Below are 72089 nucleotides of genomic sequence, written 5' to 3'. Positions count from 1 at the left end.
TCCTTTTTTTTTTTTTTGTTCATTGCCTGAAGTTTAGAATGCAACCATCAGAAATGAAAAATAATATCATTATCATATGTAAATAATGCGATATATGGTAGCGAAAAAAAAAAAAAATTCATACATAATTGTATTCAAATCACGCTGTGCAGAAAACGGTCAAAGCTAACCAGTTACTTTCTTTTGCGTTGTATTGTACACTAAATTGCGATCATTTTGATATATAATACATTGTAAAACAATAAAAGTAACACGGAAAAATATTATCACAAAATGAGTACGAATTCGTAACGCGGCGGACGCAAAAAACATATTTTATTCAAAAATTCACCGTAATTCTAAATAATGTTCTAGAGACTTCCAATTTGTTTCAAAATTAAGACAAATGATTGAATATTACGATACTGTAAGAGTTTTAGATTAGAATTGCAGATTTCGAACCATTTCGGACGAGTTAAATTTTGACCGAATGTCGAAATTTAATATATAATTTTTTCATATGCACATATTTCGAAGATGGAAAAAGCTACAAACCTTCAATTATTTTTTTTATTGTATTCATCATGAATTTTGCGCACATTTTGATATATAAAAACTCTATAAAAAGGCTAATATGAAAAGGAGCAAATATTAGGATAATGCCATGTACGTATTCGGAGACTTGCGGCCGCGAATCGGCGCGCGGAGTGAAGGTAAATATTATTTTTCAAAAATTCACCATAAATCACAATATTGTTTTAGAGACTTCAAATTTGTTTCAAAATGAAGAAACATGACGGAATATTACTAGGCCGTAAGAGTTTTAGCTTACAATTGCGTTTTTCAACTATTTCGGTAGAGTCAAATTTGACCGAAACGTGGTTTTTTTCTATTTATCATGATTTATATGCAAATATTTCGAAAAAAGAGAAAAGCTACAACCTTCAAATCTTTTTATTTTTTAGTTGTATTCTACATGAAATTGCGCACATTTTCATATATAAAACTTTATGAAACAGCTAATTTTAAATGGTGCAAACATTTCGACAATCGCACACAAAAAATTCTGATTTTTTTCTCGGAAGAGTTACCGCGCGAACGTAATTTTTTTTTTTTTCATAAATTCACCATAAATCAAAAATATTGTGCTAGAGACTTCCAAGTCGTTGCAAAATGAAGGTAATGATTGAAATATTACTAGAATTAAGAGTTTTAGCTTTACAATTGCGTTTTTTCGACCATTTCGGTAGAGTCAAAGCTGACCGAAAGTTTGAAGAATTTTTGCACTTAAACGTATTATATGAAAATATTTCAAAACTGATAAAAAGCTACAACCATGGTTGTCTTTTGTTGTATTGTGCATGAAATTGCGCACATTTCCATATATAAAACTTTATGTAACGGCAAATTTAAAAGGGTGCAAACATTAGGACAATCGCACGAAAAAATTTATCGGAAGAGTTATCGCACGAACGTAAGGAAAAAGTTTTTTCATAAATTGCACCATAAATCGAAATATTGCTAGAGACGTCCAATTTGTTGCAAAATGAAGGCAAATGATTGAATATTACTATAATATAAGAATTTTAGCTTACAATTGCGTTTCTCGACCATTTCTGTAAAGTCAAAGTTGACCGAAGGTTGAAATTTTTGCAAATATCGTTATTATATGAAAATATTTCAAAAATTGATAAAAGCTACAATCATGAGTATTTTTTATTTGTATTGTGCATGAAATTGCGCACATTTTCATATATAATACTTCATGTAAAGGATAATTTAAAATGGTGCAATAATTATGTCAAAGTGACGAAATAATTTCCGGATGATGTGTCACTGATACTTTTTAGTGCGATAAGAAAGAAATTCGCGCTTGCCGCGCCTGCGTAGCGATTGTAAACAAAACAATGCCTTGATCCGTGAACTCCCAGCATCCCCCAAGGCGCGTGTGATACAAAAGTTTTCGGCTGGTAGGCCTATAAGTATTTTTTCCGCGAATTTTTAAAAAAAACTTTTTTGAGCCGACGTATGATACGTCCAATCGGCATACGGGAGACATTTTGACTCGACGTTTAATACGTCCAATCGGCGTAAGAGGGTTAAAAGAATGAAGGTTGAGATGTATTTACACTTTCTAAGTATACTAGTTATCTATATTAGATTAACATCAATTTTGCATCTGATGTATAGGCCAGTCCTTATGACACTCCTGATTGGCTGTTGATAAGCCAATCACAGGGACTGTAAACTCTCAGTCTGTCAAGAGAGTTCAAATAGGCAGGATGTATGTTCCACCTCTCCTGAGGGATACATCTTTCAAAGGTATCCCTTAGGAGAGGTGAACATACTAACTGTCTATGTGAACTCTCTGAGAAACTGGGAATTTTCCAGCCCTGTGATTGGCCTATCAAACAGCCAATCAGGAGAATCGTAAGGGACTGGCCTAGACATCAGGTGGTGCCACAGCTGATGTGAATCTAACTATAGTGGATGTAGGAAAAGATGCAGTGTTTAGCACACTTAGAATTGAGCTTTGTACTGTAAGATTTTTTCATCTTTATTTAATTTAAGACATCTTGAACCATACTTGCATTTTTAATTAAAAAATTGAAAGAAGACTTTAATAGTAAAATGACAAATGTCTACTAGCAAACTTCACATTTTCCAGATTGTTTTTGTAAATACGCTAAGAACACCTCTGGTTTGTTGAGTAATATTCATTGGACATACTTACAGCACTGAGTTCTAGTATTTTGTCCTTGGCTTTGCGAAAAGTACTGCTTTTTAATTTTAATTTTGTTCATGAAACTTACCTGTCAGATATATATATAGCTTTGTATTTTCTGAAGTCCGACAGAATTTTAAAAAAACTTCCGACACACGCAGTGGTCGGCCAGGTGGTTAGTACCCAGTTCTCCCCCCGCCGCTGGGAGGCGGGTATCAGGAACCATTCCCATTTTCCTATTCATAATTTTTTTCTGTCGCTGGTGCTGAAAACACCTGTTTTCAGTACCTCCGTCTTTAGGGATTTGGAAACTTTCATTGCCGCTAAGTATCCTATTGTCTTGATTTATTTACTTGGATTTGTGGGATTTGTGGTAGGCATACGCTATCTTAAATTCATTTTTGCATAAATATCTGAATCTAGTTAGGCTAGTTTCAGACGGGGTTGTCTGCCAAGATAGGTGTGGCTACCGAAAGCTTTGGTAGATCCGCACTTGTATGTACGAGGGGTATGGGCTTGCTTCTTTGTTGAGATTTGTCATGTAAGGAGTGTGAGACTTTGCTATCCGTAAGGAAGACGTATGATTCGTATGTACGCAATTAATCAGTAAACATGTCTAATTCCGTAAGGAAGACGTATGATTCGTATGTACGCAATTAATCAGTAACAAAAGTCAGGGTAGTGAACCTGCTAACCTTCCTGTAGACTTTATTTTGCCTAACCCTGTAGTAGGCTTACGGGCTATGAATATGTCTACGAGAGGTGCCCTCGCTCTCTTCATTGCTGTGAAGTGCTACTTCTGTAACTTGTTACTCCTAACCCTGCAGTGTTGCCTCGGGCCTAAGCAGTGTCTGTAGAGGAATTACCCTTTCTCTGATACTCTTTCGATTCGTATCTTAGAATCGAAAGTGCTTGCTTTAGAGAGTAAAAGTGAAGTGCAGAAGTGCAGTGGATACCCCTTGTGTAGTGGAGGGTGCGTCAGATCGGCCTCGTTTCGCCTCTAGGCCGGGACCTCTGCTTGACTCCAGGACCCGGGGAGGGAGCATGTCGAAAGCCTAAGGAGGGTTACAAGGAACCCCCACCGATCTGGCGTGCCTTCGGCAGTTTCTGATGAAAATCCCAGACTGCCAAAGTGCGTGCGCGTGCACGAATCCTGAAAGATTGCTTCTCGTCCTCCGAAGCGTCCTCCCCATGCAGGGTTGGAGCTTTCGGAAGGACTCGCGCCCTCTAAATAGAAGCTTTATAGAAGAGGACGCTTCACGTCCTCTCTCTCTCTCTCGTTATGCGTTTCAGTGAGAAGTAAGAAGGCGAACGTCGCCTGAATCTTGTCCGTCTTTCCACCGAGAAATACGTAAAAGAAAGTCATAGTAGCAGGAAGCTTTTGAGAGCGGACGCCCAGGGACGCTGGGATGGACTCCAGGCTGCGCGGGCGGGTGCACGCCAAGTGCGCGCCAGTGGACGCCGAGTGCGCTTTCCATGGAACGCCGAGCGCGTCCAGTGGACGCCGAGCGCGCGCACGCCGAGCGTGCACCACGCACGCCAGGTGTGTGCCTGGCCTGAACGTTTTCTGTTGAACTCTTCAAGCTCTTGTTTCAGATATGGGCCTAAAGAATGTTTACCTCTACCTCGGTGATACCTTCTACCTCACCTGCAAAGAATGTGAAGTAGGCAGTGCTTCGGAGAAGTTTAAAGTGAACAGACAACTTCTTCTTCGAAAACCCAGCAAGACATCGGGTTTTCGTGAATTCAAGAGGTCTCTGTCAATTAATATTGCTTTTCGCATAGGTGGATGGAGTTAAGAAAGCTCAAGGGGAATCTCGTTTGCTCTACCGCAACCTTTGCCATTCGGCCAATAAATTTAGTTGCCACTACCGCAGTCAAGACTTTGCGATAAGGCAGTTACGGGTTATGTAAGGCTGATGTCCTCACGTCAGGACTCTCGGCAAACGTTTCAGTGGGATTCTTGCAAAGGCAACTCATCAAAAAGGACGCTCTTCAGGAAAGCGCAAGACAGGACTTCCTTTGCCATACTGCCAATAAATTTTAAGCTTTAGCAGGCATTAGTTGTGATACGGGAGAGGAAGCTGGTTGGAGAGTTTCTTCCTCTTCCCAGGATAATTTTGCAAGCTTTTTAGCCCATCTGAAAGGGTTTTTCAGATGATAGATTTTGTTTAGTTTTCTAGTCGCGACTACGCTGCCGAATTGAACATCGTCGTTCTACCTGCCGTAAGCCCTCATCTCTTAACAGGATTCTTGCCCCTTCCTTCGTTTGAGACGGGAATCGAAAAAAATTAAATGCTTGACTGACTCCCTGGATTACGTTTTGTCAATTCAGTGACTTTCCCCCATTGACAATATACTTTCGTTTTTGTCAAGTAAGTGGGTATCCCCTCATTGACAAAATATCTCTTTGTCCCGTAAATGGGTTAGTTCTCATTGACAAAACATCTCATTAAACTGATATTGCGTAAGCGAATAAGTCTTATTGACAAGATTCGGAAGAGCTCTCATTGTCATCGCAGACTCGTACAAGAAATAGACTTGTAGACTACGTCAATGAACGCTTATGTCCAGTAACATAAGAAAGCTTGAGCTGACCTGCTTCGATTCTCTTAAGTTTTGTTCATGAAACTTGCCTGTCAGATGTATGTAGCTGTATTTCGAATTCAGCTATATATATGTCTGCCAGGTAAGTATGAACAAACTTATTGTGATATAATTTCATATTTTGCCTTGCGTTATTTTAATTCTGGTTGGTTCAAGTCATATACGCTTGCTGTAGTTACTTCTTCGGATGGCAACGAGAGGTATTGTCTATTTTAAGGACATTTAATCGTTACTCCCTGCAGCCTTCCAGGAGTTTCCGATTTATCTTTACCGTTGTATGGTAGTGTTCTGACGACACAAACGCAATCTATATATTTAGCGTTTTCTGTTTCGCTTAAATATACCAGCTTGAGAGTCTTTTTCCGGCTCAAAAAATAAACGGACCTATTTCTTCGTAGAATAGGGTAGCTGGCAAACCCAGACATAAGTTCAAGAGACGACGTTCGTAAGCTGCTGGCTGCTGCTGTCACGCTGTTGTCTGTCTTCCAGTTCCAACCGAGCCAGTAACAGATCGGGCGCTTGTCATGCGCCGTAGGTTACGTCTCTCTCTCCTGCGGGATGACTGACTAACCGTATCTCTGTGCTGGCGGTTACGTCTCTCCTGCAGGATTGACTGACTAAACTGTAACTCTGCCCTACAATCACGACTTTAGCCTAAGATTGAGGGGATTTCTTACGTGAATGAATAAACGTTGCATTCGTTTTGCCTTACTATGTTCAACAGAGTTATCTCTTAATCCTTTCGGTGCTCGTTACCGCACGGTATAGAACTACGAGTCTACCGCAAAACATTGCACTTTATATGCTCTCCTGCTTAGGCAAAGCGCAGCCTTATTAGGGAAGTAAGCATACTCGGGGAGGGAATGGATGAGCTTGCTGGGGACCATTTCCTTCCTGAAGAAGTTTGTTTCCCCAGAATAGACTGCAATTCAGACCACAGTTTTTTCCTACCGGGAAACTGAAATATTATTCAAGATCTAGGAATGATTCTGAACATCTCTAGTGCGTTTATCACCTGAGGTGATAGAAAGAAGGTGCCGGACATCTGGATAGGGTTTCAGATGTCCTGGATCTTAATCTGAAAGAAGTAAAAGCGATTCGGTAGTCCCTCCAGTCCTCGTAACGAGTTTTGGGAACCAGTGGTCAGATCAACTCTGATATTCCACAGCTCTCTCATATCTTAAGAAGTATCTTCTCTCGGTCCCTGTTCGAGTTTACGAGAAAGCCTATTATAACAACAGGCGTAGAATGTAACGATCCTCTAGAGGTTCGTTACCGGATTGCGAAAGTCCGTACGAATCGTCTCGATCGACGGCAGCAACTATTGACTTCCAAGTGGAATCTTTCTTTAGAAGTAAGTTGAGAGTTGTGGAGACTTTAGGGACGCCCTTTCTTTCATTCTTCTCTTCGATATGTTGAGGACGAAGAGGCTTCTTCTTCTCTGCTCCCTTATTCTCGATCCGGGATCGGTACATTAAACGCCATCCTATGATATTGAACGGGGATGGATATTTAGTCTCTTTTCCCCTTTTTTCAATCGCTTAGGAAATGTAATAAGAGGATTTATGACGTCACAGGGAGCGACAATGACGCTGATCGCCCCATGTTGGCCTTCAGGATCCTGGATTCACAGAGGTCACATACTTCCTAGTTCACTTTCCAAGGACCTTTTCCGAGAGAGTCGGTCTACTCTAACTCGAAAGGTACCTATAACCTCTCCGCTCTGAGTCTTGACTACGTTCAGGCTATCGAGATGTTGACAGGAATAAGATTACCGTCTTCCATTTCCGTCTGAAGAATGGATAAGCTGGCAGTCACAACTATTAAAGAATACGCAAATATGTTGTTGACGGCCTTTGGGCTCAGAGATTTGCGTCTGTCAAACAACAAAGCCCTTCACGATCTTTGAGTTCTGTGGAATCTCGAACCTCGCTCACCATCTACTTTTTGTCTCACCTGTTTTCTCGGGAGTCAGACACTCGTGCGAGATCAGGCGACATATAGTAGCCCTGAGTTTCTTGTTGACGAAGTCGGTTGCGTTTATAACACCCCCGATGATCGTGTAAACATGAGACCAGGTTGGACTGTCAGGCATTCTTCCTTCGGGACTGAATCGCCTTTTTGCTCCTCGCTCCTTTCTCCTGGCACCAGAAGCTCGAGTCAGGAGTTGATTCGCTGACGACGTTGGGTTGCGTTGATACACCCCCAAGGTGGTTTGCTTAGATTGAATCGCCCAGGCAGTCCAGACACTCATCCTTCAGCGAAGAATAGTGCCTTATGGTCTTCAGGGTACAGCCTTGCTGTCCTTGATTCGTCTGACTGGTCAACTGGTTCGGTCACCTGACTTAGTACAGACGGACTGACTGTGCATGTCCAGATCGAAGCTTTCAATATGGAACTTAGACGTAGTCTGAAGTTCTTGATGTCAAAGCATTTCGAACCTCTCTACCTGGTTAACTTCTTGCATGTGATCAGGAAGGCCTTCTTCTAACCACCTAGATACGACAAAGAGGGTAGTGAGATTTTAAGCCATCGTCACAAGTTTTGGCTTTAGAGAACACAAGGCGGTGTGCTCTCTAACCCTTCCGTTGTGGCCTAAGAATGGTAACCCGTTTGTCCTTGGGCCAGGAGCTTGGAAGCAAGGATGGCACAAGTTAGTGGGCAGGAGCCAGAGAGAGTCCTGTGCCCTGTCGGGTCTCTCAAGTTTTATCTACATAAAACTCAAGAAAGTCGAAGTCAATCGGGCAATCTGCAGTGTTCCGAAAAAGACCAGACTTGCCCATATCGAAGAACAGCCTGGCTTTAGTGTTAAGGAGTTCTTCAAAAATGCTCCTTCATTGTGTTTGCACAAAGATTTGAAATCTTTTATCTGAATGCCCTCACGAGGTGAGGGCGCGGCCTCGGAAGCATTTCAACAGAGCATGGCACTCAGCAACATCCTGAGTACCATGTTTTAGCGAAGCAAACTCTGTGTTCACTTCACACTCCCTGCGAGATGTGAAGATGGCATATGAGATCTGCTGCTCGCTAGGGCCATAACGTGTCTGCAGACACAATCTTGGGGGCAAGAAGTACCACTCATCCTATCCTGTAGAAATGGTTAGGAAGAGCTCTTAATTTAGTTGTTGAGTCGCCGACAACGGCGACCTTCTTAACTCTTAAGCCTTAGTTAACACACCTTAACTTTGGCTAGGTTGGTCAGGTGGTGATATATATATATATATATATATATTTATTTTACTTCTTAGCCCTCATGGTATGGTCAATATGGTCTAGTCACGTCGTGGTCTCGCCCTGTTGACAGATCATCTGGAGTGCACCAGCTATATAGGTCTCTACCTCGCTGGCAACTCTAGTAGCACAAGCAGACTTACGTGGCAGTAACCACGAAGCCAGCTATGCTAACATGGTGGAACCAAGATGTAAATCATCTGCATGCATTTGTTTCCCAAAATCCTTCTATTCTGTCCCTTCCCACCTCCAAAGGTGGGATTCAGCTATATATATATCTGACAGGTAAGTTTCATGAAACAAAATGATATTGTTATGATACAATAAAGTTTGTTCATACTTACCTGGCAGATATATATAATCAAATACCCACCCACCTCCCCTCAGGGGACATTGAAAAATAAAATTATGAATAGAAAATGGGAATGGTTCCTGATACCCGCCTCCCAGCGGCTGGGAATGGGTACTAACCACCTGGCCGACCACTGCGTGTGTCGGAAGTTTTTAAAATTCTGTCGGACTTTCAGAAAATACAGCTATATATATATCTGCCAGGTAAGTATGAACAAACTTTATTGTATCATAACAATATCATAATTTGTTGTATGGAAGAACTGAATACTCCTGTAGTTTCATTATTCAAGATAAGAGGTTATTATCTTTCTCTTCAAGATGTTTATCATTTTAGGAAATTTAATTTGTTTTTATGGAAATGGTTTGAAGTGAGGCAGTTGAATATTTAAAAAATAAAAAAGAGTAACAAAGAAATGAACGCAAAGTCCAAAAAGTTTGAGTGTTTTATAGATTAAAAAATCAAGTGAATTTAGTTTTTTTGGTTTTCAGTTATAGTGATAGGTTATAATTTAAGGTTATATTAATAAGTACACCACCAAGCCAAAAGGTTTTGACTCTCATAGGGCTGGCCAGTACGGGGTATAGGGTGGGTTATTTGTAGATGACTTCATAATAAACTGGGTTTTTATTATGCAGAACTATTCATGAGACAAAATTGTCTAGTTTGGTTTTAGTGTTCTAAATTTAGGAGTTATCAATGTTTCCTGCAGATAGATAAATCAATAGTTTGCTTTGGCTTCGGTACAAAGTGCAAGGTCCACTAAACTATGCTCGTTTGCCAGTGAGTGTAGTTGCTGTAAGAGAAAATCATATCATCTGTAAGTTGTAGGTCAGATGCAGCTTGTCATAAATTTAGCTTGTATGTTGGATTCATTCTTTAATGGTGGGCTTATTGTTGTAAGAAAATGAATATTTCATTGCTTATTTTTTTTTCATATATGAATATATTTCAAAGGATTTCTGAGTGGTCTAAAAATTTCAAATGAGGGCGATGCAGTCAAAGCCATGGAGTGGTTTCACCAGCAATGGGGTGAATACAGTTGTATTTTCAAGCACTGACTTAGGAAATGACAAGGAATTAATGGGAATGGCTTCTTCAACTTCCAGTGAGTGTGATATGCAATTTTTTTAAGTGTATTAATCTGTTGAAATTCTTGGTATGGTTGTCTGTTGGTACTAAAACCCATAGAACAAGCATTGCAATATATACTTTTGTCAACTTGATGTATATTTTTGAAAATAAGGATTGCATCTTTTTAATTATTTAATTGTTATAAGATTCTGATTAATCTTTGTCGTTAGAAATTACAATGTAATTAGTACCTGTTTGTGTATTTGATAAGTACAGAATTTGAAAGTGAGGAGCTTTTAAATTTTGTTTTGATGTACAAAACCTTTCAGATGGCACAGGAACAAAGTTGCAGATTCGTATCCCTCGGCTTCCTGGTGAACTTTACTGGAACGGGAGATTATTTGCCTGCTCTACTTCTAGCTTGGATGCATCATAGTAAAAATGACCTTCAGGTAATTCATTTTTTTGTTTTCATCTCTTCAGTTTGTCCATATACAGCAAATCCAACCTCTTTCACTAATGGAAATGGAAGGTTAAGGTCCAGTTTGCTGCATCAGTAACTGGTGCTGTGATGCCTGATAGGCACAAGTAACCTAGTGCTAAGTATAATATATCAACAGTGAAAGTTCATTGATTGAGTGTTCCAATCTAATGTTGTGCAGGTATAATGCGTGAGCATTATTGTTGTATGTTGCTTTTGGGCATAGCTTAAGAAGTTTTAAGTGCTTGTTGTGAAAGTATTAATAAGTCATCCAGCAAACTCAGTTGGCTGCAGCACTCCATGTTTCGAACACCAACTTGGAAACTTCTGGCTGAAATGTTTTGGCACTGTTTGTTTCTAGGGCTTGATAATAACTAAACTTCATGAAGTATACTATTGAATACAGTAGTACTTAAGCATCAGTCAGAATAAGCCACTGGCTTCGTTTGTAGTTAATGTTGTGATTCAGGTATAATCCAAACTTTTAGGTTAGGTTAGGTAAAATCTATGGATAATTGGCTAGTTTAGCAGGTCTGCTTCAGAACTTGTTGCAGGTCTAACCTGTTTGTCCCAATATTCAGATCCATTTAAAGCCAGTAAGCTGTTGCATTTTCTAACTGCTTCATCCATAGTAGTTTGATGTGATCATTGCCTAGAAATGGTCAAAATTGTTCTAGTAGGCTATCATGAATCAATGAGTGACATTCTAGTTGAAGATAGCTTGGGGTTATGTCAAGTGAATTGACAAGTTACTTCTTGAAAGCTGGGATGTCTTTGTTATTGACTTTTATGCCATCCCTCTACAATACTGTACATGACTAGATAGTGAGATCTTTGATAGATTCTTTTGCTTAGATTTGAGGGATCAACCAGTAGACTGCCATAACAGCACCTGTCATTCTATAAACTTTGTCCAGAAGGCTTTGTTTTTCCTTGTTGCCAGCAGTCATTCACAAAGCATAACAGGGCCAATTTTTTTTTGCAACTACTGCTACTGTTATCACCAGCCAGTCATCCAGATATCACTTTTTATGCTGTTCCGCTAGTGCCAGGGGCTGGGATAAGACTTGAAGATGATTGCAAGGCTGAAACATTGGACTTGGAAATTAAGAACCTTCCTTGCCCAAACAAGTAGTAGCACTAAATCCACTCTTCCTGATGGACTGCAGCACCAACCCCACCATCTCCATCCTGAAAGCGGTTTGACGCCCAAACTTGTCAGATAGCTGATGTCAGTTATTGGCTATCTTCCTCCAGTTGCCTTTGGCACATAAAACAGGGAACTGTCAGAACCCAGGCAGTCTCTATTATCTTTTTTTTATCACCAATTTCTCGAAGATTGGCCTTGCTTGGAATCATCAGTCACTGCTGCACAACTGGAGTTCCACTGGTTGTGATGAGAGGTGGTGGTGGGGGAAGACTTGTCTGTATACCTGCTTTAATCTAGTAAATACTATCCTCCCTTTTTTTCTTTTTGGACTGGTAGGGTGATTACTGCCTTCTCACTGAAGTTTAATTTGTTATGGTAGAATGAAAAGATTACCTAGATTGGGCACTTGGTGTCACTTGCTGTTTGTATCTCTGGTACATCGACACATTTGGGTGTAGAACCCTCCTATCGGGGTAGATTGCTACCTTGAGGACAAAGCAAATTGTTCAAGAGTTTCCTGGACTGTGCTTTTTTGGAAACAAAAAAAAAAACATTGATCCAAAAGGTCAGAGACCTCTAGTCCTAGAATTCCGAGAGCCATGATCTTCGCATGCTGCTATTCATTAACACTCAGAGCAGATACATGATCATTGTAATTTTAGACATTCTTTTGGCCTTGGTGACATTCGTACATGGCCAGGAACTCTTGGAGAAACCAGTCAATTTTTGTTCAAGTAGCAAAAATGAGCAATGGGTGGCCATGTATCTTACATGCACTTTCAGTTTCCTTGTCTGTGCCTTATCTTTATCACAGTTTGATGTCCAAATGGTGCTGGCTAGTTTTAAGTGATGGTGTCACTTTGTGCAGTCATCCTGTACCTCTACTGCAGATGCTTAAGCTTTGGAAAGTTTTAACAAGATCTTTTTAATCATTTACTGTCAGGAGACAAAAAGTGGAGAAAGTGAAAATTTTAAAAGATATATAAGCCAATAATGGGAAAATTATTAAGCCCTGCCACACGGTCAAACTTTCCCTGACAGACTTTTTTTTGTTTGAAGTGACGTCAGAAGCGGAGAAACTGCGGATAAGGTTCTGACTTTTCCCGCTCCTGATGTCACATCGAACAAAGTTTGAAAGTGTGGGCCAGGCTTTAGAATAACACAAACTTTGAAGTAGCTAATTGATGCTTATCAGTGGTTCCAGGTGGCAAATGTGTTGCTAGATGAGTTTCATGAAGCTAATTCCTTACATATTCTTCCAATGAATAATCATGACTGTATATCAAGGAGAAATACCAGTATAAACAAAGGAGGAAATAACATATATAAGTACATATTCATGAATTTAGATTCCAAGTGTCAGCCCAGTAAGATCTCAGTGTCTGGTTAAATTACGGTTAGTAATAATAAGTGTTTAAAGTAGGATATTTTAATTAATTTTTTTTTTTATTGATATTTTCAGGTTTCAATCGAAAATACAGTGGGTTCCATGCAAGCTATCCTGCACCGTACTTTCAAGTTTGCACAGGCTGAGGAAGGAGAAAGTACTTCCTTATCTCCTAAGAGCTTGGAGCTAAAGCTCGTACAGAGTATTGAAGATATACAGAAGGCCAGAAACGTTAAAGTAAAGCTGTTTGTTAAATTTTAGTAACTATAGTTTATATTTTGTTGATATATTTTATTTTCCTATAGTGCTATGAGTATATTCAGAACCAAAGTGAAACACTCATTATCAAGATGGTTGACATCTGAATGCCTAGTGATGCTAAAGTTAATTCTGCCAGACACTATTGTTATGTAATAATGTAAATTAATACCAGTTTGGGAGGATTTTATTGTTGCAAATTTTTTTTTTTGCATTGAGGTACTTTTTTTAATGACCTTACATTTGTGCAATGCTTATATTTTTTCCTTTAGGTTAACAAAGTGTATATACAGTCAATAACAACTTATCAGTCTTCTGTCAGTGCAAGTGACATTTGACTAAGTAAGCATATTCTGATCAAATCTTTGACAAAAACCTTTACTTTGGTTTTTCACTTTTGATTTTAAACCTAATTTCCTCATTCTGAGGTTAAATTTTTTACATATTCTTGCTCTGCTCTGTGACAGTGATTTGATTTTACAAGAAAAGGTGATTGATGCCTCCTCATTGGTGGTATATAAGAGAACTTGAGTAACTTGGGAACTTGCAGAATACCTTTGCAGTAAGGCTACTAATTATCAAACAGTAGGGTTTTTATCAATGGTTATAATCAGATTAGACAAGAGCTGAATATCCAAAGAAAGAATCTTCCATTCTATGATCTCTTGATAAATTGATGATGTTAAAACTGTGTACTTTTACCAGTTTCTTACACATGAAAGTTCCTTTATGCAGCTAAATTGTTAGTAAAAAATTCATGATGCAATTTTCTTCATATAGTTACAATAAAATTATGGCATATTATGAATTTGTTCATCTGTATAGTGTTATTTTTCCATCTATTCCATGTATGTTTAGTTGCAATATGTGATAGTCATTAAGCGAATAAATATTTGGCAGAATTCCACACTGTCATAACTAGGATGTTTAAAGTAAGCCGATAGTGGTGTATTGGTGGTCTTGTAGCTAATAGCTGTGCAATCCACCAATAATGTGTCTTCCATTACCAGTGTTAGAATATAAATAGATGTTATTTGTTGTCTAACGTCTTATAATTTTTACACTGTATTAAGGAATTCTTAGGTCCAAGACAATTATCCCCAATTCCTTTAAACATTTTATGAAATTAGTGTTAGGCTGTCATACTGATGCTTAGATCCTACTGATATATCTCTATTGAATATGACCAATTGTTTGAAGTATAATATTACTTGCAACTGGGAAATCAGGGAATAACATTCATTTTACAACTGCAGTTATACGTTAGTTTCATATCAATGTAGGTAATAATAATTATAATGATCAGTTTATTGTGGTGAAATCATTAGTCAGGGAATATTTTTGTTCAGATAAATAATTTTGTGCTCTTTTAATTTTTGTTGGTGCTGATTTTTTATATACTGTATATTTACATATTTCTTTAGTAAAATTTTGTGTATGAAGGATAGTTTTATATGATCATACGACAAACAGGCATGATTTTCTGTATGCTTATCGTTCACTGTGTGATTGGTAACTGTTTATGTATATAAATCACTCAATCTACAACCAGTCTATATTATGAAACAAAATTGATTTGGAATTCGCAACATTTAATTCTTCTATCTAAATTCTGTTCAGTCTTTTAAAGTATTTGATAAGTTACAAATTCTATTGTCTTTCCCCAAGTTCATAAAAATAATTTTGAAGCCTTCTATAGGGAATTAAAATAATGGATTATTTGGGGCTTACATACTGTTATGTTGTAATGCAAGAATGATTGGTTACTGCAGTTCTGAGTATTGTTATCCCTATTCTATTTAAGCAATCTTTCAGGTGGCTTAAATGTTTTATGCGGATCAGCATTGCAAGGTTGCTATTAGATTAGAAGTTTAAAAATTGAATGCAGAAGTCAACATTGACATTTTATCTATTGCAAAAATTAAATACATTTTTGATAACACAGGCATAAATGTCAAAAACTTGCTTTAGAATATAGCTGATCTTACTTATCAGATTGTATTCTGTGATAGACAGTTTTCAAGGTACATCACCATTGCCTTGGCAGGGTTCATCTTCATTCCATTATCATGCAACAAGTGAAGGTAGGTTTGGCCCTATTTTGTAATAATGCAAATATTTTTTTTCACACAAAGCCATTAATCATGTACATATCAGACTACCCTACTCACGGACTTTCAGAGATATGAACAGACAGGGTCACAAGGTAAAAATGTTAAAAATTTTCAAAACAATTTGTATGTTTCATAACTACAAACCTTTGCTTATGTTGGGGTTTATCATGCCACATCCGTGAAAAGAGCTTTGAGGGAAGCAGTCCGACTGCAGGAGGAACATCAGGAACGGACTCGGTCAGGAGAGGACAGCTGAAGCTGCCACTATGTGTGTCAGGAAACTGTCTTGATCAGACGAGGTCGGCAAAGCTGTCCTCAGACACAACGTCTCCCTTTAGGGCCACTGGTTCATCTTCTCGTGGTCATGGACCTACATCTTCATCCTATGATAACACCAAGGTTGAGTAGGAACAATAGACCTTTACGTATGGGAATACCAATGGGATTTGGATGTGGTGTTACCGTGAACAACGTTTCACTTGGTCGTGAGCATGGGTAGGGAGGCAAGACATGCTGACTATCTCATTTTGCCAGGTTACTCTTCTTGAAAGGTAGAGCAGAGGTGCAGTCCCAGCCCCACAGAGCTTGGAAAAGTAGAATGATCTTGAGTGGCAACCTCGTGAAAAGGGGGCAGGGTTGTGGTGGGGCTGTTGTAGGCATTCTTCATGGACGTCAGCCAACCGTCCACGCAATAATTTGGCGGAAAATGTTTCTCGAAGAAAAATCCATTAACTATGAAGATTTTCACATGATCGGGGGGAAAATTCTCAAAAGAGCTGTCTCATTCTTCTCTAAACCTCCACATGAACGTGGATGAAGGCACGGCTCTGTACTGTCCTGCGTAGCAACCGTTTTCAAGCGGGAATGTGAAGGAATAATGCATCCACATAGTTAATGCTTCCACAGGCTATGTAGAAGAAACTCAAAGTCTAAGTATGTCCATTTTGTTGTATCTCGGTCGTGCAGTCACATAAAAAAAAATCATGGCTGTGTAACATTGTGACAAGGACAAGGCTATAACAGCCTACCCCAGGCCTCTCTTCTTCCTTGTAGAAAGTGAAGCAAGAAACAAGCTCAAGCAACGTTGCACAAAACTGCGAATTCTTCCTTCCTTGGAGATAGTATCTCCAGCTTAGACATCCAGAAACTGCGGTGGCATCTCTGAAAACAGGCAACTAAGATTGTCCTTGAAAGGAAAAAGCAGGGGGGAGATATCCTATAATGCTAGGAACTACTCTGGCACTGAAGAAACACTCATCTGTCCCATAGGAAAATGGAAGGGAGGGGAAAGACGACTATCTGATGGCAGACGCACAGTGGCGGAGGGAAGGCACTGTTGTGGCCTATAGCAAAGACGAAGGAGAAGGCTCAGCTTCTGCAAATCCAGCATCGAAGAAGGTTAGACTTCTGCAAAAAATGTAGACAGAACAGCTGCTGGTCTTGAGAAGACTTATCAAAATCAGCAACTCTGTCTAAAGGTCCTATCCTCTACATCATCTGAAAGACTAAAACATTACATTAAAAAAATTGTGTAAAAAAAAAAAAAAAAAAAAAAAATAAAAAAAAAACTGCTTGTTCAAAGAGAACAGACTTCAGAGAAAAGATGTTCCATATACAGGCAGTCCCTGGTTTTATGGTGCTTGTCTAGCCTCATAAAATTGATTGTTTATGGGGCCATTAACCCTCTACGCCGAAGCCCTAAAAATCAAACCTCTTCTGTATGCCGGCGCGGTTTGGGAGTGAGCGCGGAAGCGGAAAAAATTTAATTTTTCAAAAAATCACAGCGCGCTTAGTTTTAAAGATTAAGAGTTCATTTGTTCCGACACGCATACAAACCTTCGGTCCTTTTACAATAGGAAGGTACTAGCGGCAGCTGGATAGGTCGTAAGCTTTCGAACAAGGGTTCGGTAGTTAACTGCTTGTCCGACAGGCGCGCGCGCGACTGGTATGGTAACAAATCACTTTTGCTTTCGGCCTGCTGGCGTGGTGGACGTGTATCATCGCTCTCTGCCCGCTTCATCGTCGTTTGCTTTCGCATGATTGTGTTTTTCTTTTTCTATGTATCTAGTGAAACTGAATTGTAAGTACAATCATTTCATTGAATTCAATTGTGAATTAAAGGATCTTGGTTCACAACGCCTCCGATTACCCGAGTGCCGGGACTGAAGGGCGTAATTGCGGGAATTCATTTTCCCAGAATGATCCTCGTATTGTGTATGCTCGGTGCCGAGGGCGGGTGAGCGCTCGCTCCGAGCGTATATTGGGTGGAAATAATGTGTAGATGAAAATCGTAAGTAGTGCTCTTTCATTTATAATTTTTTGACCTGTATGCCCGTTGCCGAACGAATGCGCTCGGCACGGAAACTTATTCAGTATGAAAGTGGAATCGCAAGTACAGTATTCTTTTTCATTTTCAATATATTATTTTTTTATTGTAGCAATACTCATTTGGATCAGTTTCCGAGCTTGCCCGGAGATTGATCCTTCCCCTTTTTTTTTTAATTTGAATGAAGTGAAATCGCAAGTGCAGTTCTTTTTCATTTTCATTTTTTTATGAGATTGCATTGTTGACTGGATCATGTTCCGCTATTCACGGAATTGATCCTTCCCCTTTTTTATTTGTATAAGTGAAATCGCAAGCGCAGTAGTCTTTTCATTTTCATATATTTGTTGATTGCATCATTTCATTATGGATCAAGGTTTCCAGAAACCTTGATCCATAAAGGTAAGGAATGAAACCTTTCACCCTTGCGCTTGGTACCGAGGGCGCAAATGCTCGATCCGAGCCCTTATTCATTGTGAAGTGAATCGTTTTGCAAGATGCATTTTCATTTTGTTCCAAAATTTATATTGATGCATCAATTTTATTTGGTTCAAGTTCCGCTCAGTCAGGGAATTGATCCTTATGCTTGTATTCGTGCCGATGGCACGCTTGCTCTAGGGCTCTTATTTTGTTGTTGGGTACATGGGGGGACTGTGCGGGGGTGGGGGAACGAGACCCCCCCCGCTCAGTTCCCACAGATGACTCATTCCCTTGGGGGGGGGGAGGGGGAGGTTATCGGCGTTCTCTCCTCGCCCGATCCGTACGAGCGCGGGGGAGGGCGCTCGGTGCCCGATGTACAATTGTATTAGGGGTCTTCCACTCGTTCGGGAGGATAAAAACAAACCCCCCGCACGAGGGGATTTCCCCCCCATTAATCGCTACTACTATTATTTCCGCAGGTGCTACTGCCACGAGGGTGGACCTTGGTGAGGTATGGGCGTCCTTCCAATTGCAGAGCTTGCTGGTGTCCAGGCCGGGGGCTGCGGTTCTATGTCTGGGCCTACTGCGGTCACCCATGGAGTGGTGACCACGCAACCAGGTGACGACGTCCCTCCCACACCTGGTGTACTCGCCTCACGTGGTAACAGTCTTGCCTACAGCCGCTGTGAAGTGCCGTTCGCCGTACCGAGAGGGGGGCGTGCCGCCGCCGCTCGTGGTTGCCGCGCTGCAGCGACCACACTTCCGCTGCCCTAGAACTCGCCCTGGACCTGCCGCCGGTACCAGGATGTTGCTGGCTGCTGCTCCACTTCCTGTGTTTCCGGTCTGTGCCTGCCTCCGTACCTGCCGATTCTGGGCTGACTGTCCATGCAGTTGCTGCGCTGGCTGGCCCTGCCGTTGCTGCGCTGGCTGTTCCTGCCGTTTTGCTGCGCTGGGCTGTCCCTACCGATGATGTGTGGCCGTGCCTGCTGTTCCTGGATGCCCATACCTGCTGATGTCGTCCCTGTTCGTGGTGTTACTACCCCAGACTTTGGTCTGTCTGTACAGGTGCGTCCGGGCCCTGTGGCTTCGGCTACAGCAGCCCCGGCTCCGCCCTGGATAGCAGATCTACGTCTGTCCTGAGGAAGCTGACGAAGAAGAGGAGGAAGGTGTCGTGGTCGTCGTCTTCATCTTCTTCATCGTCGTCGGCCGCCGGCCTCTTCCCCTTCGACTTCTAAGGGGCTTTACAGCCGAGGAAGAAGTAAGGTCGCCTCCTCCCATCCTAAGAAGTCTCCCTCGGGAGCTTCTCGGGACCCTCTCACCTCGGTGGGACGGGAGGGTTCCTTCCGCTGGTCCTCCTGCTCCTTCGGAGCGGGGGCCGTCCCGTTTCTTCTTCCGCAAGGAAAGAAGACTACGGGGACAGAGGGTTACCGGCTAACACGGTACTTCCTCGCCTGGTGTCAGTGGTTCTGCCACTGCATCAGGGTCCGTCTCGGCCTCTCGTTCGCGGAAGGTACCGAGTGTACGGTCGCCTACCAGCGACCGTGCAGCCAGGAACCAGACCTCTGAGTCCGCCTCAGCGTCAGTTCACGGCACGGGGCGGAAGACTGGTGACAGCCGCTCATGCGACTCTCACCAGACCAGCTCTCACTCTCGCGGTGAACAGCTGGCTACCCGGGGACGTGACGGTCCACGACGACCACGGGCTGAGGCTGGGGAAGAGGTCCTCCCGTTCGCCGGTGCCAGCCACGGCTGGAACCAGCGACGTGACGTGCCGTGAGGACAAGCACCGGTCTCACTACGACAGTGGAGCCTGCAGGTCGCCTGACCGTCGCTCTCACAGAGAGCGATCGGGAAACGGCAACCAGCACCAGCTCTTCTGACACTCGAGATCGGGGCCGCTGTGCTCAGTCCAGCCGTTCTCCACAGCGAGACGGTTCGACCAGGCCTGCAGCTCGATCGTCACCGCGGTTTGACGATCGCCTGCAGCCCTCCAAGCCTGCTGGTTCTGCCAGCGAGCGACGAGGGATGGGAGCGTCAGGTCTGCCTCTCCCGTACCTTCAACCTCCTCGGGTTACACCGGGAGGAGCGAGGTATTGAGGAGTGATCGTGAGGGGTGCGCCCCTCATGATCCCACCACGACGCCCTACGTGCCAGGCACGGTTCTTGGACCGACCAGGAACGTATGCGCAAGTGGATGGGGAAGACCGAGAGGGCTGTCGCTGTTCCCCCTCTTAGGAGGAAGGTTCTCGGAATGCTCTTGTTCGAAGGGCTTAACGTCCCACTCTGCAAGATGCTGTGACTTCGAGATCCGAGGAAAACTTTGCCGAGGTTACGGCGCTTGATTCGTCAGCACAATGACCTCGGGGAAGGATCGCCGCTCCCACCAGCAGAGCCACGTCTCGGCTCGAGTCGTTTTGGGGGCCCGAGAGGGAAACCCAAATTCGACGGTGGGTCGGCCGCGATCGGAGCTTGCCGACTGTGTTGAACCAGGTAGCTCTCGTCTCCGGTACAAAAAGAAGGCTCTCTCAGTTCTGGACGGTCGAACAAGCTACTTCACCTCCTCTACTGCGACAGAGGCGTGTTTATACGTGTTTCGGTTACACCTTATTAAATCCCCTTCGGTCCTCCTGAGGGTTCGACCTCGACGAGGACTGGAATGAGTCGGAGCGGTTATCGGCTCTCTACTGTTCAGGTTGTCGATCAACCCACCCAGACGACGTTCACAGTGGCGGCAGACACTTACCTACAGTATGAGTTCGTAACCCTCCTCGGGAAAACGTTTTCTCCTGACGATACGTTTTCCAGGCTCTGAGAGGCCATCGCCGTAAGGCGATGGCTGCTCCTTTTCTTCTCCAACTGCTAGATCTCGATTTCTACGGGAATCGAGAGGACCACCAGCCGATATCATCTGACGAATTCGGTGGGGTTTTGTTTCGCAGAGTGCTTAGAATTCTACGGAATTTCTAGCGCACTCAGAGTGTTCGAGTTTTTTACGATCTCCAAAACACTCAGGCGAGACCACGGTCTCAAAGTGAGCGAGAATCCCCGATATTTGTTACACGATAATCGGGAACCTCGCTTATGCTCGAATTCTGTAAATTTCTAGCATTTGGAAGAAGACTGCTGCTGAAAGAAGGAGTATCCACAGTAGGCGCTTAACTGGAATAGAGAACAGAAACGGACGGAAACTTCCAGTTTGGCTTGAACTATCGTCTTCGGTATTCTGTTCACCATTGAAGCTTTCCTTTGGGAAAGACTTCTCCTTCACTCTCTTGACTAGAGAACGAAGGCGGTCGATCTCCAATCCTTATTCTCATTCCTCGAGGGGAAAAGAATTTAGGATGGAGGTCGTGGTACAGAACCTACAAATATACTACGTATATTACCCTCGCGACATGATTCTTTAACAGTTGAATTGTCCGTGGGGTAGGCGCATACCGTAGTTAACTCTAGGCTTTGTGACCGAGACGAATTGTATCTAATTGAACTGCAACTCGGGGTTGCCTGTAACCTCCCAGCAGTTATCAGTTTCGATTTGTTTTAGATACTTGGTATTGTCATGACAACACCAAATCAGCTTTTGTATTTATTTCCGAAATCCGTTTCGTTAATAATAATTGCTCGAGCGTATTCTTTATGCTCGATGGTTCTAGCCGAACGCATTCCTTCGTGGAATAATGGATTACCTGGCAACTCAGGATGACGAGTCACCGAGAGCTACTGCGTATTGAAACTGCCTGATAGCGGCTCAGTATCAGCTAGGTCTCGGAGATGCACGGTCGTTACGTCTCTCTCTCCCCTGTTGATTGACTACCGAACCGTATCTCTGCCCAACAATCATGGACTTAGGTCTCTGATTAACGGGATTCTCGCAATAATGAAGGACCATCTACTGCTGTGACGCTCGACTCATCGCCTTCGACATTGCGAGAATTTTCAACAGAGATATCTCTGGGGACTCTTCATCTTTCTGTTTACCGCACGGTAACAGAAGTCTGTACTAGTCACCGCTGCATCGCACTGCGATAATGCGAATGATTTTTGCAGACACTGAGTTTGTCTTCAAAATATCTCGTATTCGTAGGTGTGCAATTTCATTGCTCGCCCCGAATTAACAGATATGTCAGAAGACCATCGCCTACTCTCCGACCTGACAGCTCTACTTCCAAATGTTCAGCCCATGAGAAGCAGTTCTTCAGGCAGTAGTTCCCTGTCTTCATTACTGGAAGCGCTCCGCTTTTATTGCAACTACGATCCTCACCGGACAGCAATCAATAGCGGTTAGCGTCTCAGTCTTTGTAGCACAGGTTCAGAATCTTGAGATCCTTCTCTCGGTTCAGCTGTGAAGACGTAGGTTGCATTTTCTGAACCTTCGTCTTCAACGTCACATAGTGTTGTTTCTCCTTACCCGAGAATCAACTATACTATGAGATATCTTGCCATCAAGGACTCGGTCTCTATAAGGCAATTGACTTTCGCCTGTTGGGCACATGCCTTAAGAGAGTCATCACCTTGCCTTCTGGCATCGGTGACGAACAAATTATTGTTTAGTCTCTTGCATAACCCTTTTGAAGGCGAAGGTCACGTGACTTGCTCAGGGTGCTTGGACAACTTGCCTCCTACCGAACGCAGTCAGTAGGCAGCTGTCAGAGCGCCCAAGTCTGTTACGAACTTCGCTGTGGACTAGTTCGGTTGTTCCATAACAATCTTTTCTTCGTCCTAACGGCTTGTCACAGTACCCATACCATCGACACCCAACATTGAGTGTCGTCCTATCCACTACCGAGAACAACAACTTCGCTGCAGACGGATGAACCAGTATGGGTACAGGACATCACCGAAGTCGAGAAGAGGGATAGGTCATACGACAATTCCCTTCTTTTCCTCTGAGGTAATTGCATGACTTTGCCTGCGAAGTCAAGCATCCAGGGGATGGGGATTCGTGACGCTCGATTCTTGTACCGAATCGTATGCGAAGACTCTGAAACCCTTCGGTTCCTGACGATCGGTTTAGAGTCCTTCACAGTCCCCTCCCTAATGGACTTCACCGCCCTTGATGCGAAGGAGATGCTGCTTTGTCCTGTGAAAGCACGACGCGTTCTGAAGAAACTCGACATCCCAGGCGGAGTGTTGAAGACTCTTCGTCAGCACCAAGATGACCTAGTAAGTACACTCCCTCGTAGTTACACAAGAACTTCTCCGTGGCGCAGGCTGAAGGCAGGGGTCTGGTACAACCAGACCACTGGCACCTCCTTCTACCTTTTGGATATTGCCCACAGGTCCTTGGATCGTTTCCTTAGGACCCGTGGTGGCTGCTCAACAGTTGTGTAGCTAACCCAGACCCTAGCAGGCTGAACAGCATCGAGTCCTGGTGTGACTGTATGAATAGGTAGTGAATGAGAAAGTGACTGGCTTCTCTTTCTATCTTTTTCTACCCCCTCTACTGTGGGTAGAGGGCTACGGTCATTACCCCGCTGGATAAGGACGAGATGCCGGGGAGAGCTATATGACAGAGCCCCATCCTATCCCTTTCACTAGGGATAGGAGCAGAATATCCACCACTTCCTTCTACAAGGGGGGGAAGTGGATGCCTACAAGAGTCAAACCCATGACTTTATATTTGCTCCTGTACAGGAACAAGTTCTTGCATTGCTGGTACGAAGAGATGCGCATGCCCCCTCTCTTAGTACTCGGTCCAGAGGTCTGACCATTGTATCCTGCGGTGCACACCCGATCAATCGGACAGAGGCTTGGATCCCTCCCTCGCTCTTACGACCAGGGAGGCTTCCAAGGTTGGCGAACACCAGCTCTGTTCACAAAAGACTCAGATTCCACCCACCAAGAAGTGAGTCTTCCTATGTAAAAGGACCGAAGGTTTGTATGCCGTGTCGGAACAAATGACAATTTGTCCAAAAATTGCATTTTCCTAACTATACAAACCTGAGGTCCTTTTACACATAGCCCCACCTCATGCCACCCCTCACTCTTGCAGTTTTTGCTTGGGCCAAAAGCAAAAGTGATTTGTTTACCTACCAGTCGCGCGCGCGCGCCTGTCGGACAAGCAGTTAACTACCGAACCCCTTGTTCGAAAGCTTACGACCTATCCAGCTGCCGCTAGTACCTTCCTATTGTAAAAGGACCTCAGGTTTGTATAGTTAGGAAAAATGCAATTTTGGACAAATTGTCATTTTTGGCTCCCTTTTTTGTCATTGCCTGAAGTTTAGTATGCAATCATCAGAAATGAAAAAAACAAAATAGTATCATTATCATATGAAACTAATGCGATATATGGTAGCAAAAAAAAAAAAAAAATTCATAGATAATTGTATTCAAATCACGCTGTGCAAAAAACGGTCAAAGCATAACGAGTTACTTGTTTTTTCGTTGTATTGTACACTAAATTGCAATCATTTTGATATATATACAGTAAAACAATCAAGCAACACCGGAAAATATTATCACAAAATGATGTACGAATTCGTAACGCACGGACGTAAAAAAATGTTATTTTCAAAAAATTCACCGTAATTCTAAATATGTTCTAGAGGCTTCCAATTTGTTTCAAAATTAAGACAAATGATTTAATATTACGATACTGTAAGAGTTTTTAGATTAGAATTGCAGATTTCGACTTTTTCGGACAAGTTAAAATTTGATCGAATGTCGAAATTTTTATATATATTTTTTTTTTATATGCACATATTTCGGACATGGAAAAAGCTACAACCTTCAATTATTTTTTTATTGTATTCTTCATAAATTTGCGCACATTTTGATATATGAAACTCTATAAAACGGCTAATATGAAAAGGAACAAATATTAGGATAATGCGATGTATGTATTTCGGAGACTTGCGCGCGAATCGGCGCGCGGAGTGAAGGTAATATATTTTTCAAAAATTCACCATAAATCACAATACTGTTCTAGAGACTTCAAATTTGTTTCAAAATGAAGAAAAATGACGGAATATTACTAGGCCGTAAGAGTTTTAGCTTACAATTGCGTTTTTCACCTATTTTGGTAGAGTCAAATTTGACCGAACGTGATTTTTTTTCTATTTATCGTGATTTATATGCAAATATTTCGAAAAAAGAGAAAAGCTCCAACCTTCAATCATTTTTTTAGTTGTATTCTACATGAAATTGCGCACATTTTCATATATAAAACTTTATGTAACAGCTAATTTTAAATGGTGCAAACATTTCGACAATCGCACAAAAAAATTCTGATTTTTTTCGGAAGAGTTACCGCGCGGACGTAAGGAAAATGTTTTTTTGTTTTTCATAAATTCACCATAAATCGAAATATTGTGCTAGAGACTTCCAAGTCCTTGCAAAATGAAGGTAATTGATTGAATATTTACTAGAATATAAGAGTTTTAGCTTACAATTGCATTTTTTCGACCATTTCGGTAGAGTCAAAGTTGACCGAAAGTTGAAATTTTTGCACTTAACGTTATTTATATGAAAATATTTCGAAAACTGATAAAAGCTACAACCATGGGTGTTTTTTGTTGTATTTTGCATGAAATTGCGCACATTTCCATATATAAAACTTTATGTAACGGCAAATTTAAAAGGGTGCAAACATTAGGACAATCGCACGAAAAAATTATCGGAAGAGTTATCGCACGAACGTAAGGAAAAAGTTTTTTCATAAATTCGTCCAGGAAAAATCGAAATATTGTGCTAGAGACGTCCAATTTGTTGCAAAATGAAGGCAAATGATTGAATATTACTATAATATAAGAATTTTAGCTTACAATTGCGTTTCTCGACCATTTCGGTAGTCAAAGTTGACCGAAGGTTGAAATTTTTGCACTTATTGTTATTTATATGAAAATATTACAAAACTGATAAAGGCTACAATCATGAGTATTTTTTTGTTGTATTTTACATGAAATTGCGCACATTTTCATATATAATACTTCATGTAAAGGATAATTTAAAATGGTGCAAAAAAATTATGTCAAAGTGACGAAATAAAAAATTTTTGAGATGTACACTGATACTTTTAGGGTGCGATGAAGAAAGAAATTCGCGCTTGCGCGCCTGCGTAGCGATGTAAACAAAACGCCGCCTTGATCTGTGAACTTCCAGTATCCCCCAAGGCGTGTGATTCAAAAGTTTTCGGCTGGTAGGCCTATTTTTCCGCGAATTTTTAAAAAAACTTTTTTGAGCCGACATATGATACGTCCAATCGGCATGCGGGAGACATTTTGACTCGACGTTTAATACGTCCAATCGGCGTAAGAGGGTTAAGCACCGAGTTCCAGTTATCGGCGCCATAAGGTGTCAATAATGGTTATGGCGCCATTAACCAGATATCGACGCCATAAATCACCAAGTTTCGGTTAATGGCAGGTTTTTTTTAACTGGGAACTGCCTTTTACGAGATTGAGAAGACTTCTAAAAAATAGAATGGTTGGTGGCAAGACGAGCCTCTCCTTGGTGCATAATACGGGAAAAAAAAAATATAAATACCAAGGCTAAGACCAAGCTGTGTTTGCAATACGTACATCAAAAAGGCAAAACCAAGGGAGAGAGGGAATAAAGCAAAAGGCTCATAGGTTAAAATGATTTGAAAACAATTACTTAGTAACTTTTTTAATTTAGGCAATATATCTCAAAACAAAAAGAATTAAGCCAAACACTAGGCAGCAGAAGCGTGGTTGGTATGGTGTTGGTGTCCCACCTCGGTGGTCGCGGGTTTGATTCCATTGAGGAGCGAGAGATGTGTACTTCTGGTGATAGAAAGTTCACTCTCGACGTGGTTTGGAAGTCACCAAAAAGCCGTTGGTCCCATTGCTGAATAACCACTGGTTCCATGCAAAACGTAAAAGCACCATACAAACGAAGAGACAGTCTGTCTAGATACAACCAAAAGAAAAAGTGAATGTATAAATCTGGATGGAAGGGATTCCTTCCCTTCCATTGGTAGGTACCTACCAAAATCCACCTTGTTTAGGGTAAACGGCCAGTTCCAGCTTGCGCTGAAAGTAAATCCCATATGCAAAGACAGGATTTGTGTACATGTAGAAAAAATTTTTATTGCTTCCTCATAAAGGAATGAAGAAAGTGCAGGAAAACCAGAAAAAATTAGGTAATCACCTGATGTAGCACATAGATTCTTACATATCTTGAAAAGGAAAGGAAGAATTGAATGGCAACTGGTGGTGGTAAAGACTGCCATGTTACTGATGTTTACTGGTATCAAGAATGCTACTCAAAAATTGAGGGTGTAAGCTCTAATTAGGAAAACCTCGGAGAAGCACACAGATCTTTATAAATTCTCTGTAAGAAGACTGAAGAGGCTAGAAGTTGGTAACATGCCAGATACTGAGAGTCAAAAATCTGTAAAAATGGCATGGTACCATGCACATGCACGTTGACATTAGAGAAGCAGAGCTGGAGGAGGAAGGCAGTGTCTCTTCCATCTATCATACACTTCCAATGTTTCAAAAAATCAGTCCCAGAAGAAAACCAAATTTTCCTTCCAATGAACAACAACAGTAAGAACAAACTGTTTGACTAGTCAGTAAGGCATGTTTATGATGAGCTCACACAGGTGGGGCACTTAACAACTGTGAAGAGATACATTTATTTGGAATAGGGATAACAGTACTAGTGCTGGCATGGATTACCATGATAGGCAATGCGCCTGGCATAGCAAAATGTAGTTGGGGCGATTGGGAGAGGAACCGTGCCAACCATGGGTATAGCAAGTTTGAACGGTATGATTGGCAGCTGAAGACCAGGCAAATGGGAAACAGGCTGATCAATAGTAAGATCCTGGACCAGCGAGTACTTGCAAAAGTATGGGCAGAATATTAAAGAGCAGGCAAAGGTAAAGACCAAGCAGAGATATCATCCAATGATACTTGCTCTTTCAACAAGACGGCGGCCATTGTTCACCTGGAGAGCTATGGTTCCAAAGTAGAGGAAACACTTTAGAAGTAGAACTCTCTCACCTACATACCTTTAATTCCCTCCTGTTGCAGCCAGCAAAGCACTGATCAAATGACAATGACCTGGATCACTAACTATCTTTGGCTGCAAAGCTGACATGAGGCAAAAGTGGAATCAATACCACCTAACTTGATAGTTAACTAAAGAGGAAAAAATTTTAATTTTAAATTAATGAAACTGGGTTTGTGTTTTTAAATGAACGTTCAGTTTTTATGTGGAAAACCTGTTAAGTACACTTGGGTAACAACAATGTGTACACCAGTAAACAGTGAAAGAACAAAATTAAACATATTACAGCACTGGGGACAAAAAGTTTCGAAGATGCTGCGCGTCCATAAAAAACTACAAAGAAGTATGGTAAAAATCAAAGTAAAAATGTCGCATGTAATGAAAAATTGATCAGTAATGGAATGAAATAAATCTTGGGTTAAGTAAAAGCAGAATACTAAGGAAAAAAAACAAGTATTAAATAAAAAATAGAAAATGCATAAAACCTAACTCTTAATGAAAACTGCTCACTGATGTCAGGACGTAAATTAAAAAATATAAAAAATACAATAAACGATCAACAGAAGATAAATATCCCAAGAATTTTATTCTTTGCCGAATTACACACAAAAAGTGGGGTGCAGTCTTTAAAACAAACACTCTTCCAAACACAAATTATGCAACAGTCTATAGCTTGTTAGTGTTAAATGCTAAAAATATTTTAAAAAAAAAGGGACCTATGCAAAAAATGTCAAGATCATGCGCAGGAACAAGGAAAAAATGTGAATGAGTTGCATATTCAAAATGCAGTGGTTATAAATAATTTCCATTACAATGCTGGCAATTAACATAATACTGATCACTGACCAATCCTGATAAATGCAAAACTTCACCTTAATCATAATTGCACTAAAGTGGGACAAAATATTAAATTACTTTAAAATGAGAAATTAATTTGAAAAGCAATTCTCTGCAGTAAACACAAGGAGAATGTTAAACTGACCAGTTAAATATGACAATTTGTCCAAAATTGCATTTTTCTAACTATACAAACCTGAGGTCCTTTTACAATACGAAGGTACTAGCGGCAGCTGGCTTAGGTCGTAAGCTTTCGAACAAGGGGTTCGGTAGTAACTGCTTGTCGACAGGCGCGCGCGCGCGACTGGTAGGTAAAACAAATCACTTTGCGTTTTGGCCCAAGCAAAAACTGCGGAGTGAGGGGTGGCATGAGGTGGGGCTATGTGTAAAAGGACCTCAGGTTTGTATAGTTAGGAAAAATGCAATTTTGGACAAATTGTCATTGTTCCGACCCGGCATACAAACCTTCGGTCCTTTTTACAATAGGAAGACTCACTTCTTGGTGGGAGGAATCTGAGTCTTTTGTGAACAGACTGGTGTTCGCTCAACCTTGGAATGCCTCCCTGGTCGTAAGAGCGAGGGAGGGATCCAAGCCATCTGTCCGATTGATCGGGTGTGCACCGCAGGATCAATGGTCAGACCTCTGGGACCAAGTACTAAGAGAGAGGCAAGCGTATCTCTTCGTACCAGCAAACAAGAACAAGTTCCTATTTTGCAAGAGGCAACATAAAGTTATGGTTTGTCTCTTGTTGGCATCCACTTCCCCCCCCTTGTATGGAGGACGTGGTGGATATTCGCTCCCATCCCTAGTGAAAGGGATAGGATGGGGCTCTGTCGAGTAGCTCACCGGCATCTCGTCCTTATCCAGCAAGGTGATGACCGTATCCCTCTACCCACAATTAGTAGGGGGAGAAAAAGATAGGAAGAGAAGCCAGTCACTCTCTCATTCACTTATCTATTCTTACAGTCACACCAGGACTCGATGCTGTTCAGCCTGCTAGGGTCTGGGTTAGCTAGACAACGTGTTGAGCAGCCACCATGGGTCCTAAGGAAAACGATCCAAGGACCGTGGGCAATATCCAAAAGGTAGAAGGAGGTGCCGGTGGTCTGGTTGTACCAGGACCCACTGCCTTCAGTACCTGCGCCACGGAGAAGTTCTTGTGTAACTCGAGGGAGTGTACTTCTAGGTCATCTTGGTGCTGACGAAGAGTCTTCAACACTCAGCCTGGGATGTCGAGTTTCTTCAGAAAGCGCGGTTCGCGCTTACAGGACAAAGCAGCATCTCCTTCGCATCGAAGGCGGTGAAGTCCATTAGGGAGGGGATTGTGAAGGACTCTAACCGATCGTCAGGAACCGAAGGGTTCAGAGTCTTCGCTACGAATTCGGTACGAAATCGAGCGTCACGAATCCCCATCCCCTGGATGCTTGACTTCGCAGGAAAAGTTCATGCAATTACCTCAGAGGAAAAGAAGGGAATGGTCGTATGACCTATCCCTCTTCTCAACTTCGGTGATGTCCTGTACCCATACTGGTCTATCCGTCTGCAGCGAAGTTGTTGTTCTCGGTAGTGGATAGGACACCGACACTCAATGTTGGGTGTCGATGGTATGGGTACTGTGACAAGCCGTTAGGACGAAGAAAAAAGATTGTTATGGAACAACCGAACTAAGTCCACAGCGAAGTTCGTAACAGACTTGGGCGCTCCGACAGCTGCCGACTGACTGCGTTCGGTAGGAGGCAAAGTGTCCAAGCACCCGAGCAAGTCACGTGACCTTCGCCTTAAAAGGGTTATGCCAAGAGACTAAAACAAATAATTTGTTCGTCACCGATGCCAGACGGCAAGGTGATGACTCTCTTAAGGCATGTGCCCAACAGGCGAAAGTCACTTGCCTTCTAGAGACCGAGGTCCTTGATGGCAAGATAAACTCATAGTATAGTTGATTCGGTCTAAGTAAGGAGAAAAACAACACTATGTGTCGTTGAAGACGAAGGTGTACAGAAAATGCAACCTACGTCTTCACAGCTGAACCGAGAGAAGGATTCTCAAGATTCTGAACCTGTGCTACAAAGACTGAGAACGCTAACCGCTATTTCATTGCTGTCCGGTGAGGATCGTAGTTGCAATAAAAGCGGAGCGCTTTTCAGTAATGAAGACAGGGAAATACTGCCTGAAGAACTGCTTCTCATGGGCGAACATTTGGAAGTAGAGCTGTCAGGTCGGAGAGTAGGCGATGTCTTCTGACATATCTGTTAATTCGGGGCGAGCAATGAATAATTGCACACCTACGAATACGAGATATTTTGAAGACAAACTCAGATGTCTGCAAAAATCATTCGCATTATCGCGGTGCTTGATGCAGCGGTTGACTAGTACAGACTTCTGTTACCGTGCGGTAAACAGAAAGATGAAAGAGTCCAAGAGATATCTCTGTTGAAAATTCTCGCAATGTCGAAGGCGATGAAATCGAGCATCACAGCAGTAGATGGTCCTTCATTATTGCGAGAATCCCCGTTAATCAGAGACCTAAGTCCATGATTGTTGGGCAGAGATACGGTTTCGGTAGTCAATCAAACCAGGGGAGAGAGAGACGTAACCGACCGTGCATCTCCGAGACCTAGCTGATACTGAGCCGCTATCAGGCAGTTCAATACGCAGTAGCTCTCGGTTGACTCGTCATCCTGAGTTGCCAGGTAATCCATATTCCACGAAGGAATGCGTTCGGCTAGAACCATCGAGCATAAAGAATACGCTCGAGCAATTATATTTAACCGAAACGGATTTCGGTAAATACAAAAGCTGATTTGGTGTTGTCATGACAATACCAAGTATCTAAAATCGAAACTGGGATAACTGCTGGGAGGTTGCAGGCAACCCCGAGTTACAGTTCAATTAAGATACAATTCGTCTCGGTCACAAACCGTAGAGTAAACTACGGTATGCGCCTACCCCCGGACAATTCAACTGTTAAAAGAATCATGTCGCGAGGGTAATATACGTAGTTATATTTGTAGGTTCTGTACCACGATCTCCATCCTAAATTCTTTCCCCTCGATGGAATGAGAATAAGGATTGGAGATCGACCACCTTCGTTCTCTAGTCAAGAGAGTGAAGGAGAAGTCTTTCCCAAAGGAAAGCTTCAATGGTGAACAGAATACCGAAGACGATAGTTCAAGCCAAACTGGAAGTTCCCGTCCGTTCTTCTCTATTCCAGGTTAAACGCCTACTGTGAGATACTCTTCTTTCAGCAGCAGTCTTCTTCCAAATGCTAGAAATTACAGGAATTCGAGCATAAGCGAGGTTCCCGATTATCGTGTAACAATTATCGGGGATTCCTCGCTCACTTTGGACCGTGGTCTCGCCTAAGTGTTTGGAGATCGTAAAAAACTCGAACACTCTGAGTGCGCTAGAAATTCCGTAGAATTCTAAGCACTCTGCGAAACCCCCCACCGAATCGTCAAACGATATCGGCTGGTGGTCCTCTCGATTCCCATAGGAATCGAGAAAGGGGCAGGATCCCTCCTCAAAACAACCGGGGCTTACGTCAGGTAGGACCCGAAGGTCCCCCCGGTAGCGCAGCCCCTAACGTGGGATCTTACAGAGAAATCTCTGTAGGATCCCTCCCCTTTCCCTCGTAGCCGTAAGGAGAGAGGGAATGGGGGAGGAATTGGATACTGGGCTCGCCTTCCCAGCGGAACTAGCAGTTGGAGAAGAAAAGGAGCAGCCATCGCCTTACGGCGATGGCCTCTCAGAGCCTGGGAAAACGTATCGTCAGGAGAAAACGCGTTTTCCCCCGAGGAGGGTTACGAACTCATACTGTAGGTAAGGGTCTGCCGCCACTGTGAACGTCGTCTGGGTGGGGTGATCGACACCTGACAGGAGAGAGCCATACCGTCCTCGACTCATTCCATCCTCGTCGAGGTCGAAACCCCAGGAGGACGAATAAGGGGTATTCAAATACGGTGTCCGAAGACACGTAGAAAGCGCCTCTGTCGCAGTAGAGGAAGTGAAGTAGCTTGTTCGACCGGCCAGAACTGAGAGAGCCTTCTTGTCCGGAGACGAGAGACTACCTGGTTCAACACAGTCGGCAAGCTCCGATCGCGGCAGACCCACCGTCGATTTGGGTTTGCCCCTCTCGGGCCCCAAAAACCTTGACTCGAGCCGAGACGTGGCTCTGCGGTGGTGGGAGCGGCGATCCTTCCCCGAGGTCGTTGTGCTGACGAACTCAGCGCCATAACCTCGGCAAAGTTCCTCTAGATCTCGGAAGTCACAGCATCTTGCAGAGTGGGACCGTTAAGCCCTTCGAACAAGAGCATATTCCGAGAACCTTCCTCCTAAAGACGGGGGAACAGCGACAGCCCTCTCGGTCTTCCCCATCCACTTGCGCATAACGTCCATGGCCGGTCCAAGAACCGTGCCTGGCACGTAGGGCGTCTGTGGGTGGGATCATGAGGGGCGCACCCCTCACGATCACTCCTCAATACCTCGCTCCTCCCGGTGTAACCCGAGGAGGTTGAAGGTAACGGGAGAGGCAGACCTGACGCTCCCTCGTCGCTCGCTGGCAGAACCAGCAGGCTTGGAGGGCTGCAGGCGATCGTCAACCCGCGGGCGGTGGCGATCGAGCTGAGGGCTGGTCGAAGCGTCGCTGTGGAGAACGGTGGCTGGACTGAGCACAGCGGCCCCGATCTCGAGTGTCAGAAGAGCTGGGTGCTTGGTTGCCGTACCCGATCGCTCTCTGTGAGAGCGACGGTCAGGCGACCTGCAGGCTCCACTGTCACAGTGAGACCGTGCTTGTCCTCACGGCACGTCACGTCGCTGGTTCCAGACCGTGGCTGGCACACGGCGAACGGGAGGACCTCTTCCCAGCCTCAGCCCGTGGCCGGTCGTGGACCGTCACGTCCCCGGGTAGCCACTGTTCGCCGCGAGAGTGAGAGCTGGTCTGGTGAGAGTCGCTGTGAGCGGCTGTCACCAGTCTTCCGCCCCGTGCCGTGAACCTGACGCTGGAGCGGAACTCAGAGGAGTCTGGTTCCTGGCTTGCAACGGGTCGCTGGTAGGCGGACCGTACACTCGGTACCTCCCGCGAACGAGAGGCCGAGACGGACCCTGATGCAGTGGCAGAACCACTGACACCAGGCGAGGAAGTACCGGTGTTAGCCGGTACCCCTCTTGGTCCAGTAGTCTTCTTCCTTGCGGAAAGGAAGAGACGGGCCCCGCTTCCCGAAGGTTAGGAGCAGGAGGACCAGCGGAAGGAACCCTCCCGTCCCCCACCGAGGTGAGACGGGTCCCGAGAAGCTCCCGAGGGAGACTTCTTAGGAGGGAGGAGGCAACCTTCTTCTTCCTCGGCTGTTGAAGCCTTAGAAGTCGAAGGGGAAGAGGCGGCAGCCGACGACGATGAAGAAGATGAAGACGACGACGACGACGACACCTTCCTCCTCTTCTTCGTCAGCTTCCTCAGGACAGACGTAAGATCTGCTATCCAGGGCGGAGCCGGGGCTGCTGTAGCCGAAGCCACAGGAGCCCGGACGCACCTGTACAGACAGACCAAAGTCTGGGGTAGTACCACCACGAACAGGGACGACATCAGCAGGTATGGGCATCTCAGGAGGAACAGCAGGGCACAAGACACCGCGCAACGGCAGGACAGCCAGGGAGAGGGCCAGCGCAGCAACGGCAGGGGACAGCCAGCCAGCGCAGCAACGGCAGGGACAGCAGCGCAGCAACGGAGGGACATGCATGGACAGTCAGCCCAGAATCGGCATGGTACGGCAGGCAGCACCGGAAACACAGGAAGTGGAGCAGCAGCCAGCAACATCCTGGTACCGGCGGCAGGTCCAGGGGCGAGCTCTAGGGCAGCGGAAGTGTGGTCGCTGCAGCGCGGCAACCACGAGCGGCGGCGGCACGCCCCCTCTCGGTACGGCGAACGGCACTTCACAGCGGCTGTAGGCAAGACTGTTACCACGTGAGGCGAGTACACCAGGTGAGGAGGGACGTCGTCACCTGGAGCGTGGTCACCACTCCATGGGTGACCGCAGTAGGCCCAGACATAGAACCGCAGCCCCTGGACACTAGCACGCCCTGCAAATGGAAGGACGCCCATACCTCACCAAGGTCCACCCTCGTGGCAGTAGCACCTGCGGAAATAACAGTAGTAGCGATTAGTGGGGGGGAAGTCCCCTCGCGCGGGGGGGTGAGCCCTCTCCGAACGAGTGGAAGACCCCGAATACAATTGTACATTGGGCACCGAGCGCCCTCCCCCGCGCTCGACGGATCGGGCGAGGAGAAGAACGCCGATAACCTCCCCCCCCCCAGGGGAAGGGCCATCTGTGGGAGCTGAGCGGGGGGGGTTCTCGTTCCCCACCCCCGCACAGCACCCATGTACCCAACAACAATATAAGAGCCCGAGAGCAATCGTGCCATCGGCCCGAATGCAAGGGCATAAGGATCAAATCCCTGACTGAGCGGAACTTGAACCAAATAAATATTGATGCAATCAATAATAAGGAATAAAATGAAAAAGCATCTTGCATTACGATTCACTTCACAATGAATAAGGGCTCGGATCGAGCGCATTTGCGCCCTCGGTACCGAGCGCAAGGGTAAAAGGATCCATTCCTTACCTTTATGGATCAAGGTTTATGGAAACCTTGATCCATAATGAATTGATGCAATCAAAAAAAAATATGAAAATGAAAAAGAATACTGCGCTTGCGATTTCACTTCATACAAATAAAAAGGGGAAGGATCAATTCCCGGGAAATAGCGGAAACATTGATCCCAATAAACAATGCAATCTCAATAAAATATGAAAATGAAAAAGAACTGCACTTGCGATTTCACTTCATTCAAATAAAAAGGGGAAAGGATCAATTTCCGGGTAAGCTCGGAAACTGATCCAAAATGAGTATTGCTACAATCAAAATAAATATATGAAAATGAAAAAGAATACTGTACTTGCGATTCCACTTCCATACAGAATAAGTTTCCGTGCCGAGCGCATTCGCTCGGCAACGGGGCAATACAGGTCAAAAAAATAAAATAATGAAAAGAGCACTTACTTACGATTTTCATTTACTACATTTCCAATTTCCCAACCCAAATATACGCTCGGATCGACGCGCTCCCCGGCCCTCGGCACCGAGCATACACAATACGAGGATCATTTCTGGGAAAATGAATTCCCGCACTTACGCCCTTCAGTCCCTGGCACTATATCTCGGGTAATCGGAGGGCGTTGTGAAACCAAGATCCTTTAATTCACACTTGAATTCAATGGAAATAAATATGAAATGATTGTACTTACAATTCAGTTTCACTAGCTAAATAGAAAAAGAAAAACACAACCATGCGAAAGCAACGACGATGAAGCGGGCAGAGAGCGATGATACACGTCCACACGCCAGCAGGCCGAAAGCAAAAGTGATTTGTTTACCTACCAGCCTCCCTCCATGCGGCGCGCGCCTGTCGGACAAGCAGTTAACTACCGAACCCCTTGTTCGAAAGCTTACGACCTATCCAGCTGCCGCTAGTACCTTCTATTGTAAAAGGACGAAGGTTTGTATGCCGTGTCGGAACAAACTGCCATATCACTAAAGAGCTAAACAATTAATACCCTGTTGCTGAATAGCCACTGGTTCCATGCAATGTAACAACACTATACAAACAAACAAACAACAGTTAATACATAGCTGAGGATCCACAAAAACATATATATACTATTGTGACTACCTTAGACTAATAACTTGTGCCTCACATATTATGGGCATAATTATACGTAAATGATAAACTGATTCATGCTGAAACAAAACACAGTAGTTCATCTGTTGTACAGGAGGTGGAGAACTGTAAAAGTGTGCCTGAAAGCACTTAAGAACCTCATTGAAAGACACAATGAGATTAAAACATGTGGTGGTGGTGGTGGTGTATGGGGCATACAGTAGAAGGGTGGAGTTTTCAGGTCCAACAAATGTGGCTAAAATAGTAAACCACAGAAAATCATCTGTAGAGGCCCCCTGCTGAAGACACAAGAGAAAAGCTTTAATAAATAAATTGCTCTTCATTCATTGTTAAAAAAGAAAAATGACAAATTTTTAACCAATTTGTATTTTCATAACTAACAAACCTGGGGTCTTAACATTAGGATAGACTGACTTATTGGAGGGAGGTAAGTCTCTATAACTGACTGGGAGTTTGCCACCTATAACCATTTCCGAATATTGGTAGTATTCCAAAAGAATGGACTATAAACCCTTGAACCAAAGATATAAGAGGATCTATTGGTTTCCCTCACTGGGTGCAGGTACCATGCCATGGTTTACAAACTATGGGAAAATAGAGAACCTTCCATTCTCATAAACCACTCTTGTCCCTTTTATCTGGATCTACCATCACCCATCTCTTCCTACAGTATGGCTGACCACCTCACCTGCATCTAGTCCGATCCAGCTTATGATGGTACTCTCCTTCATACTGCCCGTAGGTAAAGGAGTAGAAAGAAAGTAGTAAAGAAAAAAAAAGACCAGTCATCCCATTCATTCTACTTTCAATTACTGGTTAAAACATATGTTGTACCACCTCTAATGGCAAAAAAAAATCACAAAATTTGTGTGGAGTTTTCTCCCCACCTGAAAATATGAGATTACAGTACAGTAATCTACCAAGATTACATACAGATAAATATATGTACATTATAAAGTAGTTTACTGCAAAGAAATTTTTTTTTAAAAAGCTGAATAACGGTGATCAGCATGGTACAGGGAAGTTCACAATATGTATGCAGCAACAGCTTTAAATTATTGCAAAACAAAACCTATCAACAATGTTGACCATGTCATATTCCATGAAGGCGTTTGATTCTACCAAGACTGAATTGTCCTTTTGTAATAATCATGCTACGGAATCAAGAAATCAATACTGAATAGGAAGTCCATAAAAATGGATGTCAAGAAATCACAATAACACAAACCCTTATATGTTCACTGAAACTTTCACCTTTAAAATTTGGAAGCAACGTGAAGCATAAAGAGTTGGAACAACCATAAAATGCAAGCACAGACGAGATTGCTGTGCCTTAAGTGGAGAGCTACATGACCTGGCATTAAATGTCTTGACAACAAAGAACAAGATAGATCAGATGGTTCTTTATCATTCCAAAGTTTGCACATTATTCTGTGCACTACTTACAGTATTATAAGTGCATATGAGGTTTCACAAATTCTGTCCAGAAGCCAGTAGCTTAGGCCAGCAGGGGGGTCTTGCTACTGGAGCAGCCAATAACAATGTTAGAAAGTTTATGAATAAGTATATACGTACTAGCATACATCTGCAGAGTACATGTGTAAACATCCATATTAAAGAGAAAAAAAAAATGATTACCATAATTCACCCCATAAAATCAAACACATTAGCACATATAAATTAAAAAGTTCATACTGAAATATATACAGATAGTCCTGATCTCTCAATGCTGTGGGACTATTAACGCTATCCAGGTGGAAAAGTTGGTTCTCTTTACTAAAGCTTCTAGGAAGTTTCAATTTATTTGGTACAATAAAAATTTTCCATAGGAACAAACCTTTCAGATCACCCCTACAACAAACCTTTCAGATCACCCCTACAAAGTAAAAATGTCAACATTGTCTGGTTATTTTTTTTTTATCAATAAAGTTTTAATCTTGCCAACATTCTATAGGATGTGCAGTACACTAGTCACACTACACCTGAAGTACCATAAGGATCTTGCAAAGATGTCCAGTGACTGACAGCTGCAGCCATCATTTTCAGGTCTATGGTATAATACTGTCAAGTGAATGGCTATCTGTATATGCTTTCTCCATGAAGGCTGATTGATATAATACCAAATGTGTACTTTTTAATTGACCACTTACCTATACTTTCTATAATCGTTTTTTTCATCACTAATGGAAGATATTTCTTCTTTGGTACAGGGGCCCTTGTATAAAACACTATACTACTTGAATGACAAAAAACAGACTTTATTAACATCAAATATAATATTTGATGAATGAGTGTTACTCATACATTTGTAAAAGAGTTACACCTGGTGCTATAACCACATTCTTGAATGCTCCATCATTTGCTAGGACTTGGAATTTTGCAGCCGTGAGATCTCGAGAATTAGTTTCATTCAAACGATCCTCAGTTGACTTCATGGACTTTGATGGAGATTTGTCTTTGGAAAATGTTGCTATTTCAGTGACTACTGGAAGTGGGTCAGGACAGGAAGATAAGTTAAGGGCAGTGGCATTTGCCGTCACTTTTCTAAGGAAAGTAACTTCTTGTTGGAGAGAAGTACACTCACTTCGAGCCAGTCGTAGTGATTCTAGGAGGTCATTATTCTGTGGAAAGACAAAATTTGAAATTAAGAATCACTGCAGTCATTTTTAAGTACTGTATACACACCAGATAATAAAAATGAAAGTTCACTATGATGTCCTAGAAGTATAAACAAGACACTTAAAATAGTGTCAGTTGCTCATTACTTTCTCAATTGTCCTTAATGTGCTTGCTTCCATGCATCACACGAAATAACACAGTACTACATGCATTTGTTAAATTTAAAACAGTTACAAAATGGGTGTGCACCACTGCAATCTGATAGTGCAAATCAACAGTTCAACTGGATTATCTACAATATATAGATTAAAGATTAAAGATGTGCTAGAGTCAACAAACACTTTTGCAAGATCCTTTCCACACACTAAGGTGAACACAAAACTTTAATTTGTTTTTTCAAAGCTGTAGTATAGTAATCATAATTCATAAGCAATATTCATGTTATCAACTTTCTAAGATGTCTTTTGTACTAAAAATGTATTTTCATTCATTTATTTCTACATTACTGTATATTAAAAATAATCTATGGACATCTGATGCAAGACAGGACAAAGACAAAATATGGCCTAGGAACAGCAAACTTCGCACCTGTAAAGGAGTGAGTCAATCCTTTGGCCGAGGGTATCAGAATAATTATACAGGTCATTAAGTCTATACATTGCCACACCAAGAAACAGCTGATATTTCAAGCAATTGTTGCACTGTGAGTTGTGGGTGCTCATCATACGTCCTAGGCGTGTAGCTTGTTTGTCTACGTCTACTTGAATTTCTTCAAGGGCTTGCCCAACAACTTGTACAATCAGTGGCCACCCATGACATGCATCACACTCACTCGGGCTTGGCACTACAGAGTTGGTATTACCATTTTCTTTTTTCACTTCAGAAGGACTCTTCTTTCCATCCGCTGGAAGAGATACTTTAATTCCATCACTTTCTTTCTTATCTGAAACTTCATCTGTGTCTGGTTTCTTAGGTTCTTCTATCTTATCTGAAACTACCTCGTCTAAGTCTGGTTTCTTGGGTTCCTCTTTCTTATCTGAAACCACATTGTCTAAGTCTGGTTTCTTGGGTTCCTCTTTCTTATCTGAAACCACATTGACTAAGTCTGGTTTCTTTGGTTCCTCTTTCTTATCTGAAACCACATTGTCTAAGTCTGGTATCTTGGGTTCCTCTTTCTTATCTGCAACCACATTGTCTAAGTCTGGTTTCTTGGGTTCCTCTTTATCTGGAACCTCATCCATGTCTGGTTTCTTGGGTTCTTCTTTCTTATCTGAAACTTCATCAGAGTTGGGTTTCTTGGGTTCTTTTGGAATGTTGGGCTTATCTTTAGTTTCTTTAGTGTCATCAGAGTCAGGTTTTATTTGTATATCTTTGCTGCTCTCTTCAGAGGATTTCTGCTTTTCTTTTGGAGGCAAGTTTTCTTCTGTATGATTTTTAGGGCTTTTCTTGCCACCTTCACTATCTGTAATCAGATCCATTTCCTTACTGCCTGATGACATATTTGCATTATCTTGGTTTTTCTCAGGAGTGTCACCACCTTCCTTCTTTACTCCTATTTCATCCTTCGCAGGTAAACTTGCTTGGACTGCACCATTTTTTTCATCATCATCAATAAGGACTGGTTTTGATACATGAATTGGACCTTCCACGCCTTGACTTCCACCCTCAGGAGTTGGGACACCCATACTTTGACCAATTCTATGAAGACATTCCCTGCAATATTATAAAAATACGGATAAAATTATGATACATACCTGTTGTTCTGTATTATTTAATTTACTTCCCATCTTCTGTAGTTTTTCAAGAACCTGCTGATGAATAACACCATGGATATGAGCCTGTTCTTGCAACCTAACTAACTGCTCCTGGGACTGGTCCAGTTGGTCGTGCAACCGTTTTATTTCCTCTACTTGAGACATCCGTTCCCTGCTGTTACCCAAGACTTGGTAAGGATGTTAGTGCTTTTTCAGTGGAGAATTTCCCAATCCCTTCCCATTTTATTTGAGATTCAAGACCTAATTATGATTATGTCGAATTATATAAGGAAGGAGTTATGGACAAATTTGTGCACATAAAAAATATTGTAATATCTTTGTAGAGAATAATGTACATACTTGAAAAAATATTTATATTTTGTAATGCTTTATCCTTATGACGCTAATTTATTTTATAATAAGGAACAAGACCTTTCATAAATAAATAAAATGACAAAGATAAAACACAGTATTAAAGAATAAGCAATTACAGTAGAAATATTTATCCAGTTATATATCTTAACCCTCTTACGCCGATGGACGTATTAAACGTCGAGTCAAAATGTCTCCCGTATGCCGATTGGACGTATCATATGTCGGCTCAAAAAAGTTTTTTAAAAATTTCCCCCCGCGGAAAAATACTTATAGCCTACCAGCCGAAAACTTTTGTATCACGCGCCTTGGGGGATGCTGGGAGTTCACGGATCAAGGCGTGTTTTGTTTACAATCGCTACGCAGGCGCAGCAAGCGCGAATTCTTTCTTATGCACTAAAAAGTATCAGTGACACATCTCGGAAATTATTTCGTCACTTTGACATAATTATTGCACCATTTTAAATTATCCTTTACATGAAGTATTATATATGCAAATGTGCGCAATTTCGATGCACAAATACAACTAAAAAAATACTCATGATTGTAGCTTTTATCAATTTTGAAATATTTTCATATAAATAACGATAAGTGCAAAAATTTAACTTAACCTTCGGTCAACTTTGACTCTACAGAAAAGGTCGAGAAACGCAATTGTAAGCTAAAATTCTTATATTATAGTAATATTCAATCATTTGCCTTCATTTTCAACAAATTGGACGTCCTCTAGCACAATATTTCGATTTTATGGTGAATTTATGAAAAAACTTTTTCCTTACGTTTGTGCGATAACTCTTCCGATAAATTTTTCGTTGCGATTGTCCTAATGTTTGCACCCTTTTAAATTTGCCGTTACAAAAGAAAGTTTTATCTATGGAAATGTGCGCAATTTCATGCACAATACAACAAAAAACAACCCATGGTTGTAGCTTTTATCAGTTTTGAAATATTTTATTTTCATATAAATAACGTTAAGTGCAAAAAATTTCAACTTTCGGTCACTTTGACCCTCTACCGAAATGGTCGAAAAACGCAATTTTAAGCTAAAAACTCTTATATTCTAGTAATATTCAATCATTTACCTTCATTTTGCAACGACTTGGAAGTCTCTAGCACAATATTTCGATTTATGGTGAATTTATGAAAAAAAAAAATTACGTTCGCGCGGTAAACTCTTCCGAAAAAATCAGAATTTTTTTGTGCGATTGTTGGAAATGTTTGCACCATTTAAAATTAGCTGTTACATAAAGTTTTATATATGAAAATGTGCGCAATTTCATGTAGAATACAACTAAAAATGATTGAAGGTTGTAGCTTTTCTCTTTTTCGAAATATTTGCATATAAATCACGATAATAGAAAAAAAACCACGTTCGGTCAAATTTGACTACCGAAATAGTTGAAAAACGCAATTGTAAGCTAAAACTCTTACGGCCTAGTAATATTCCGTCATTTTTCTTCATTTTGAAACAAATTTGAAGTCTCTAAAAAAAACAATATTGTGATTTATGGTGAATTTTTGAAAAATATATTTCCACCTTCACTCCGCGCGCCGATTCACGGCCGCAAGTCTCCGAAAATACGTACATGGCATTATCCTAATATTTGCTCCGGTTTCTATTTAGCCTTTTTCCTTTTTATAGAGTTTCATATATCAAAATGTGCGCAAATTCATGAAGAATACAATAAAAAATAATTGAAGGTTGTAGCTTTTTCCATCTCCGAAATATGTGCATATGAAAAATATATATATTAAAATTTCGACATTCGGTCAAATTTAACTCGTCCGAAATGGTCGAAATCTGCAATTCTAATCTAAAACTCTTACAGTATCGTAATATTCAATCATTTGTCTTAATTTTGAAACAAATTGGAAGTCTCTAGAACAATATTGTGATTTACGGTGAATTTTTGAAAAAAATATTTTTTTGCGTCCGCGTCGTTACGAATTCGTACATCATTTTGTGATAATATTTTTCCAGTGTTCCTTTATTGTTTTAAAATGTATTATATATCAAAATGATCGAAATTTAGTGTACAATACAACGCAAAAAAAAGTAACTGGTTAGCTTTGACCGTTTCTGCACAGGGTGATTTGAATACAATTATGTATGAATTTTTTTTTTTTCGCTACCATATATCGCATTATTTACATATGATAATGATATTATTTTTCATTTCTGATGGGTTGCATTCTAAACTTCAGGCAATGACAAAAAAGGAGCCAAAAATGAACTCTTAATCTTCAAAAGTACGCGCGCTGTAATTTTTTGAAAAAAATTATTTTTCCACTTCCGCGCTCACTCCAAACCAGGCCCGGCATACGGGAGACGTTTTGATTTTTAGGGCTCCGGCGTAAGAGGGTTAATATACCACTTATATTATTCAAAAACTAGTAATTTAAACCTGAAATTCTAAGGTAAGGGTGGATGGTGTTTTTTAGTAGTACGTATACAGTATCTTATGCAAAGATAATGGTTTTCTCATCATAATTTGCTCAAAACAGATCATTCCACAACTTTTACTTGTGCGCTGTAGGAAAGAAAGTCTGCCTTTACTGGTAATTTGACAATATGTTATTTTCATTTTAAAATAAGTTTTTAAATATACTTACCTGGTAGTTACATATATATGCTTAATCCCGCCGATTCGTCGCGCGCACGGCAGAAATCAAAATTCGCTGGTATCGCCGATAGACGGTCAGGTGATCATACCTGTGCTCCCTCTAGTAGGTATCTGGAACCATTCCCATTTATCCTCAGAAATTCCATGCCTCTGTTCTCAGAGGGGAGGAGGGAGGGACCTTTTATATATGTAACTACCAGGTAAGTATATTTAAAAACTTATTTTAAAATGAAAATAACATTTTTAAACATCTAAACTTCCCTGGTAGTTACATATATATAGCTGATTGGCACCTTTGGTGGTGGGTCAGAGAACCGCAGCACCGTTGGGAATTCGTAAAATTATTGATCACAACAAATTAGCTGTACCAATAATCTGGTTCATACCTGAAAGGAAGCTGGCTTCGAAGTTTTTTCTGCCTCATTAGCCTGCATTCCTTGAGAGACCCAGCGATCCACCCAGGGGGCTGTAGAAAGTCTCTGTGGGGCTGTCAGACGGTCCTCGACCTTAACCTGACTAGACCACCACCCTTGCTATCCTGGCAAAGCCATGGACAATGAGCTGACCACCTGACCAACTAAACACACTAAAACACACTCCATAAACGTAACTTAGACTTTACACCGACTGTGGAAGGTTGCAACAACCTTCACAGACAGCCTGTGAGGTCAAGTTCAATAAAATGCAAGGGTATAAATAAGGTTATAGGTTAGAGGCAGTTGTACTTCTCCAACTACGGCTGCCGGAGGCAACGTACGGCCCTAGGGAACAACAACTCCTCATATTGGGTCTGTACGTCTTTAAGGTAGCAATCTGCGAAGACTGACTTGCTTCGCCAGAATGATCACTTCCAAGATCGATTCCATCGACTTGTGTCTATACGCCTCGAAGTCGCCACAGCTCTTACTTCGTGCGCATTGACTTTGAGTATTGGGAAGCTTTTCTCATCAAAATTCTGGTGAGCTTCCCTTATTAAATCCTTGACAAAGACCGCCAGCGCGTTCTTTGGCACAGGTAGTGAAGGCTTCTTTACCAAGGACTAGAGGTTGTCGTCTGTCCTCTTAAGTTTTTGGTTCTCTGTAAATAATACTTTAGGGCTCTAACTGGACAAAGGCTTTTCTCCTTTTCCTGTCCTACTAACTGAGATAACCCTGGTATGTTAAGGATCTAGGCCATGGGTGAGAAGGATTCTCATTCTTGGCGAGAAAACCTAGTTGCAGCGAGCAGACTGCATTCTCCCCATTGAAGCCTACATTCTTGCAACTCTTCTATCCTCTTGGCCGTTGTCAACGCAACCAGGAATAGGGTCTTCTTGGTGAGATCCTTCCATGAAGCCTTGTCGAGGGGTTCGAACCTGCTCGAGGTTAGAAAAGTCAGAACAACATCCAAATTCCAAGAGGGGGTTGGGTTATCCTTACTCTTAACTGTCTCAAAGGACCTTATGAGGTCCGAGAGATCCTTGTCTCCCGACATGTCAAAATCTCTGTGACGGAAGACGGAGGCTAGGCATTGCTGCGTTTAATCCCTTGATAGTTGATACTGCTAGTTTCTCTTGGGTTCTTAAGTGTAACAGAAAATCTGCTATTTGAGTTAGAGGTACTGAAAGAGGAAATGTTGTTAATTCTGCACCATTTCCTGAACACGTCCCACTTTGACTGGTACACCTTGATTGTGGACGTCCTCCTCGCTCTCGCGATTGCTCTTACAGCTTCCCTCGAAAAGCCCTTCGCTCTGCCAGTTTTTTCAATAGTCGAAAGGCAGTTAGTTAGATTGAGAGAGAGGCGATTTTGATGTTGTCTCTCTATATGTGGCTGTCTAAGTAGATTGTTCCGACACGGTAACGACTGGGGGTGTACTAGCCACTGCATCACATCTGTGATCCACGGTCTCATGGGCCAAAACGGAGCTATGAGGGTCATGCGGACGTTGTTCGATTCTCTGAACTTCTTTATGACTCAGTCTAGGATCTTAAATGGGGGGGAGGCGTACGTGTCTTCCTTCCCAATCCACTGCTTCCTGGTCTGGGACTTGAGAGCAGTAAACAGGTAACCTCTTTGTTCTCTGCGTCGCAAAGAGGTCTATAGACGGTTCTCCCACATGATTGCACAGTCTGCTGCATACCTCGTGATGCAGGGTCTACTCCGTCGTAGAGACCTGTCTTTCTCTGCTGAGGAGATCCACCCTGACGTTCTTCTCTTCATTCTATAAAGCGAGTTAGAAGAGTAATGTTCCTCTCTTTTGCCCACATAAGAGATCCTTTGCTGCCTCGTAAAAGGAGTCTGAACGAGTGCATCCCTGCTTCTTTATGTAGGCCAACGCCGTGGTGTTGTCTGCGTTGACCTGAACTACTTTGATCTTGCCATAGACTAGAGATCCCGTCATTCCCTAGTGTTGCACCCCACCCCACGTCCGATGCGTCTGAATAGCAACACTAGGTCGGGGTTCTTCTGTTGAAGTTCGAAACCTTCTTGTAGCTTGTTGGTGTCGTGCCACCACTCAACTGATTGTTCTGGAAACAACCTATTGAGTCCACAACGTAAACCGTAACTGAATCGGCGCTCTGACAACTGCCTACTGACAGCGTTCGGTAATGAGGCAAGTTGTCCAAGCATCCGAGCAAGTCACGTGATCTCTTAAGGCATGTGCCCATTAAGCGAAAGTCAATTGCCCTCTGGAGACCGAGGTTCCTTAATGGCAAGACATTCTCATAGTAGTTGAATCTCAGCTAAAAACGAAAACAAACATTATGTTCAATTGAAGACGAAGGTGGAAAGTGAATGCAAACTACGTCTTCACAGCCGAAACGAGAGAAGGATTCTCAAGGTTCTGAACCTGTGCTTATAAAGGACTGAAAACGCTAACAGCTATTTCATTGCTGTAAGGTGAGGGATTGTAGTTGTAATGAAAGCGGGGCGGTTTCCAGTAATGAAAAACAGGGAAGTACTACTTCTCATGGGCTGATTATTTGGAAGTAGAGCTGGCAGGTCGGGGAGCAGGCGATGTCTTCCGTATATATCTGTTAATTCCGGTCCGTGAACAATAAACAATTTCACCTCTCCGAATAAGAGATATTTTGACGACAAACTCAGATGTCTGAAGAAATAATTCCGCATTATCGCAATGCGATGCTGCGTGGGAGACTATGTAAACGACTTCTGTTACTTCCGTGCGGTAAACATAAAGATGAAAGATTCCAGAATATATATCTCTGTTGCCAATTCTCGCAATATTCAAGGGGATGCAGATGTCATTCATGTATGCGAGAATCCCCGTTAATCAGAGACGTAAGTCCGATATTCTTGGACAGAGAAAAGGTTCGTTAGTCAATCCTTGTATGGGAGACACACATAATCCGACAATGCATCTCGGAGAGCCAGCTGGAACTAGGTTGTCTTGCTGAAGTCCCCCTACTCAGTAGTTCTTGCTCACTCGCTATCCTGAGTTGCAAGGTAATCCATTCTTCGAAGGAATGCGTTCGGCTAGAATAATCGAGCGTTAAAAAAAAAAAAAGGATCTATTATGCTCGAGCAATTATATTTAAACGAAAACGGATTTCGGTAAAAAACAAAAAACTGAGGTGGTGGTGTCGTGACCATACCATAAGTATCTGAAAAATCGAAACTGGTAACTCCTGGGAAGATGCAGACAGTCCCGAATTGCAGTTCCATTAGGATACTAGCCGTCTCGGTCACAAACCGTAGAATTAACTACGGTATGTGACTAACCCCCGGACAATTCAACTGCTTAACAGAATCATGTGTCGAGGGTAATATACGTCGTGTATTTGTAGGTTTCCGTACAACGAATTCCATCCTAAATTCTTTTCCCTTAGAGGAATGAGAATAAGGATTGGAAATCTACACCCTTCCTTCTCTTATTCAAGAGAGTGAAGGAGAAGTTTTCCCCTAAGGAAAACTTCAATAGTGAAAACAGAAAACCCGAAGACGAAAGTTCAAGTCAAACTGGATATTCGCGTTCGTTCTTCTGTATTCCAGGGTTGGTCGTCTACTGAGAGGTATCCTTACTTCAGTAGCAGTTCTTCTTACAAACGCTAGAAATTCCAGGAATTCGAGCATTCGGCGAGGTTCCCGATTATCATGAAAACCATTATCGGGGATTTAGATATAAAGTCCTGCGTTGCCTTTTGGGCTAAGGCAGAGGAGACCTCATTCTTGAAGGAGGAAGATTTCTGGGGTCTACCCTTCATAAACTGTGAGGGCGGGCTCCGAGGTACAGCCTGCTGAAAAATATTCGGATATAAGTCCGCCAATACCGCAAGTAATCTTTTTAGATCCGCCGCATGAAGAGTTTCTTGCGTCTCCTCCTCTGATATCTCATCCAAAGTATTGGCGATTTCCGATGTCGAACGAGTGGGGGAATCACGCGCATCGTCTTACTTGCGTGCGTCATGCATGCGTCCAACCTGCTGCGAGGGAGCATGCTGCGTGCGTCCTGCGTGCGTCCAGCCTGTTGCGAGGGAGCGTCACGATCCTTGTCATTTCCCGTCACACGTCCGGTAAGCTGCGAGGGAGCCTGGTTGCGTGCGTCATGCTTGCGTCTGCTTCGTCACGGGTGTAGGTTGCTGTGAGTGTCTAAGAGCGCTGCAACCTGCAGCGAGTCTTCGTCTTGCCGTCTGTTAGCGTCACGCTGTGCTAACTGCGGTTTTATCTTGTGTTTTATCGGTCGCGCTTCACCTGCTAGTCCATGCGACTTGTAGACATCAAAACCGAGACGTAATGGACTGCTGAAGCTTTGACAAGAAAACTGCTTGCGATACCTCTTGCTGTTGGGGAATAACTGAAGGCGGCACTGCCCGCCCATCTACCGCTTCGGAGACACTAGTAGTGATCTTCTGTCGACAAGGTGGAGACGCTCCATGAGACACCTCCCAGTCTGGGGGAGGGGGAGAAGCATGCACCGATGTTTAGCAAACTTCTTCTTCCGAAGAGCTGTGCGTTATGCGTCTCCTCCAATTACTGCACGACGGTTGCTGTAACGCTACGGGGGACTTGGGTCTCTTGATTCTAGGGGTTGACGCCAACCGCGTCGAGGTCTTGCGTCATCAGACGAAGACGCAAGCACCGAAAGTCTCCTCGTCCGATATTCCCTTACCTCCTGCCAAAGGGGACGGCCGCCTGTGCGACATCTTGCCTCTTATATTGGCAGGAGAGCAAGTATCCGAACACTTCCTCATCTCACCTTTCCTGTGGCGAGGGAGAGCGTCCTGGGATGCGTCAGCAGGATCGCTCGAGGGGACGCCCGCTCGCTTTTAACATCTCTCACCTCCCTTCGCCGGTCGACATTCCTTCTCCCAGGGGTTGGGGAGCATGGAAGAGGTCTAGGACTAGGAGCGTGACAGACACGAACGGGCGCACCCTCCACTACACTAACACTGTCACCAAATTTGCGATGCAAACTACGCACTGTCTATTCAGTCCCCTTTCCGAAGAAATGGATTGTATTAACACGCAAGCCGAACTAGCCGCAAAAACATTCATAGTCGGCTAACTTATCTACGACTCCTCAAGGTGGGGCGTCTGGTACTCTTAACTTAGGGCTAGGCTCAGGAATATTAGTATTAGACAGGTTAGACAAGCTTGACTATCATAAGAACTAGCTAATAGAACACAATACGATCTAGTTCTTCTAATTAAAATCTAATTGCATCTTATAGTAAACATACTTTTCATTATTTCTCAGAGAACGTTACACACTCATCCTATCTGCTAACAAGTGTACATATCTGCTTCCTGCATTTGTTAACTATTGTATGAGGATCAAGAGTTGTATGGAAGCCGGGACTCGAAACCCTTAACTACAGAGTCGGCCATCTTGAATTCAGAAAACAAGAAAAATTGTAGAAGTCGGAAACTGACCAACTGAAACTTATTCGTGTGTAAAACAAATTAAGGATAATCTGATATCAGCGAAAGCCATTAAGTAACAAAAAAGTAAGCAATGGGTACTTCACCAATTGTAGTAAAAGCAAACCCAAACAAAGAAGAGCGAATTTCCAACGTGCTGCTCGAACGACGGCAGGGAATTTCTGAGGATAAATGGGAATGGTTCCAGATACCTACTAGAGGGAGCACAGGTATGATCACCTGACCGTCTATCGGCGATAGCCGCGAATTTTGAATTTCTGCCGTGCGCGCGACGAATCGGCGGGATTAGCTATATATGTAACTACCAGGGAAGGTTAGATGTTTAAAATGGTTATTATTAATAGGGGTTAGTTTTTTCCAGACCTTTGAGTCTCAAGTACTCTCTTCTCGGGCTGGTTATAACAATATGGTAACTCATCAGAATGTTGATGATGCTCTTCTGCACAACAATTGTCATATTACTAATCCTTGGGGTACTTGGACATTGATGAATTACGTATGGTAAAAGCTATGGAAAGGGGTCAAACATATCTGCTTGGTCTAAATTGTAAGTTTTTTCATATCACTGCATACTGCATTTAATGATTAAAACTAAAATCAAGGAATGATATGCACAGCAATCTGTTACGAATTCATCTTGATTTTTTAGATGTTTCTCATAAGGTGATACCACATTTCCATTGATTAATCTTTTCTTTCAGATAGAAATTCTGTTAAAATACCCACAGCTTACATTTCTGATAAATGAAAACTTTTATGAGTACATATGAGGAGGATCAACTCACCTATTTCTTTCATTATCATCCACAATTTCTTGTCGCATCTCGGCTATTTCCTGCCTTAGAGCATCCACAGACTTCCGATGCTCAGTAGAAGCATCATGCAGAGCTTTTATTTCTTCCTCTGTTGAAAAACAACTTGCTTTTCTTAGATATCACCGACTTTGGTAGGTTTCATTAGGAAAGAAAGTATTTATGAGATTTCAAGTACTTTCTACATTTTGGACATTTTGGTCGACTTACCGTGTCTGTCTTGCAAAGAAGAAAGAAGAGTGCTCATCTGGTGTTCGGCAGCAAGACGCCTCACTTTTGACATCATCTGTTGATTGTAGATCTCTTATTTTTCCAGGACCCTGCAAGAGAATAAGCAGTATTATATTAAAGTAAATTTAAAAGCATGGATTTTCTAAGTTGAAAAAAAAGGAAACTTCTCGACTAATGCTTCAGATATTAAAATACATTGTTGTTTTAATCATATCTGGGGTAATTGCAGTAAACTAGCATTTCTTTGCTTTCTTTTACTAAAATATTATTGGTAAGACATTAGAAACTCTCTTACTTATGGTAGTTATATATCAAGTAACAGTAATGAATTCACTTGAGTGGAATCATTACCCCTAGGATTATTTCATCAATAACTAGTAACATATATCCATATGTCAGATGTCTATATCATCAAATTCTAATAGATTGTGTGAAAAAAAAAAAAATTCAATTCCATTTGCTACCACAGTCATGTGCAAACATGAATAAATATGAATTTCCTTACTAGGTCTTGTTTAAGAGGACTTACCAATCAGTGCAATGGTTTATAACTAACAAACCTGAGGTATAACATTAGGATAATACTAGCACCAAGCTGGAAACCAGTAGAATTAAAATTACCTAAACCTGAGAGATCCAGGGACTATTGGCATCGATACCAGGTCACAGGGCATGCATTACCCAGAATGCCCTCCGCATCCCGTGACCAAACAGTTACCTTTCCAACCCAGTTTAGAGGTAGGTTTTAACCTGTTAGCCCTTAAACGCCGACTGGACGTATTTTACGTCGACATTTTTTGTCTCTCGGGTGCCGACTGGACGTATTTTACGTCGACATACAAAAGTTTTTTTAAAAATTCGCGGAAAAATACTTTTATGCCTACCAGCCGAAAACTCTTGAATCACGCGCCTTGGGGGATGCTGGGAGTTCACGGATCAAGGTTTTGTTTTGTTTACAACCGTTACGCAGGCGCGCAAGCGCGAATTTCTTTCTTGCCGCACTAAAAAGTATCTGTGACACATCTTGGAAATTATTTCATCACTTTGACATAATTTTTGTACCATTTTAAATAAGCTGTTACATGAAGTATTATATATGAAAATGTGCGCATTTTTATGTAGAATACAACAAAAAAATACTCATGATTGTAGCTTTTATCAGTTTTGAGATTTTTTCATATAAATAACGATGTGCCAAAATTTCAACCTTCGGTCAACTTTGACTCTACCGAAATGGTCGAAAAACGCAATTGTAAGCTAAAACTATTATATTTTAGTAATATTCAATCATTTACCTTAATTGGAAGTCTCTAGCACAATATTTCGATTTATGGTGAATTTATGAAAAAACTTTTTCCTTACATCCGAGCGGTAACTCTTCCGAAAAAAATCATACATGCGATTGTTTTTTTTTGGTAATGTTTTTTTTTTGCACCATTTTAAAATAGCCGTACATAAAGTTTATATATGGAATGTGCGCAATTTCATGCACAATACAACTAAAAACAACCCATGGTTGTAGCTTTTATCAATTTTGAAATATTTTCATATAAAAAATGATAAGTGACATATTTTCAACCTTCGGTCAACTTTGACTCTACCGAAATGGTCGAAAAACGCAATTGTAAGCTAAAACGCTTATATTCTAGTAATATTCAAGCATTTACCTTCATTTTGCAACAAATTGGAAGTCTCTAGCACTATATTTCGATTTATGGTGAATTTATGAAAAAATAACATTTTCTTTGCGTCCACGCGGTAACCTCTTCTGAAAAATCATACGTGCGGATTGTGGTAATGTTTGCACCATTTTAAATTAGCCGTTACCTAAAGTTTTATATATGAAAATGTGCGGAATTTCATGTAGAATACAACAAAAAATAATTGAAGGTTGTAGCTTTTCTCATTTTTGAAATATTTGCATATAAATCACGATAAATAGAAAAAAGAAAAAAACCACGTCGGTCAAATTTGACTCTACCGAAATGGTCGAAAAACGCAATTGTAAGCTAAAACTCTTACAGTCTAGTAATATTCAGTCATTTATCTTCATCTTGAAATAAATTCGAAGTCTCTAGCACAATATTTAGATTTATGGTGAATTTAAAAAAAAAACTTTCCTTCCCACCCTCCGCGCGCAGATTCTCCGCCAAAAATCTCCGAAATGCGTACGTCCCATTCTCGGAATATTTGCTCCATTTCATATTAGGCATTTCATAGAGTTTTATATATGAAAATGTGTGGAATTTCATGTAGAATAAAAAAAAAAAAATATTTGAAGGTTGTAGCTTTTCTAATTTCCGAAATAATTGCATATAAAAAAAATATATAAAAAAATTCGACATTCGGTCAACTCTAACTCGTCAGATATGGTCGAAAACTGCAATTTTAAGCTAATACTCTTACATTATAGTAATATTCAATCATTTTTCTTCATTTTAAAAGAAATTGGAAGTCTCTAGGACAATATTTAGATTTATGGTGAATTTTTGAAAAAAATATTTGTTTACGAAGCACGTTACGAATTCATGCATTATTTTGTGATAATATTTTCTCTGTGATGCTTTTGTCGTTTTACAATGTGTTATATACCAAAATGATCGCAATTTAGTGTACATTACAACGAAAAAAAATTAACTCGTTACCTTTAACCGTTTTGCACACAGTGCGATGTGAATAATTATATATGAAATTTCGTTTTTGCGCTATCATATATCGCATTATTTATATATGATAATGATAATTTTTTTCATTTCTGATGGTTGCATACTAAACTTCAGCCAATGATAAACAAAGGAGCCAAAAATGAACTCTTAATCTTGAAAACTAAGTGCGCTGTGATTTTTTGAAAAACATATTTTTCCGCTTCCGCGCTCACTCCGAAACACCTCCGGCACACGGGAGACAATTTTTATTTTACCGCTTCAGCGTTTAAGGGTTAAGACCTCAGGTTTATTAGTTATGAAAAATACAAATTGGTTGAAAATTTGTCATTTGTTCATATACGGAACAAACCTTCGGTCTTAACATTAGGATAGACTAACTTATTAGTGGGAGGTAAGTCTTTATAACTGACTGAGAGTTTGCCACCTTTATCCATTTCCAAATACTAGTATGTGTATTCTAAGACGATGGGATATATGAGAATCTATTGGTTTCCCCACTGGGTGTTCATACGATGCCATAGTTTTATTATACTACGGAAGATGGAGAACTCCTACATGCTCTTAAACCATTCCTGTCCATGCATCTGGATCTATTATCACCCCTCTCTTTCCCTTACATACAGAGGAGAGGAGTGTGTTGCTACTGAAAAGTATACTATACTCTAGATTATCTTAACAGTATGGCTGACCACCTCTCCTGCATCTATTCGGTTCCAGCTTATGATGGTACTCTCCTTCATACTACCTGTAGGTAAAGGAGTAGAAAGAAAGTAGTAAAGAAGAAAGACCGGTCATCATCATTCATACTTTCATACCTTCATCTTAGACTAGACACAAACTGACCCGCCAGGGGTACTGGATGAGCATATACTAACAGCTGGGCCACCACCACTGGACCCAAGGAAAAAAAAAAAAAGTGTCCAAGGATCTATGGACAACATCGTTTAAATAAAAAGAAGTGAAAGTTGTTTGGCATTGCCAAATACCAGCTTTCAGAATTCTCTCTATAGACATATTTTTCTTGAATGCCAAAGAAGCGCTCAAGCCCCTGATGTCATGAGCTCTAGCCCTCTCCTGGCTATTTGACCCTCTGTCTTCTGTCATGTATGCATTCAATTCCCATAAGCAAGTTAATCAAAGCTACAACTGCTTGTGAATTAAAAACACAAATTGCACTAAACATGAAGGTGTTAAGTGTCTTGTTAGCAATATTATATGCTGTTTGCAGCACCTTTGGCCTCAACTTTCATAACTTTCATCATTTACTTTTTATCAGTTTACTATTCGCTATTCTTACCTTGCTGCTCAAGAGACTTTCACAACTTGAAGTCTGATAAGTGTCAGCTTCTACCAAAACTTTGGGTTTATTTTTTACCATAGACAAATTTTCTGTCATCAGGATGAAAAAATTAAAAATAACTCTATAGCTAACAATAAATATTACCTGTGCTATGGAGGTGATAGTGTTGAGTAAGCGATTGATGTCTTGCCTAGCTGAAGAAAGTCTATCTTCTAATTCTCTTGCTCTTGTAGTGGCAGTTGCAGCTTCAGCACCTCGCCTGTTTCAGAACATCAAAATCATTATGACAAGTCTGGCAGTGTTATTTCTAATTGAAAATGCATGGGGGTACTGTGCAGGCAAGTCTAATCCTATTTTTCACATACCCCAATATAGGCCTTTTTTTTGTGCCACTGTACTACTTATGGAATAGTTTAGAAAATCTTGTGATAAAGGTTAAAAAAAAGTATAAATTTCACCCTCAGAGAACACAGAGTTAAAATCTTCAGGCAACACAGAATAATGACATTCTTCCACTATTTAACAAGTTCCCCGCCTTCTTATATTAGTATTCTTAAAGCTAACTGCATAACTGATACCATTTCCAGAATGGTCTGCAGTTCGTGATGTACTCAAAACTCAAGTATCCCATTGCTGTTATGTCAGGACTAATTTGTAAATTTTTTTCTAGGTATTGTGATAACCAGCTAAGTATCCACCAAATAGTAAGTAATAGTAAATACTGAACTAAATGATTAATGAAAAGCATAAATTCAGTTCATTATTTTGGGGAGTAAGTCCCTGCCCTACTGCCTGTTCTACTTGGTACAAAACTGAGATAGTTTCTTACGTCATGATGATGTGATCAAGTCTGGCATGAGCATCTTTGGCATGCTGTCTTTGCTCCTCTAACTGAGTCTCTATTCTAGCTTTGGCTGCCTGTGCTGCTTGAAGGTCATCTTTCAAGACAACAATTTGTCGGCCCTTTTCCCGCACTTCGCCCTCTAATTGAGTGATCTGTGTGCCTTGATTAGTAATCTCTTCCTCTAAAAGTTTGACTTTTTTTTCCTGCTCGGATCTCCATTTTTCTTGCTGCTCTTCCTCCTGGCTGGTCCTTTTCTCAGCTTCCTGAAGAAGGTGCTTAAGTTCTTCTCCCTCTTCCTTTGTTGATCTGAGCAAACCAGAAAGTTCTTCTATGGCAGACTCACTACTCGCACGAACCTTTTTCAAAAAGTTTGGTGGGTAAATAGAATGCAACTTTCTTTAACATTTAACTCTCTTAATACTATGTCCTGTATTATTAAGTGCAGAAATCGTGTATCATTAATACATGGCATTAATATAAGAAGGGTCAACAAAGGTCACATTATTATTGCAACTACAGCAGTTAGCATCAAATAAAGAATTTCACTGATAACCAACAGGAGCTCATATTTGATTCTTCCGCATTCAAATAGTATAGTTTGATATGTCTTTCTACACCTGGACTTGGAGAAAATTTAATGATGGTATAATCCTCAAAGAAAGAAAACAGGACTACCGAGCCTACAAATGTTATCACAATTATAAAACCAAAAATATGTCAATTCCTCTCTATATTAAATAGTTGAACCAGACTACTAACTTAATTCTTTTGGCTCTCACAGGGTAGGCTCAAAGGATTTGTCTTTATTATTAATAAAGTTTAGATTTTATTAAACTGCAGCTTTTTAGAAATTTTATAAATGGCTTAACCGAAAATGATGGATATTATGACAACATATCTTTCCCTGAATGGTTTCCAAGGCATAATATTAATTGTAGATTATATTTTTCACATTCACACAATGTTTGCATTACTCAACAGTCTTTGCACTTAAGGATTGATCATAAGGGCTGTTCATCATAAACCCATGATTCAATTATGAGTGGGCAATATTAAGACATTTAGCATACATACTTGCAAAATGTTTAACAAGTGATAGCAGTATCACAAGATCACTGTTCAAAGAAAAATAAAAGCAAATACGTAGTCACAAAAATGAGGGAATTCTGAAATGATGAAAAAATTCTGTCACTTACTCAAGTCATTCTTACTGTTAAGTGAGTGCAATTATTAGTAAAATGCCCATTTCCATCTTATTCTTCCACATGATTTTTCAGAAGCACTGAAAAAGTATAAGTCACACATGAAAAACAATATTACAGTACATACGTTTCCTATCCAAATCCTCCTTAATCTCTGCATACAGGGAAAAACAAACCCAAGAGGAATATTCTAACGAGACCACAGAGATCTTAAATATGGTGATTTACACAAGACAACTCATCTAATTTTATGACCTGCCCAGCTGGACCGAGCTGTTTTTTATTAAAGCATGAATCATTGATCATTGTAATTGCAGATAGTCTCATTTGAACAAAAGTTTCAGTCCTCTTTTAATTAAATAGTTCCTTCAAAACTGCTCTTTATTGAAGTAAAAAATAACTAGCAAGAAAAAGTAGTTTTTGTTTTTACCTGAGTAGTGAATGCCTGTGTCTCTTCAGCTATGGAAAGTGCTGCTCGCAGCTTATCAAGGGCACTTTGTTCCCTCTCTGTCATGGCGTCTAATGCAGACTGCAATCTTTCAACTTCAGCCATTAGAGCCACCTTCTCTCTATTGATAGATTTGTAAATATCAAGAAATATGCATCATTTAAATAATTCACACATTCATTATTTATACTGGACACTAATTCAGCTCAAGGATTGTTACAGTATTATTTACAGAAATCTGTGCATCATACATTCACAGATTGTATACTACATACCTTTGTAATTTATCCAGAGATTCTGGGACCTTTTCTGCTTGACTGTTGGAAGTGCTAAGAGAACTGTCAGTATTCTCGTCCTGCAAAATGTCAACAACAGAAGAGGACTTAGAAACAACAACCGCCTTAGTGAATACACAAAATTATTAGAATTAACATTAGCTTCTGTGAATGTTTGTTACATGTACAGTATATGGATAGGGAAACATGGTATTCTACTAATTAGCTACAATAAATAATTATTTTCTATATAGGTACATGCAAAGGAAAACTTTTTGTAAACTGTATTTCACATCTGTTAACAATTCCTTCAATAATTGTAGCAAATTCTTCACACATCCCAATTAAAATTTTCAGTCTGTGCAATTAGTATTTTCAAGTTCATGAAATGGAAAAGTGAAGGTAATAAAGGTAATCCTATGGCTACCATGATCCCATTCCTGACAGGAGATTAACAGTAAGGCAGTCCCCAGGTTACAGCAGGGGTTCCATTCCTGGCAGGGCACTGGAAGCCAAAAATTGCCTTAACCAGAATCGTTATTATAATGGGAATAAATAGCAACAGCGCTGTAAATCCAGGTTACAGCACCATAAAGTAGGTGAACAGCACCATGAGGCAAGCGCCTTAAGTCCGGAACGTCTTAACCCGAACCTGATGTAACCCAGGGATTGCCTGTAATCTAATCTTTGTTACTTTCCATGCCAAAAACACTAATATCTCTTCAGGCCATACCTACTTGCTCCTCTATGTTAATGTACTCTAGATTCAAAAGTCAATTTTATAAACCCTGTTATAGTTAGTCCCTATAGTATTAATGGGAAAGATAGACCAGCTTTAGCTTCCATCCATACCCTACTTCATTTACAAGTGTAATTCTGAGCTCCCTGGCTGAACTAGACAAATTCCTTTCTGAGGGAAGAATGATTAAAAACAGTTATCTGATAAAAATGCACAAATTTAGTAATATCAGCAAACTTTCCTATCAATTAGTACTCAGTTTAATTAAGGGTCCCAGATACTTACTCGAGCCAGAGCCTGGGATAAAGCTTGAGCCAATCGACGACTGAGGTCTTGGTTTTCTTGGGCCACTTTCTTAGCACCATCACTTACTGATATAATTTCACGCTGGAATTACAAATATTTCAGTTACGTAACAAAATTACAAGAAAATTCAACCTATACAAGATTTTCCAATTTCTTCACTGCAATAGGGCACTTTATTCAATTAATAATAGCCAAGTGACAATCATCTGGAAAAACACCTTCAAAAATTCGTTCTCTTTCTCCAGCTGTGCTATCAGTTCCTCCTGATGGCGTAAAAGTTCCATGAGGCACCACACTCCTTCAGGGGAACCTTTGTATTTCTTTCTTGAAATGTCTTCATTAATTTTATCGAGTTCATCCGCACTGCTCTTTGGGCCACCACCATCTCTCATCCAATCTTTAAAAAAATAGATTTTGATAAACTTGAAGCTCGAAGACAAAACTCAAAATAAACATTTTGCCACCTGGATTAATAGCTATTGATAAACTTGTGTTGCAACAAAGTGTCTTTGCCCCTTCGGTTCTAGAACCTCTTATGACGAGAAATTAAGCAAATAATGTTTGTCATTAACCTCACGGGGAAAGCCAGAGGCATGTTTAAACGTTTATCTACAAATTAGTATACCGTCAAATAATCCAGATTAAGGTCAGGCTGCTAAATAATCAAACCCCAACAAAACTGGGGAAAATTATGATACCTCACTTGAGTTAACACCTTCAGTATTAATCTCTAGAGTGCATGATTAAAACTTTTCAAAGTACAGGAAATACTACAGAGCAAGATAAATTGATGGCAAATTACTGCACCAACCCACCTTTACGTAAACTACTGTAGACATGACTAGAGCTATATCCGCTATCCTCTGTGGGAAGACTGGTGAGAAGGCACAGGTTCCGCAGAGCCATCATACAGGAGCTTCTTGAGTCGCTGGACTGCTTGTTGGTATCTAAAGCTATCTTGAACCTCCATTGCTCTTGTCCTATGTAGATTAAGTTCCCCTCCAACTGCAAAATATGGCATTTATATGAGAAATTATAGGTTTAACTCTTAATGAAGAATATAAATAACACAAATATACTATAATATATATATATATATATATATATATATATATATATATATATATATGTCTTATGTATGTATGATTCATGTGTTTATTCCTCCTTACTCTATATTGTTCACTTGGTTTTAATTATCTTGCTGTCTTAATGATAACCCAAGAAAAAATTACACCCATAACATCGGTGTTCATTTTCATATATCTGGCCTTTTTACGGTTACCTAATACCTACTACAGTACATAACAAAATTCAGGATATTTTTTTTTATTTTTTTTTTTTTTTTTCGACCTTTAGACATTCTCAGGAACTCGTAGTAGACGACGTAAACAATCCAGCCTCTGACATTTATGTAAATTAGACCAAGAAGGTAGAAGATATCAAGGTACATAACCGAAGGCTGCTGTCTACAGCAATCTATACCAAACCCATTTTGAATAATCGGAGATCGAGATCGGATTCTTCCACGGAGATCAAACTTCAGCGGCTGTGCTCGGGAAAGGTCATCGAAATGTCCGATTCCATTGTATTTGCAACCTTTAGGATATAACAGCACCTCTTGAAAGCTTCATTAGATATTTGTATTATAATTACATCAACAAACTTTCGCAGACCAAACACCCTTGAGATACCATAACCCAGGATAATTAATCCTGACGCAACCTAGGCCTAGGATAAGTACCGCAGTTAAGCTCGCCATCATTCCACGTTTTTCCATTACCGCAGTTTGTCTTCGTAGCTGACCTTTAGAGGCGCTACTACTAGTCTACTACTGACATACTGTATTGTGTCAGTTCTTATAATTCACAATATAGTATGCAGTGTTCCACCATGTAAACAAACAAAAACAATCTAACATTCTCATACAAGACATCCAGCATGCACAAAAAGCAAAATAGAATTAATTGTGGCTATATATAAAAAAAAAAACTATATATTCGTTTGAAACGGTTAAATGCTTTCATAAAACTTAAATAATGGAAGATTGTTGATGGTACGGCAGAGCGATTTCCTAGTACGTAATTACAGAACTGCAAATCTGACCAATCTACCGTTAATATCATCATCCTTGAGGCTTTGGGAAGCCCTCTCAGATCAATACATGCGTGACAACGATGATAAGGACACACCCCCTATTATTATTTAATAAATATAATTACAAATAATTCAGTGGTGTCTTATATGCACAGCAACTCAACGTAAACACTGCGTACGTGAATCGGACGCGTTGCAATTATATCTTTTAAAAATAGGCCTCCTACGCACGTATTTCTCTACGTCACCCTTTTTTATCTCTTCGATGCCATATTGATTTTATGTGGAGATTCCAATTTTGTTACCTGGCACACGATCAGAGAGAGAGAGAGAGAGACTATTATTGGAAAGAATGGCACTATAAGCCAAATGTATTCTGAGTCATTCTCCGTCAATATCGGTGAATTATTTATCCGATTTCGATTGGCACGTCTCCGACTAGCCACTTAACAGTCTGGCTTTTAAAGGTCCTGTCTAACCCTTTTACCGAACACTCTCTCTCAGATCGTGAACGTGGCAACAGAAATGTAAAAGCCCTATAATAATACATAGGCCTATTGATGAAAATACTTTCACTCGAAAACTCGAACGAAATTTGGCAGAAATGAAACATGGTTGAATAATTTATTATTCGCTAAGCCTAAAACTTTTAAATTGACAGAAACTAATTTGTTACCTTGCCTTGAAATATTCACCTATTTCTCAGCAACTACTTAACAATGTTTATCAATCTAACCACGATTTTGTTATTTTCAGTAATTTCAGCATCTTTCTTGCTTATGTAATTGCTCAGACAAGCATTTTTTTTTATTTTGTGGGAGTTAGCTAAGCAAGCTGATAATTTTTCGGGCTCATTCATTTTTAATATGATTATTTTAAAAACGAATTAAAACTAGAACGGTGAGGATCCGTCACGCACACGTTTGTGAGCGCGCGAAAATAACAACCGGAACATGTTATCCAAATAAGCTGGATACCACGGGTTATAAAACGTCACCGGTTTCGACAGATATATATAATATATAATATATAATATATATATATATATATATATATATATATATATATATATATATATATATATATATATACGTGTATATATATATCTCTCTAATAAAAGGAGCCCATAAAAACACCAAAATGTAGAGAGAAAAGTAAATATATATATATATATATATATATATATATATATATATATATATATATATATTTTATATAATATATATGTGTGTGTGTGTGTGTGAATAACTTGATCACGAAGTATATAACACGTGATGCTATGTAAATAAAAAAGGTTTTTTGCCACGAAGGAAAAAATGAAAAAGCAAGATAGCCGAGTACTTTTGGTCCTGTTCGGACCCTTTACCTTAAGTAAAGGGTCCGAACAGGACCGAAAGTACGGCGATCTCCATTTTTCAGTTTTTCCTTCGTGGCAATAAACCTTATATATATATAATAATATATATATAATATATATATATATATATATATATGTGTGTGTGTGTGTGTATTACTTGCTGATGACCGCATATATAAATTTATAAAAATAATGGACCTAAGATACTGTTTTTGTTTTGGGCTGCAAAATACTGCACGTTCAAAAAGATATAATTATCGTTACCGTTTCGTGGACAATTGAATTACTTTTACACCTGTTTAAACAACCCAATGATTGTTAAAAGAAATGTGGCTGAACCAGTCACGTTGTATACAGGAACGAAATGTATCTGACAGCTAATTGCACACATTCATAGATATGCTAACTTAGATGCATTAGTACCAATAATGGATGTATTATGCGTGCGTCGCTAATAATCCTCAAGAAAGACATTTTTAATACAGATTAGCTGCAAGTTTTTTTTTAATTAATTATATGATACTACAAATAAAAAGCCTTATTTTTATAAGGCGAATGGCTTTCCCCTGTATACTGTATCCACATAATGTCAACATCGTCACAACAATGCCCTGTATTTTTAGCACGTTAAATTTTTAATAAAACTCTCAGGTTTACTCTCGCTTTCGATTGGAAAACTAAGCCATTACTCTGATCGCCTTAATCCCTGTCAGTTTTTATTCCCATACGAACACTTGTGAAAGAAACGAACACACGCGGAGACCTTTCAATTAAAAACAAGTTCACTCGTTCAGCAACACGTGACGAACCTGACATACTACTAGGAAACGTTCAAAAACGTCACCGAAAGCAGATGCATAAAACACTCCGTAGCAGATATGACACTTTAATTCAGGAACGAAAAGGGGAAAACAACACACAACCATATGCGTGAAGTCGAGCAGGTGAAACCAACTAGACTACTACAACGACCCTCCTCCGACTCACCTGCTCACCACCCGGTCCAGGAGACGACTGCCGTCGTCGACCATGAGGGAAGTGGAATGAAGTTTCATCGATTAACGTTATCGCTCGCCAAGGCAACCAGTTCTCCATTGGATAAAAAAAACATTCGCATGAGCCCTTCTAACGAGAAGGATGCAAGTAAAACAGGAAGGAACACGGGAAGTAATGGGGCAAGGAGAGTGTTACTTTTAAAAAAGGACGCTACTAAAGTCTTTTGAGATACAGAGAGAAAATCACGCCAATCTGGGGGAATATCGTCATTTACAAGTCTTAAATGGAAAAATTATGAGCCTTTTTTTTATCGATATTGAACCAAGTTCATCAAATGATTACCATTTCATGCAGTAGAAGATTTCTATCATGAGTAAGATGCTATTTACTACAGAGCTCAAAGAACCATATAACAAATGTAGGCCTACCATTTGTAGCTAACATTGAACGTCAAATACACAATGGTTATCTAGTTCACTAAGAAGGTTTTTTTTCTATAAAAAAGAATAATGTGCATTCTTATTAAATAGTTCAGTAACCAACACTGACAGAAGGTGGGCTACAGCGTTGTTCGGAATTTTAAACCAAATTTGCAAGACGAGATTTAATTATTCAATCTTAGTTGCCTGCTAAATGATTGACTGCTAATAATCACGAACATGGTATACTGCATATCCGATTTACCAGTGAAGTGAAACTGTATAACATAGTAATGTTTTAAAAGCCATCCTAAGACAAGTTTGGATTCCTAGCATATTTATAAAACTAAAAAGGAGGAAAAAATTCTGCAGCTATCAATATTTGTCGGGTTATTTCTAAAGCTAGAGGGTCATACTGAAAACGTGTGTATTCTTAATCGTATCTCAAGTACAATAATTAACTTCATGAGGGCTTGAAAGCTAGACTTTATCAGAATGATGGAAAAAACTGAATGACTGTGCACAACTGCATATGTTACAACTCCTATATAAAGCTTAATTTGCTCTCATCCACTGTATTCGCCACCTCAGTGATCTGGCCTATGGCAGGTCCTACCTGCTATTTTGACCCATCGTTTATGAATGCAATCTGTCCAGTGGTTTGCCGAATTATTTTCGTTATTTCCCTTCTTCACATTTCCCATTACGTATATTTTAATCACAGAATCTTTATAACAGATAATTTCCCTGAAGGGCGTTGCCCAATGTTTTCTTGTAAACTGTCCACTGGTTTGTGCAAATGTTATGCTGACACTTCTTTCTTGCTACATCTCTTTTACATCAATTCACCAACACCAGTCTAATAAGATTTCTGCTCTGGGCACTTATTTCTAATTAAACTTTCTTCTGCAGTCATGCTTCAAATACTTCTTACAGTCTTATGTCACATACTGAATGTATAAGTCTTCATTGCACTATCTGCCACTCAAGTTAGCAAAATATGTACCATCCTCTTCAGAAATTGTGTAAAGTCCTTTACCATTCCATTTTTTATGTTGAAATAGTCTTTTCCTTTGTCTTCTGGCTTCATATTAACATTTGTTTTCCCACATACAACTGGATGCTTTCCCCTCTCTTCAATTACAAGGTAGGTACTACACATGCTCTTTTAGTTTTCTTCTATCACATCTTATTCCTTTGCTGCATTTCGACACTGTGTAATTCATTCTTTCTTTAGTCTGGCATTTGTTTTATGAATGTATACGTGTATGAGGAATGTCATAACCAGTTGTGTTTAAACAACAATAGTACTTATTGTTGGACGTGCGTGGGATCCAGTTTGAAAAGTTGTATGAATTTGTGTTTTACAACCATAATGAAAATCCTCATCTCTCCAAAAGCCTTTAGTGGGATTATCCTGATGGTTTTCACAACTATAATCAAATTAATCATTTTCCTTCCTTTTTCACCATTAAAGAATGCCAAGGGTATATAAAAAAAATGGGACACCCCAAGTTTTACCATCTTTTTCACCTTATTCTAAATTCTGTTTTGAATCACTGAACTTATCAAAGCAAACTTTTTTCTTCATCGTTAGGGTTTTCATCTGGTTACAGTCTTCAACAAGACCTTCCCCGATTACTTGGGCTTGTTCTCAATATCTTCACTCAATGAAAGCTCATCTCCTCTGTCCATCACATACCTAAAATATCTACTTTCAGATCTCACTTCTTTATTCAACAACATATGTGCCCCTAATCCACATAAGTTTTGAAACTCAAATGTGTTACTTTCTAGAAATTTGAAATACTATACAATATTTTTTTTCTCTAGTATTAACTACAACACACTTGACATACACTCAGGTTCAGCCTCCCCTACTGCAAAGGTCACCCTCAAAAGCCTTCAGTTAAGTACAATACTTTCAAAGTTTTTGTCTACAACTTTCAGACAAATAACTAAAGTAGCAAAGGTCTCGGTACTTTCTTGTTCATAATGTATATACATACTGTACTGGGGGAAAATCCTATAGATCCAAAATACATCTCAATAAAACAAAATTAGCATGTCAATGAAGTCACAAAAATAGTACTTCGCAGTTCACTTTCCATAATGACATACAAGTGTAGACACATGAGAGAAACAGAGATTTACCTAAAATTTGAGGATCTTATGAACAATCTGGAAGTAAAGTAGGTTCTGTGCATATAATGTGCTTATGTCTATGGATTAACCCTGACTGTAGTCAATTTTCCTACCTTGTACACAGACACAAACACCTGTTAATGGAATTGTTATGCTTACTGTTACCATGCATGAGTACCTATATCAAGGATCTAAGTTATGAATAACTGAGTGAAGAACTGCAGATAAATGTGAATGATGATGTAAATACATGACCCTCTTTGGCTGGGAGTGGCATATATAAATTTTTCAACTTACAATTAGAAGGTAAAACAAAATAATATATCACAATAGAAAAGTTATATTAGGAAATGATACAATACTTTAAAATTAAAAGACTAAGTTGTTCAGATATTTGTACATCAACTGCTATGTCTATGATTTACAAGAAATGTTGAACATATAAATAAAACATATATGTATAACTTGTATACAGTATCAAAATCATTACCAAACTAAAAGCAGTAATCAAGACATCATCAAGCAACAAAATATTTCCATGAAAATATAAAAGTGAAGCTTTAAGTAATAATTTTTTTTTAAGTAAGGAAAAAGCATTTCATAAAATTTATTACCACCTGTTACATTTTGAAAGAAATTTTTAGGTGAAAAGATAGATGCAGAAAGTAAATAATCTATTGTAATTAAGTTTCCTTTAATTTAGGCAATACATGTACCTTTCAAATCTAGAACTGGCACGGAGGTTTAGTAAAACTACATTTTACTTATCACCTAACACTACATTTAGTACCAAATGAAAACTCAGCATCCATATACAGTTATTCTGCATATAAAAAATATGCCTTAAATTGAACATTAAAACTTTGAAACAAGGCCTAAGCCCCCTATGCTTTGCAATTATCCTTATCATACAGTACAAACTTACATCAACACAATAAACCATAATGCTATTTGTTGATGCATGCCTACAGACAAGAAAATTAGATGTTCTGTAATAACAAACTTCAAACAATGAATACCACTTGGACGTCATTCACAGCCTTTCGCAAAGATGTTATAAACACAAATTACTTTTCACACACCAGTCTAATCGATTCAGTAAACTGTACAAGTCTGTCAAAATATAACACACATTGTTGTACCTTATAAACTAGGCGATATTTTTTGTTGACACTAGTCTTGACTAATTATCTGCAAGTGTTTTCATCTTCACTTTCAATTGCATTAAGTAGGTTTGTTATATGCCGAGCTTCGTCCTGTGTAAATAAAACGTAATAAAAGCAATCAATGCCTTGTAAACACTATTGATACTATTCCTAAACTATCCTGTTTTTTTTTTAGTGATCAGTGTGTTTCAAACCCCAAAAATATAACAGAAAATTTTCCAACAACTAAGTGAATCAGATTTATAAAGGAAATGATAAATTCAAACATACTTAAAAAAGGGGTGTATGTATATTTAAATTATTAGTTTACTATAGTAATTCTTTCCCATTTTATGGTAACATAAATTTGATCAAGATAAGTATTTTCATTGCAACATCTTGAATGAAATCGCTTAAGGGACAGTGGCTTCATGTCACTATCAGAAAGCTTTTACCAGACAAAAATTACTTTGAAAGGATCATTTTAACCCATTAAATGCTTGCAGACCCTTGGTAATGGCCTATTTGTAAGCAACAGAACATACGTAGTCATAATTAAAACATACCTCAAACTCTGATTTGCCTTTAATAGTTGTAAGTCGAGATCTTAAAGAACAGGGTAAATTGAATTCTGGTCTCAGGCAGTCCGAGAGCGCTGGAGGGTATGACATAGCCAGTGTTGCAAGCACCATGGGGTGGGCAGTGCTCTTTTCGAGAAACATTGTCCACGGCATCATTGTTCAGGATGGAGTACCGCAGTTGTTCAACATAGCCCATTGACATAATGGCATCTGAAAATTTCAATTAAAATACATAGCCAATAAAATATAAAGATCACCATAACCATTTTCACATTACATAATCAAAGTTATGAATAAATTTAATTCATAAACTAATGAACTATTTGTAAAATACATACTGACCAATATTTACACTGTAATAGAAGCCTACATGTATAAATTATCTGATATTACTCGGTCTTTGTTATGACTTCCTGATACTTAATCCCCTTTACCCGAACAAAGACAACATATACGTAATGTTACAATGATGAGTTCATGGTAGTAAAAAACAGAGCAAGTATCAAAACTTCCACAGAAAATTACAGATTTATAAATGAAAACCATTATACTTTTACTTTACTTGAAATTAACTTATTTGCAGTGACCACACATGCACAACATCACAGAAAAACCTCAGTATTAGCCTAGGTTTTCAGTCTTTTGGTGGATCAATCAAAAATAACAGGTAGCCCAGCTCAAGTTATCACTGGCTATGCAAGTGCTGCATCAGTACAAGGAGGGACAGAAAAGGGTTTGAGGTAAAAGACGCTTAGACTTAAGGCTATGTAATGAAATAACCCTAGAAGGTAAACTAAGAGTAAGGAGTAACAAACAAAGAACATGGGAAAAAGGAAAAATGAGAACAATGAATGGAAACAGAATACATAGACATTATATATGCAGCTAGAAAGCAGTCGAGGCATGGGAAAATGGAAGTTACAATGTGGTACAAGACAATACCAGGTGAAACTCTGATACAACAGGAACCATCTGGTGATCTGAATAAAATATTTCTATTTAACTAACCTACTATTTTTAGTAACTTTAATGGTCTGAACACTTCTCACATTTGGGACTTTTGCTTAAACATAAACTTGCTATGGGGCTATAACTATCCTTAATGTTCAAGTTGTAAAACACTGATAACATTACAGTACTGCAGCAACATATAGTACAATACCATAACAATAAGAAATAAAATTTACCTTTCCGGAAATTGTCATTGTCAATGAGATTATTCAGAAAAAAGGCAGATTTTACAACCAACTTCTCCTCTCCAGACTGCATTGCTCGCATGAGGTAAGAGAAACCATCCAGCTCTAAAAATTTACGTTCCCCATCAGTATAACCTCGAACAAGGCCTGGAATATGAAAATTATAATACTTTAATAGTATAAATATTACATAATTATATAATCTACAGGTTTCAAAAAAGCAAGAAGCAAAACAAGATTACAAAGAAACTTACATGAAAGTGCAAATAAAGCCTTAACCTTTGCTTGTTTACTGCTGTCATTGTCCATCATGTGAAGTAATGTTGGAATTGGGTTGAGAGCCAGCATACTAGACTGACAATCCAAATTGTTTTGACACACTTCACCGATGACATTGGCCGCACTTGCGCGAAGGGATTCATGTGGAGAATCTAAACACCGTATAAGTGCTGGAAATCCTCCCATTTTTTGAAGGTCTGCAATATATCGAAGAAAAAAAAAACTTTCAAGAAAACCTTCCCTTAACAGAGAGTTGAGGAGATTTAACTTTAAAAGTGCCAAAACAGTTTTCAAAATCAAGGACATTATTCTAACATAAGAAACATTCATACAATCCCCAACCAAAATTCAAACATTCCCTACTTTTGAGAATGCTTACTAGTGGATACTTTTCATATTAATTATAGTTACTAAAGACATACTTAACCCTGTGTTGCAAATGCACATGGGGTAAAAAAAATATACTACATCACATAAAAAATATTCCTGAGTAACACTGTATGGTAATTACTAAACTTTATGTATCAAAATTCACTGGGTACTGGTCCACTTTTCTCATTTGTTTCTTTTACTTTACACACAAAAGCAAGTTAAGGTCTATCAATTGAAAGCAAAAAGACTCATGCTACTAACCTTTTGCATAATTAAGATCTTCAACATATTCACTGATTGTATCCAAAGCTTCTTCTTGCTCTTCTACATTTTCTCCAGGAATTGTCACTGCATCTTCAAACAGAGTTTTCACAGCTTCCGCTAGTTTCTTTACTACATCAACTGTCATTCCTGTCAGGGCTTCTTCAAGAAATCGTCTTCGCTGAAATATAAAGTAAAATTATTTCATTGTATCAACTAAATATGTTTTATCTAAATATGTAGAACAGAAAACCTTTAATGCTCTACAGGGTTACTGAGACCTGAATGCTAAAATGATGCGAACTACTCAAATATGGCAACACTGCATAACAGATGACATGCAAAAATGAGAAGAGTCAAACTTACTTCAGGATCCATCATAGACATATCTGTTGGACGCGTATTGTCCTCTCTAGCTGTTATCTGCGTACAGAAGTTCAGCAAACCCTGTAAATTACGGGGCTGCCTGGGCGTGTCCTCATTATTTTCACCAGACATTTTTGCTACAGAATCTGAAAATATAAAACAAAGAAATTACTTTACCATATACATTTCATAGCCAACAAGTCATTGTTAAAAGTACAAAGCCGTTAATGTGCATAATGTTATATTGCTAGGCCTCTCAACTAGCATATTCCTCACAACATTTGTCCAGACAATGCAAATATCTGCTAAGTTTCTTCACATTTTGCTTTCAAATATCTCAGACATGCCTATTGCTTCTCAATGAAAAAGCTAGCACAAATGAATTACTACTGACTGCTTGTCATCTGATGTTATCTAGGGTAAAAAACCGCATGGTACAGGGGTGGACCATGTACGATCAGCGTGAACAACCCCAAAAAAAGTACATTATAACACATCCAGACATCGGAGATGGGCATCAGTTGCGACTTGTTGTTGGTGAGAAACGGAGCTAAAGACCTCTACTCCGGTGTCAGGACGCGTTATAATGTATTTTTCTTGGGGTTGTACACATTGATCGTACATAGTCCACCCCTGTACTATGCAGTTTTTTTACCCTATAAAGCATGCCACTCTGATGTTCATAATCTAAAAGAATATAATACTACAGGCTTCACCTACAACTGAATCTGTAAGTTACAACTGAATTTGTAAATTACTATCACTTAGTATTTAATAGTTGCCTACTCTAAGTTGTATAAGGTTGCGCTCACAAGAAAAAACAGAAAATTTGCTAAACGGCCTGCAATACCAACGTACAGGCTACCATTGAACAGAAAAGTAGACGTTGCTGTTTTCTGTGATTTCCATAACCAATAACTTTGCTTGGGCTTCAGACTTTCTTCTGTAATTTAAGACTGAAGCAAAGGAACTACCTAGTAGCTACCTATAGCTATGAGCTTCACTTTTGCAAACTGCAACTTGAAGTAACTGATAATTACCACTGAATGTGCAGACAGCACATGGGTGGCCAGACTTGTACAAAAAGAGAGAGAGAGAGAGAAATACCCTGCCCTTCCCAATAGAGCAAAGGAACCACGACAATAAAGCGTACCACTGGACCCGGTTTAGTGGGCATAGGCTAGGTAAGTAGCGAGATACCTAGTAGTGGCAGTTAGCCTTAGGTAACTTAACTAACTGGTGACCTGAGTAATGGGCGTTTGGGGCACAAGCCCAGGTTTGGTAAGGACGTAGTAAGTGGTAGCTAGGTTAAGTCAGGTTACGACTGTCAATATAGGTAGGTACCTAGCTAATGTCTTAGTATTGTAGCGATGTCATACCAAACGGCTGGTACTAGGTATTAATTATTTAACCTCCACCAAAAGACAAGACACCATAAGCTGACTTACGTTTAATTCTGCCCAATATCTCACTGAATGACAATCCACGAACACTAACGATCGTTGCAGAGAACAATCAATCAACGTGACCAGTCAACTGGTCCCGCAGTTTTGTTTAGTTGGCCCCGAATTCGAGAAGAATCCCGCACCAAGTAGAATGTACCAGTGATTACGAGAACTTTTGCTATGCAACGGCTCTCTTCTTCGGGTCACTTTACACGATTTTCATTTTATGTTCGAGACATACTAGCATCTTATAGAAACAAATCGACGATAGGGGTTATGTCCCAACTCATTTTGATGGATATATTGCTTCCAACAAAGTAGTAAAGATATTCTATGAATATTTTTTCCTGGTTGTATTAGTGCCGTACATACCTTACATCAGACCAGTTAAGGGTTTCCCTATGTAACAGCTCTTCTTACTGCCGTGCTTTTCTTGCATATGATTGCAGTAGTTCATTGGTCTGTAACTCAAATACCTATCTTGCAGTTACATTTTGTATTACATCTGATTGTTTAAACATCCTTTATTCCCCCACCTCCCATCAAGACCTTTCTATACATTACCAATATTATCATGTAATGATTTCCATAAACTGTTGCTTCCTGCCTCTAGTACCCATTATGCAAGCCCGAGTTTGTTACTGATGAAAGCAAGGAAATTAACGCCCTACATCACTGATCAGTTTGATACTGTAAACTGCAAATTAT

At 40.3% G+C, this 72089-nt stretch overlaps 2 protein-coding genes and 1 pseudogene across 2 annotated transcripts; 1 reads left to right on the top strand and 2 right to left on the bottom strand.

Annotated features, from left to right (window-relative positions):
- LOC135195239 (pyridoxal kinase-like) overlaps window positions 1-13582 on the top strand; it is a 23092-nt pseudogene extending 9510 nt beyond the window's left edge.
- A 25526-nt stretch (window positions 13583-39108) lies between these two features.
- On the bottom strand, window positions 39109-63301 carry LOC135195500 (FK506-binding protein 5-like). Its single transcript, XM_064221723.1, is given in 13 exon segments — window positions 39109-39269; window positions 39856-40980; window positions 50688-50805; window positions 50925-50982; window positions 50984-51034; window positions 55056-55170; window positions 55741-56111; window positions 57388-57526; window positions 57681-57760; window positions 58705-58806; window positions 58944-59122; window positions 59541-59730; window positions 63164-63301. Coding segments are annotated over 13 exon segments (2652 nt in total). The 5' UTR covers window positions 63272-63301; the 3' UTR covers window positions 39109-39253.
- Window positions 63302-66081: 2780 nt separating this feature from the next.
- LOC135195499 (hsp70-binding protein 1-like) lies at window positions 66082-71541 on the bottom strand. Its single transcript, XM_064221722.1, is given in 8 exon segments — window positions 66082-66992; window positions 67448-67579; window positions 67581-67672; window positions 68650-68805; window positions 68913-69134; window positions 69571-69751; window positions 69937-70082; window positions 71385-71541. Coding segments are annotated over 7 exon segments (984 nt in total). The 5' UTR covers window positions 70069-70082; window positions 71385-71541; the 3' UTR covers window positions 66082-66923.
- Window positions 71542-72089: the final 548 nt, after the last annotated feature.

Source organism: Macrobrachium nipponense, chromosome 16 (assembly GCF_015104395.2).
Source record: "Macrobrachium nipponense isolate FS-2020 chromosome 16, ASM1510439v2, whole genome shotgun sequence".
NCBI lineage: Eukaryota > Metazoa > Arthropoda > Malacostraca > Decapoda > Palaemonidae > Macrobrachium > Macrobrachium nipponense.
Note: the sequence above shows the minus strand (reverse complement) of the source record. Positions and strands in the feature narration are given on the sequence as shown.